Source organism: Rutidosis leptorrhynchoides, chromosome 6, assembly GCF_046630445.1.
Source record: "Rutidosis leptorrhynchoides isolate AG116_Rl617_1_P2 chromosome 6, CSIRO_AGI_Rlap_v1, whole genome shotgun sequence".
Lineage (NCBI taxonomy): Eukaryota > Viridiplantae > Streptophyta > Magnoliopsida > Asterales > Asteraceae > Rutidosis > Rutidosis leptorrhynchoides.
The window spans coordinates 428,268,682-428,340,770 of NC_092338.1; positions in this window are offsets into that span (position 1 = coordinate 428,268,682).

Sequence of the window (72,089 nt, forward strand, 5' to 3'; positions counted from 1 at the left end):
AAAATCATAATTTTTCTACGAATTATATTAATAATAATATTAATGATGATAACAATAATATTAGTACTAATAATACTATAACAAGTTATATGTATATCAATTTCTATATTTATATATTATCTATTGATAATAATAACACATCTAATACTGATGTTAATAATGATAATAAAAAATAGTTTTATTATTAGTGGTACTTATAATAATATTAGTTAACTTTACTGATAATAATATTAATGATACTAATATAATCATTTATGCTTATCTACTTTCCTATATATATATAATAATAGTGATGATACATATATTAATATTAATATTAATATTATCAATAATAATAAAATTAATGATAATGATATTAATATAGCATTTACACTTAAAATTATAATTAAATTTAATATGTTACAAATTCAATTATATCATTTTTACCAATAATATAATATATCGAATCCTTAGTATTTATTTACTATTTATATTTAATATTTCTTATGTATAAAATTTAATTGTATATATATATATATATATATATATATATATATATATATATATATATATATATATATATATATATATATATATATATATAATTCTTTACAACAATTGTTAGTGAATCATCGGGCATAGTCAAAGGGTAATTGATTACATGAATATAGATTTCAAAACTTTCGAGACTTAATATTACAGATTTTGCGTATCGTGTCGGAAACATATAGAGATTAAAGTTTAAATTTGGTCGGAAATTCCCGGGTCATCACAGTACCTACCCGTTAAAGAAAATTTCGTCCCGAAATTTGAGTGAGGTCGTCATGGTTAACAATAAATATGTTTTCCTGACGAATATGAGCTGATAAATAAAGTTTTATCATTATTGAGTAATGTGGATAAAACAATTCAATTAATCGAAGAGTACGAATGAAGCTATCACAAAAGAGTGAAATGAGAAACAAAGATTTGTTTTTAACTTTTGACGTAGACAGGTTTGAATTTAGAAAATAGGGCGCGTCTTAACTTTCGACATTGCCTTGGTTGAATTCCGGAATTCAAGGGATTTAAAGAAAATCTTGAAGATCTATAAGATATGATTCTTCGGGATTTATGGAAATTAAGATCTCTTTAATTAAATACGGTGATCTGCCCCGATTACTACGTCTGATATTTCCTTTATAAATTTACCTTTTCCGTTCCATTTATTTTCACCACTTCTATACTCAATTCCCAAATTCAAAGGATTTATGAAAATGCTTAACCCTGTTCTGATCCTTGTTCTTATTCTAATTATCGCAATGATCGTTCTTCTTTTCCAACTCCCACCTGAAGAATCTGTTTATTTCTATTATGCTCTAGGGATTATTGTATTTATAATCCCCCCGTGTCTTTATATTGCTATAAACATTGATATACACGGTTTGTAATTTATGCGTTGTTATCGGGCTTTATATCTCTCCTTATATTTCAATGTCCCCCTTTCTGTTTCTTATAATCATTGTCATCCACAGTTAATACTCCCTCCTATCTGCTGCAATTTATACTCCAATTTCTATTTCAGAGCTTTGTCCCTTCGTTTCTTCTTCTGGCGATTTGGCATCTCTTGTAATGGTCCAGAATTCACAGATATAAGTTTCAGAATGAACATTATTAATGTTCTAAATAAGAAGGAACGTAATAGCACGATTTGATTTGTAAAATTACCAGATTCACTGAGAATAGAACTATCAAGAATATACTTTCTTGATATGTTCAGAAGTTAAGCAGAATGACAAAGTTATGTAACATGGTTCATGATGACGTTATGATCTGTGAATCATCACGTCCCATTAAAAACTCAGCATGACTTACTATAATATAATCACGTTGATCAAGTGTCATTATATTATTCTTTGAACGATGTTCATGTATTCATTTACCCTTCGACTGTTCCCGACGATTCACGAACGATTAATCGTAAATAGGATATGTGTGTATATATGTAAATAATAATTTGGAATATAACTTGAAGTATTATATGTTGTTGTTATTAAAAATTAATAAAATAAAAATAGGATATTATAAAAATTATTATTTAAAATATACCTTTAAATATAAATAAAGTATATTAAAAATAAATATTAAATGATTGTAATACTCGTTTGATGTTTCGATTGATATTAAGCAAGTTAAATTCAAACTTATGTAATTTTAAAATAAACGGTGATACGAAAATAAGTTCTATAAATTTTAGGCTTATTAAAAATGTATTTAGAAACTATTTGTTAAGTTTTAACACTTTTTATATTTCACCCATAAATGAGAGGGACAGTTGAGGTAATTTTTATTTAATAAATTAATGATCGAATTTTATACCATAATGACTGAAATAAATAAAGAAATTTAATATAAAAATTTAGGATTTTTCCGAATACTTTTATTCGCCACTAAGTAACAACGGAGTACGGTATAATAGTCCATAAAAACTGTCGGTACAAACAACCAAATTAAATGGCTGCTAACTATTCTTAATTGGTACTTTTTCTTATCTCTTCATCCCACTTGCTCAATTATTTTCCTCCGAGAATTGAAATAGAAGTGTGATTACTACTGTGTTTGTTTTCAAGATATTAATATATCTATATAATACTTCCTCATGTATCAAAACCCACAAACCCACATTTTCTTGTGCTGTTAAGCCATAGAACCCTCATTCTCCATTGAGCAACCCATGACCCCCACAACCATGGACCATGTGATCACCATAAAACACCCGCCATCTTTTTCTTCTTCATGAAACCTCCGGCTTAACCATCAACCATCTACTATCACCATCACCAATCGATATATATTTTTTTGTTTCATGAACCATAATCAAACCTCACCATCTTCACCCATTTAAGTTTTGTTTATATTTCCGTCCATCAATTAAATGCCACCATCTACTCACCATTACGATAACCACAAACCACCACCTTCAACCCATCTATATTAACCACCACCACTTCACCATAACCTCTACCTTTGTGATTTTTTTTCTCGACAACAATCAACACCATTGAAGACCGATTCAAACCCACCCATGATCACCTTCGAACCATCATAACAACCATCTCCACGAAACCATGTTCGACCTTCCATTTTTAAAGAGAGCGACATCTATGGACTCGCCCTGAGCTTCTCCACAATTGTAGCAGCCTTGTATAAGCAATATGGGTAAGACCCAACTCATTTTCCTTCTTTGATTTTCTGTTTAGAGCTCATATATGATAAGCATAAAGGTGGTGAAACGGATGAGATAGGTAACGGGGTGAAAAAGGACTCCTATTTTTACATATTGTCCCAAATAGTCTTGGTTAGGCCACATATAAATTAAGGTGGTCAAATGACACCATAAAAATATATATATATATATATATATATATATATATATATATATATATATATATATGTAAACTAACGATATGTGTTTTAGTAGGTAGAAGTTGTGGATTTTCAAGAACTGACCCCATCGGCCCATCCTGACATCCTACTCTAATATTATCTCTTATATGTTAATACTCCGTATATAAATAAATACGATACATTTTTTTTTTCTTTCAATTAGTAATCAGGTTGTAACATCCCAGGTAACACGTTCCCCGTAGCATGATATTGTCCGCTTTGCCCGTAGGCGCACGGATTTTTCTTGGCGACCAAAGATGACGAACACTTTCCCAGGAGGTCACCTATCCTGGTAGTGCTCTCGCCTGAGCATGCTTAACTGCAGAGTTCTCATGGGATCTGCTGCGCCTGTGGTCCCAAAATGCGTCATGCTAGGAAAGGTCTCCACACCCTTATAAGGCATGCTTCGTTCCCCTCTCCAACCGATGTGGGACGGATGTAACACGGATGTTACAATCCTCCCCCCTAATGGGACACAACGTCCTCACTGTGCACGTTTGGCCCGGGGCCTGGCTCTGATACCATCTGTAACATCCCAGGTAACACGTTCCCCGTAGCATGATATTGTCCGCTTTGCCCGTAGGCGCACGGATTTTTCTTGGCGACCAAAGATGACGAACACTTTCCCAGGAGGTCACCCATCCTGGTAGTGCTCTCGCCTGAGCACGCTTAACTGCAGAGTTCTCATGGGATCTGCTGCGCCTGTGGTCCCAAAACGCGTCATGCTAGGAAAGGTCTCCACACCCTTATAAGGCATGCTTCGTTCCCCGGGAATTTCCGACCAAATTTAAACTTGATCTTTATATGATTTCGACACGATAAGCAAAGTCTGTAATATTGAGTCTCAAACATTTTGGAACTACATTCATATATTCATTTGACTTCGACCATTATCGACGATTCACGAACAATTAATTGTAAATAGATATGTGTGTGTATATATATATAGTAATTGGAAGTATAAATTGAAATATTAAAGGTTGTTATTATTAAAAATTAATTATGTAAAATAAATAAAGATATTTAACTTAAAAATATGGGATTTTTATGTGTACTTTTATCCGTCATTAATTAACAACGGAGTACGATATAATACCTCTATAAGATTATAATTATATGGCTGCTATATTTTTAGTATCACGTTTTCTGAATTTTTGATATTTTTAAAGTTATATTATTTTATTATTTTAATTTTTCAACTTGTTTAGTTTAATAAGATATTTGTTATAGATAGATGAAAGTGGATATATTGATTGAATGGATGTATACTGTTTTCGTTTTCTTTCTTATAATTTTAATCGGAGTAGGTAGATGATTGACTAATAGCATATCCCCACATCTCTTTCCCTTACATGTATACCAACAAAATTTCCAAATCACACATATCACCTTTCTGTTTTAAATCACTATCTATATAATCTAATAGTACATATCACTTTTGTAAAGTAAGAATGCATCTCTGGATATTAGTGTGTATGTAAATCATCCCATCCGTCATGAACTAGCAAACCAACCATCTTTATATATATATATATATATATATATATATATATATATATATATATATATATATATATATATATATATATATATATATATTTTTGTTTCTTTCTTTCCTTGCAGACAATTCCAAGCCCATGTGAGATTTGAGAATATCTTTCTGTTTCCTTTCCCTGTCAAACACACAAATCACTTTATTATATTTGCATACACACAAACACTGCATGTGCATCTACACTAATTCAATAATTATGTACCATATTCTAATTATCTTCTTTCTCAATTCAGTGACACAAAAGTCTTAGCAAGACCCACAATATACTCAAACATATATATAATACAAATGGAATATGTAAACAAATGCACACTTGGAATTACATAGTAAATATCTTTCTGTTTTCATTAAACATCACAAAAGCTATAAAAAGCCAACAAACTAGTACTCATACTGAGCAATATTTGTTCAAGATCGCCTTACCACTTGGGCCAATATTTCCCCCCAACCCCACCATGACGTCATCAACAAAATACCATAGCTTGTAACTACTAACTACGGATTACAATTTGGTTTATGATACGGTTCAACCACACCCCACCTTCGAACAGCTCAAATCAACACCACCACTACTACCTGTTACTGTTTTGGTACAGCTGCAAAACCACCTGTCTACATGTTTTGTTTCTCAACTAATATCACCACCTTTCATCACCTTCATCCACAATTGTAACGACCCGACCAAAACCGTTATTGACGGCGTCGTTAACTTAGGCCCCGTTGCGTGGTCGTAGTCCCTATATGAGACTCGTTTGACCAAAATTATGTCGCATTCATTTGAAAGGTACAAGACTTGCAAGTTTAGTTTACAAAACCGTTCGACAACAAGTCTAAGTTTACAAAAGTTATAAAGTATAAATGAAATAACTTGCGACATAATTAGTTTGAAACCACAGTTGCTATAAATAGCGTAAGTATGTAAACAAAAGTTTGAATCCAAAGGTGCTATCACTAGCGTATGTATGTATGTATCTTGACTCCAAGCAAATAATCAGAGTGTATGCATGTATGCTTGACCCCAAGCAAGTATGAGTGTACGCGGAAGCATGTATCAAATAGCCAAGTATGAACCTGAGAAACATATAGAAAACTGTCAACGAAAAACGTTGGTGAAATCATAGATGTATTTGTAAACGTTGTTTTTGAACCACAAGATTTAGTATTCCCATAGTTGATTATCAAAATCGTTTGCATTCCAAAAGTATTGTTCGCGAGCACCCAATTATCAAGACTTAACGTTTCCTTCCATAGAACCCCATCACAATAGTGTTAGAACATACACTGTTTCTCAAAAATATATTTCATCCGCATAACGGTAGCGAACCGTCCGAATGAGGGTTTGTCAAACCCGTATGGCCACACAATATAAGTTCTCGCTTACACCCTGCAAGTGTAACTAATGATAATCGAATTGAGGATTTTTGTTCTAACTCGCTGTGGAATGTTTGTTTTCCTTGTACTTGTGTTCAAAGTATTAAAGCAAGTAGTACAAAATGTAACAAAGTATATGTTTCTCAGCCCACAATTTAAGTATAAAAAGTTGTTGAAAAGGTGGGACTATGATCTCACCTCGAGTGCACGAGTATAAAAGTACTTCACAAAGTAACGTATGCATGAAAGTTGCTTAGCCTTGACCTAAACAAGTAAGTTATATCAATTAACCGGTTACGACACAAGGTCGGGTGAAATGTGTTCAATTAGTCCTATGGCTCGTTACGACTCGATTAAGTATAGCATGTGAATCACGTTGTCAAGTTTCATACAAGAAACAAGTATAAAAGCATGTTAGAACGATTGCATAAAAGTTTGGTTAAGTTTGACTAAAAGTCAAACTTGGTCAAAGTCAACGAAAAAGTCAACATGTTCGGGTCGGGTCCCGAACTATTTTTCTATGCTAGTTATTCATATACAAGTATATTAAAACAAGTTTCATGTGAATCTGAGGTCGGTAGCTAGTCAAACATTTCGCGTGAAATGTGACAAAGTGAGCAGAATCTGGCCAGGCGATTCTGCGCGCCGCGCGGGGATGTGGCGCGCCGCGCCACTACCTGGGCAGAGAATTCTGGTCAGTTTTCAAAGTATGCACGAACCAAACATCAAACATTCACCATTTATGATCCGCAAACAACCAAAACATGTATCTTATATCCTTGGAAAGGTATTTTGACGAGCAATACAACTAACCACATATCATCAAACAAAAACATCATTTACAATAACCGAAAACTCGTCAATTGATCAAGAAAGGTTTATTTTCAAAGTTTCAAGTTCGTAAAACGTATTTTATGATTCGGGAATCCAATTTACACATACGATATGCCGTTTCGAAGGTAATTAAGCACACATTACAACTAATCACTAACAATTAACATTCCATGGCATTCAAGCATCAAAAGTTCATGTCAAGAACTATCAAACCCTAGTCAAACATCACAAAATCATTAATCGGGTTTTTGAAGTTTTCTTAATCAACCTACACATCAAAATGTGGCTAATGATACTAGTAACACAATTAAAACATGCACTTTAACAATCTAACAACATTAACTCATCCAAAATCAAGGATTAAGCAAACCCATTTCAAATGTTCAAACTAGTTACTCAAAACAACAAATCGAGCAAGTAAATCATATATTCATGCTAGACACGAGCCATAGACACTAACTAACACCATTTCAAATCAAAAACACGAATTTAGAGAAATCTAGAGTTTTAGAAATGTTACCCAAACGAGATGAAGTTGGTATCAAATTGTAGAGGATGAAGAGAGGATTCCAAATATGTAATTTGTTTTGAAGTTTGCTTCCAATCCCGAATTTAGATGATGATTCTATGAAGTTGGGATTTGTGTGTGTGTTCTTGCTAGAGAGAAAGAGAGAGAGAGGGAGATGGTTGAATGGTGGTGATTGGGGTGGACTAGTTGACCTAGTCAACTAGTTTGCCCCGTGTCAATTTTAGTCCCTCGAGTTTAGAAGCGGGTGCGGGATTTAACCAAACGAATATTTTAAAAACGCTCGAGTAGACGAGTGATGTTATAATTAAATAACGAGAATATTATAAACGTTAGTCAACGGAAATTGGGAATTTAAATAGCGAAAGATATTATTTTCAAAAAAAATACGGTGTTAAAAATAAATTTAACGGAAAAACGCGGGATGTTACATTATCCACACCTCAAAAGAAATTTCGTCCCGAAATTTAGTTGGAAGTAGTAGTTGTTGAATCTTCCTCGAGATCTTGCGTTGCCAATTCTACGAGTGAGGGAGAAGTACGTCCTAGGGTATTTCAACGAATTTTGACGGTCGGGATCATATGTTGTTTTAAGGTTTGGCTTCACGATTTATGGTTTCAACCGGTCCTCCTAGGAAGTGAGGGTTATCGTCGATAGTGAGTTCATCAAAGGAGATAACAAGTTCTCGTTTCGCAAAACACGTCTTTGAGTTGATACATCGAATGTAGGATAAACGAAGACTCAAAATGAGTCGGAAAAGTCTAAACGGCTAGCGACGGGTCCAAAACACCCCAAGAATTTAAAGGATCAAAATATCGCGGATTTAGCTTCCTACGTTTTCCCGAAACGGATTGCACCTTTCCAAGGTGCGACTCTTAACGTGACGCGGTTTCTCACGTGGAATTTGAAATGTTTACGTCTAACATCGGCGTAGCTCTTGGTGATTACGAGTCGCGTAGGGTTTTACCTGAATATGAATAAATTTTCTCGGTTGCTCATGAATAACCTCGGCCCCGGTGAATTGATCATCGTTTACTAGGTTCGATAAAGGAGAATGACGTTTCCGGTCACATGTGGTTTCAAAAGGAGTGACGTTAAAACTCGAATGAAAATCATTGTAGTACGAGGATTCGGTTAAAGGAAAATACTTTTCTCAAGTAAATTTGAAGTTGGTAATACAAACTTGTATTATGGTTTCCAAGGTTTAAATCGCATGTTTGTTCGGTCCGTCGGGTTGTGGATGGTAAGCGGTACTCATGTCTAAATGCGGTCCCGAGACTTTTGTAAGTTACTCCAAAATCTAGAAGTGAAACGAGTCTCGATCCGAAACGGGGTACATTTCCCTAAGGCATATTGAACAAGTTTGCTAGGAATTGAAAACGTTAGCTAGGACAAGTTCCTCAAGAAAATTCGCGTCGCAGAAGATTTATCGGTTTCCAAAAACGTTCGTCGGGGCAAGTTCTTATCGGGTTTTGAAAACGATTGTTAGGACTATCCACCCTCGCGGCGAATACTTGTATGACGTGAAGAGTCGCTCTCCATTGAGAATTTAGAATAAGGACCTCCTGAACCGGAAGTACGAGGGTGATGCAAGAGAAGTTTCCGCCCCGATGTGAGCATAACGAGTAAATTGTAGTTAGTCAATAAGACTGCGCGAGGACGAGCTAGTATACCCGTGTGACATACGGTTGAAGTCGAATGGAATCGGTAATTCATTCGAAAGCATAAATATAATTTGACAATAATTGAAGGTGTGTCCCCGGTATGGTTGTTATAAATATTCTCGGAGTTTTCGGATGTCCAAACCTGAAAAGATGAAGTCATGTACATGGCACATGGTGGTGTTTAGGTTGATCGAGTCTAACCACCATCACGCGTCACTAGAACTTTGGTATGTCTTACCGTAATATAACCACGTTGATCGAGTGTCGTTATATTATGCTAACTCATACTTCCATTCCCACATCACTCTATAGATTCAAGTTCGTGTAATCGCGAAAATCTAAAATGAACAAAATGTAACGACGTCTCAAACGTGACTCGTATTAAATCGAAAGAATTGGTGCAACTCTGAAGGTGCGTTCCCCGAGGGAAGTGTATAAATTATTGTTCACGTCAATGTGGTTTGAGTCAGACAATAAGGTATTCAGGTATGAAAAGAGTAACGAGTCATGATAACGAGTAGCACGCAACCGTAGTGATAAATGTTGATGACGATACTCACCTAGAGTAGTGATGGTAGTAATCACCAAAAAGTAGATAGTAAGAAACACCAGTGGGAAACCGATAGTAAGTTGAAACGGTGGCAAATAACAATCCGGGAGACAGAGTTCCCGAACAAGTATGAATAATGAAGTCGTCGTCATCCATACGCGTATGAATCATGAATTTACGTGTGTTACCAAAAAGTGGCGGAATACGAGTTCGTATGATGAAGGTTGGGTACCATTAAAAAGTTTGCCTAAGAATGATTCAAGTATAATGCACAAGTAGTCAAGTAAATGCTATCTATAGCAAATGTATGTCAGAATGCAAATGTTAACTATCCGGTTGTAGTCTAGACTCACTAATGCGTCCTAACGACTCTGTTAGACACACTAATGCACGTCCTAGTTCCCTACAACCAACGCTCTGATACCACTTGTAACGACCCGACCAAAACCGTTATTGACGGCGTCGTTAACTTAGGCCCCGTTGCGTGGTCGTAGTCCCTATATGAGACTCGTTTGACCAAAATTATGTCGCATTCATTTGAAAGGTACAAGACTTGCAAGTTTAGTTTACAAAACCGTTCGACAACAAGTCTAAGTTTACAAAAGTTATAAAGTATAAATGAAATAACTTGCGACATAATTAGTTTGAAACCACAGTTGCTATAAATAGCGTAAGTATGTAAACAAAAGTTTGAATCCAAAGGTGCTATCACTAGCGTATGTATGTATGTATCTTGACTCCAAGCAAATAATCAGAGTGTATGCATGTATGCTTGACCCCAAGCAAGTATGAGTGTACGCGGAAGCATGTATCAAATAGCCAAGTATGAACCTGAGAAACATATAGAAAACTGTCAACGAAAAACGTTGGTGAAATCATAGATGTATTTGTAAACGTGGTTTTTGAACCACAAGATTTAGTATTCCCATAGTTGATTATCAAAATCGTTTGCATTCCAAAAGTATTGTTCGCGAGCACCCAATTATCAAGACTTAACGTTTCCTTCCATAGAACCCCATCACAATAGTGTTAGAACATACACTGTTTCTCAAAAATATATTTCATCCGCATAACGGTAGCGAACCGTCCAAATGAGGGTTTGTCAAACCCGTATGGCCACACAATATAAGTTCTCGCTTACACCCTGCAAGTGTAACTAATGATAATCGAATTGAGGATTTTTGTTCTAACTCGCTGTGGAATGTTTGTTTTCCTTGTACTTGTGTTCAAAGTATTAAAGCAAGTAGTACAAAATGTAACAAAGTATATGTTTCTCAGCCCACAATTTAAGTATAAAAAGTTGTTGAAAAGGTGGGACTATGATCTCACCTCGAGTGCACGAGTATAAAAGTACTTCACAAAGTAACGTATGCATGAAAGTTGCTTAGCCTTGACCTAAACAAGTAAGTTATATCAATTAACCGGTTACGACACAAGGTCGGGTGAAATGTGTTCAATTAGTCCTATGGCTCGTTACGACTCGATTAAGTATAGCATGTGAATCACGTTGTCAAGTTTCATACAAGAAACAAGTATAAAAGCATGTTAGAACGATTGCATAAAAGTTTGGTTAAGTTTGACTAAAAGTCAAACTTGGTCAAAGTCAACGAAAAAGTCAACATGTTCGGGTCGGGTCCCGAACTATTTTTCTATGCTAGTTATTCATATACAAGTATATTAAAACAAGTTTCATGTGAATCTGAGGTCGGTAGCTAGTCAAACATTTCGCGTGAAATGTGACAAAGTGAGCAGAATCTGGCCAGGCGATTCTGCGCGCCGCGCGGGGATGTGGCGCGCCGCGCCACTACCTGGGCAGAGAATTCTGGTCAGTTTTCAAAGTATGAACGAACCAAACATCAAACATTCACCATTTATGATCCGCAAACAACCAAAACATGTATCTTATATCCTTGGAAAGGTATTTTGACGAGCAATACAACTAACCACATATCATCAAACAAAAACATCATTTACAATAACCGAAAACTCGTCAATTGATCAAGAAAGGTTTATTTTCAAAGTTTCAAGTTCGTAAAACGTATTTTATGATTCGGGAATCCAATTTACACATACGATATGCCGTTTCGAAGGTAATTAAGCATACATTACAACTAATCACTAACAATTAACATTCCATGGCATTCAAGCATCAAAAGTTCATGTCAAGAACTATCAAACCCTAGTCAAACATCACAAAATCATTAATCGGGTTTTTGAAGTTTTCTTAATCAACCTACACATCAAAATGTGGCTAATGATACTAGTAACACAATTAAAACATGCACTTTAACAATCTAACAACATTAACTCATCCAAAATCAAGGATTAAGCAAACCCATTTCAAATGTTCAAACTAGTTACTCAAAACAACAAATCGAGCAAGTAAATCATATATTCATGCTAGACACGAGCCATAGACACTAACTAACACCATTTCAAATCAAAAACACGAATTTAGAGAAATCTAGAGTTTTAGAAATGTTACCCAAACGAGATGAAGTTGGTATCAAATTGTAGAGGATGAAGAGAGGATTCCAAATATGTAATTTGTTTTGAAGTTTGCTTCCAATCCCGAATTTAGATGATGATTCTATGAAGTTGGGATTTGTGTGTGTGTTCTTGCTAGAGAGAAAGAGAGAGAGAGGGAGATGGTTGAATGGTGGTGATTGGGGTGGACTAGTTGACCTAGTCAACTAGTTTGCCCCGTGTCAATTTTAGTCCCTCGAGTTTAGAAGCGGGTGCGGGATTTAACCAAACGAATATTTTAAAAACGCTCGAGTAGACGAGTGATGTTATAATTAAATAACGAGAATATTATAAACGTTAGTCAACGGAAATTGGGAATTTAAATAGCGAAAGATATTATTTTAAAAAAAAAGACGGTGTTAAAAATAAATTTAACGGAAAAACGCGGGATGTTACAACAATCACCAACACCACATCGACGACTGCCATAACAATTCATCTGTTTCTGTTACAATTGATAAAACACCCACCACCACACTAATTCATCATCATCAAATTAAAAGTGCTATTCTTTATTGTTTACGGTTGGGAGGATTAACTCATCACCCTCAAACTGCCATTCTGTTTAACTACCATTAACCCACTATCACGGCTTCATCTTCGGTTTAAAAACAACATTCATAACCACCTTCCATTTTCGTTAATCAATCATCATCTCAACCCTCAAACTAGAACCTGCTTCGGTCTATCTATTTCTTTGCTCAACAGTCCCAAAACAAACTCTATTTCACCACCACTATGACCACATAAACTGCCACCTTCTCCATTGTTGATACTATCATTTTGTGCACTGTTATTGTACATCCTTTTCTTCTGCTTCTCATCGTGTCACTGCTACAGCACCCACTGTGATTGTTCCTGTTATTGATCGAAGACCAAACAGCCCAACAAACCTGCTGTAATTGTTTATGTTCCTGTTCTTGTTTTGCAACCTAACGAGACTCACTAAACACCATTTTTGTTTGATCATTGGTTACTACTGTTTCAGTTTGTTAATGAGATATTGACCCAATACATCACTAAGTTACCAACATCTCATACCTAATACTCAAAGAAGAACATCATCACAAAAACCGAAACCATTAATAGCTGTTACTATTTGTTTCTAATTTGGAACAAAACCCAGGAAGATGAACACCACTTGTGTTGTTTTCCTATCCGTAAACCACCACTAACCCTCATCAATTTTGTTTTCTTTCAATTACAATCACCAAACCCACCAATAACATCATTAATTACTATTTTTGCTCAACCAAATAAGTATACAGAAAATATATAGAGGGATTTAAAGAAATTAAAGATTATCAAAGAACCGATTACCTACCTGATCAATTGATTACCGATTACTTAATCGATTAATAAGAGAGAACGATTAACGGTGATTGAAAACTGATGAAGACTGTGAACGATGGTGAGGATGAATCGGTGAACTACGAATCATTTATGATTTTTCTTGATCGAATTGTTGATGAATCGAAGAACCGTAAACCACGACAGTTGTCCAGCATCTTGCTTTTGTGAACCTCGATCTGATTTAGGAGCATCGTATGAATTAGGGAAGATCGATCGAGCTGTGAAAATAAATAAAATAATAGATATGGGACTGTAATACAAGGCATGCCACCGAATTTCTGTTTCAGGCTTAAGGCCCAACAACCATTTTATAAATTGGGCTTCGAATTTAATTGTCTCTTGGGCCTACCCTTAATGATGGGTTAAAGAATATTGGGTAACTGTTGGGCCAAAAATTAATACGGGTTATATACAATCGATACGAAATATAAATGAGAAAAGCGGAAATGGTATGATGTTTTAGAAGATGTATTGGGTTAGCGAGAGGTCGCGGGTTCGAGCCCGGTCTCTGGCAATTCTTTTTAAGAAACTTATTCTTTAAGGTAATACTTTTATTTTTATCATTATTACAGTTATTATTATTATTATTATTATTATTATTATTATTTTTATAATAATAATTATTATTATTATATTATAATTATTATTATTATTATTATTATTATTATTATTATTATTATTATTATTATTATTATTATTATTATTATTATTATTATTATTATTAACCTAAGTATCATTATTATTATTATTATTATTATTATTATTTTTATTATTATTATTATTATTATTATTATTATTATTATAATTATTTTATCATCCTTAGTATTATTATTATGTCACTAGTATATATACTAAAATTATTATTTACATGATTAGTCATGAACATAATTATTGGTATATTATTAGGAATATAACCCTAAGTATAACATGATACATGGTAATGATAAGTATGATTAAGTATAATCTTTGTATACATCAAACTAATATTGATAAAGATAAATATATTATTATTATTAACAATAGTATTAGAATTATCATTATTTTTGTCATTATTATTTTATTTTCACTATTATTATTATTTTTAGCATTAATATTATTATTTTTACATTATTATTATTATTATTATTATTATTATTATTATTATTATTATTATTATTATTATTATTATTATTATTATTATTATTATTATTATTATTATTATTATTATATTATCATTTCTATTATTACTAGTATCATTATTATAAGAATCATATTATTATTATTATTATCAATATTACTACTAATATTATTATCATTACTACAATAAAAATTAGTCATATAAGAATATACTTAACTAAACTATATTAACATTTTTATTTATTTAAGGTACATAAAATAAATACATTTAATTAAGTTATTAACGAAACATATAAATTATTAAAATAATAAATATATCACTATAAAATATAAATTTGTTCGATTACGATTATATGTTTTAATAGATATACAAATGATATAGGTTCATGAAACCGAGGCCAACCCTACATTTGTTCAATGTCATCATATGTATCTTTACTACAAAATACAGTATGGTGAGTTTCATTTGCTCCCTTTTACTCTTTATATTTTTGGGACTGAGAATACATGCGCTGTTTTTACAACTGCTTTATTAAATGCTTTTGAAATATATTTTGAACTGCGAATACATGAGATGCTTTTATAAATGTTTGACGAGATAGACACAAGCAAAACATTCCTCGAATGAATTATTATGCAGACAGAAGTTCTGCGGATTATTATTGAATTATGTGGACATGATAATTGCCACCGTTGAATTATGTGGACATGATAATTTCCACCATTGAATTATGTGGACATGATAATTGCCACCAATTGATATGAATGTTATGTATCGAGAGAATGATTTTATACACAGGTTATGTGTATGTTATTTTTGTGCACGAGTTATGTGTACGGTTACTAAGATTTATGAAAGATGATTTCGTACACGAGAAAAGTGTACTGTATTTAAAAGATATCGCATGTACATTACAGGTGGGTATAGGATTCGGACCCATTTGTACCATGCAGGATTTAAATCTTGTGGTCTATCAAAATGATGAATTTTATTATTTTATGCTAAACTTATGAACTCACCAACCTTTTAGTTGACACTTTAAAGCATGTTTATTCTCAGGTATGAAAGAAATCTTCCGCTGTGCATTTGCTCATATTACATGGAGTCGTTCATGGCATATAGAGGTCAGAACCTCGCAATGAGACCAACTGTTAAAGACTTCGTCCAGATGGATTAGGACGGGTCACTACAGGTGGTATCAGAGCGGTGGTCTTAGCGAACCAGGTCTTGCATTAGTGTGTCTAACTGATAGTTGTTTAGATGCATTAGTGAGTCTGGACTTCGACCGTGTCTGCCTGTCAAAAGTTTTGCTTATCATTTCGTGTCGAAAATTATCTGCTTATTATTCTTAGGGAATCATTTGTTTATCATTCTTAGTTTAGACACATCTTACTGCATTGATTGCATGAAAAGTGTATAGACAAAAATTCATATCTTAGGGTATCTGCTAATTCATATCTTAGCGTATCTGTTACTGTAAACTTTGCCTGGCATATTCCGTAAATTCCTCCATAATCTATGAAATCTTTTGTTCTATATATATAGATATTCTATATAATTAGGATACCCCCCGATAGCCAGAAATCATTTCATATCAAAAACCCTTTACTCAATCATACGAAATGGAACTCGCCACTAGTTCAAGTTCTTCGAAATCCGACAGCTATTTCGACATGATTATTCACCTAAGCTCCGAAGCAGTGTCACCGGAATGGATCAACCAATTAGTCATCATCTATTCTAGATAAATGGGGGATGGGTTCGTAATTGACTTAATCAATGAAGAATAGAAGAAGGCGATCCTTTCCACCAACCGAATTCACCTCTTGACGAAGAACCTGAAACACTTACCGGCGAACCAATCTGAAACACCATTTTCATTCTCATTTCCAGAATATCTCGCAATGATTATATATTATCTACAATTCTAAATCTTATTCATCCACTCGTTTCGACCGACAATCATCCCAAAATAATGGAAAAAGTCAACGAGCTTCGCGTTTGAATAATCAAATTGGAGAATATGGTGCAAAACTTACCAGCTTCAGCAACATCAACAGTACAATCACCACCAACAACAACAATATCCGCATCCCATACCTCAACATCACAATCTATACCTCGAACATCAATATCATACGCACCATAGATACCAAGGAGTACCAACAACAATGAACGATGAAGTATTGATCCATAACTTCATTGAAGAAATATTCTGCGAAGAATATGTGGTTCCTAATAGTTTTAGAGATTACTTATTCTAGCTCAAATCAAAAATCGTATGAGTTTAATATCATATTAACTCATTAAATCCATGATTACATCTGAAGAAAATATATATGTATATATGTTTTCATAAAGATTGTAATTAAAAATTCTTTTGTACAAACTAATAATGGTGAAAGTATTTTAACGGGTAGGTAATACCCGAGGAATATTTAGTTTCACATTAATAAGTTACACTGTACATTCTTCGAATCTTATTCAATAGTCATTTACTATCCTACTTACATCCACATATATACGAACCCGTTCACCACAGAATAATAATTTTTATTCAATTTCATACTTGAATTTTGACTTATCAGAATCCAACAAGGGGCATAATGAAGAAAACATTGGACAATTAAAATGAGTTAAAATATTGATTATAACATATGAAACTAAACAATTCTTCAAGTCTGCCACTTGATTTCATCTTAAACCTAATTTGTATCTTGACGATTCCAATCTGCGTTCAAACATTTCATAATTCTTGAAAACACTTCAATCGAGAGGACGAACCAACCGCTCTTCATCTACGGAAGAAAAGATTGATGCATATAGTTATGCACCTGAAAACACTCAGAACCTGAGTAAATGTTTAAAACGTATCTGTGCTAACCCTTTGGGAGTTGTTATTACCAAAAATAACTTTGCAATCCCTTTTCAAATTAGCCAATTTTGTCACAGCTCCAGCAAGTAAACTTCGACTTTTCGTTCGAATCAACCTTATTATAACCTTGATGTCTGTGTTTCCACTTTTATTGTTACCGAGGAACCTTTTATATTCCACCATATTATCATCAGCGTTTAATCATCTAAAAACACAATTCTCTTGAAACTTATTGGTTTGATAACCAATGATCCAGATCCGCTAACTTTGAAAATATTGACGAAGCAGCATGTAGAAAATAGTCTTAATGGCCAAAAGTGATGATAACAGAATGGAGTATTGGGAACACTCAATAGAAAATTTGGTACTAAAAAAAAAACGGATTGAGCTGACCATAAAGGAGACCAATGATAAATACAAGGACCAAACCCTATATTCAAAGAATCCAGATAATTCTGAATCCGATGAAATCTTTAGAGAATATCTTGCTCCGAAGTCATGTTAAAATTTTGCGGAAAATTTTTCTTCATAAACCTTCGAACTTAAAAATTTCAAAATATCATCATAAATATCTTCGATATTTCTGAGGATATTTTCATAAATATTCTTGTTCGAAATTATATACCTCTTCGTATTTTCTGTATTCCATTATATTGGAAACTTCCGTAAAATCTAAGTATAAATTATGAATGAATTGTGGAGAAGTGTTGGGAATTGAAGCATGAGTTAGTATAATATAATGGCGCTTGGCCAACGTGATTATATTACAGTAAGTCATGCTGAGATTTTAATGGGACGCGATAATTCACAGAACATAACGTCATCATGTGCCATGTTACATAACTCTTGCATTCTACTTAACTTCTGAACATATCAAGAAAAATATATTCTTGATAGTTCTATCTTCCGTGATTTTGGTAACTTAAAAATCAAATCATGCTATTACTTTTCCCTTCTGCTTAAAATCTTAGTTATGTTCTTTCGAACTTCATACCTACAAACCGAGACGTCTTGATCGCTTTACTTATGGTCAAGAACCAGAGCTGGATTAAACATTTTCACAATCTTTGAAAGTATGAATTGAGAAAGAAAGTATTGGAGTGGTGAAAATAGTGGAACGGAAGAGATAAATTCATAGCAAAATATCAGACAGAGTAATCGAGGCAGATCATCGCATTTAATTAAGAGATCTTAATTTCTTTATTCACTAAAGAATCAAATTTTATAAATTTTGAAGATTTTCTTTAAATCCCTTGAATTCCGGAATTCAACAGTGACTACGTCAAAAGTTAAATCTCTATCTTTTGTAATAACTTCATTCGTACTTTTCGAATAATCAAACTATTTTTATCCATATTACTCAATGATGATAAAACTCTATTTATCAACTCATATTAGTCATGAAAACATTTTTATTGTTAACCATGCCCACCTCACTCAAATTTCGGGACGAAATTTATTTAACGGGTAGGTACTGTGACAACCCGGGAATTTCCGACCAAATTTAAACTTGATCTTTATATGATTTTGACACGATAAGCAAAGTCTGTAATATTGAGTCTCAAACATTTTGGAACTACATTCATATATTCATTTGACTTCGACCATTATCGACGATTCACGAACAATTAATTGTAAATAGATATGTGTGTGTATATATATATAGTAATTGGAAGTATAAATTGAAATATTAAAGGTTGTTATTATTAAAAATTAATTATGTAAAATAAATAAAGATATTTAACTTAAAAATATGGGATTTTTATGTGTACTTTTATCCGTCATTAATTAACAACGGAGTACGATATAATACCTCTATAAGATTATAATTATATGGCTGCTATATTTTTAGTATCACATTTTCTGAATTTTTGATATTTTTAAAGTTATATTATTTTATTATTTTAATTTTTCAACTTGTTTAGTTTAATAAGATATTTGTTATAGATAGATGAAAGTGGATATATTGATTGAATGGATGTATACTATTTTCGTTTCCTTTCTTATAATTTTAATCGGAGTAGGTAGATGATTGACTAATAGCACATCCCCACATCTCTTTCCCTTACATGTATACCAACAAAATTTCCAAATCACACATATCACCTTTCTGTTTTAAATCACTATCTATATAATCTAATAGTACATATCACTTTTGTAAAGTAAGAATCCATCTCTGGATATTAGTGTGTATGTAAATCATCCCATCCGTCATGAACTAGCAAACCAACCATCTTTATATATATATATATATATATATATATATATATATATATATATATATATATATATATATATATATATATATATTTTTGTTTCTTTCTTTCCTTGCAGACAATTCCAAGCCCATGTGAGATTTGAGAATATCTTTCTGTTTCCTTTCCCTGTCAAACACACAAATCACTTTATTATATTTGCATACGCACAAACACTGCATGTGCATCTACACTAATTCAATAATTATGTACCATATTCTAATTATCTTCTTTCTCAATTCAGTGACACAAAAGTCTTAGCAAGACCCACAATATACTCAAACATATATATAATACAAATAGAATATGTAAACAAATGCACACTTGGAATTACATAGTAAATATCTTTCTGTTTTCATTAAACATCACAAAGGCTATAAAAAGCCAACAAACTAGTACTCATACTGAGCAATATTTGTTCAAGATCGCCTTACCACTTGGGCCAATATTTCCCCCCAACCCCACCATGACGTCATCAACAAAATACCATAGCTTGTAACTACTAACTACGGATTACAATTTGGTTTATGATACGGTTCAACCACACCCCACCTTCGAACAGCTCAAATCACCACCACCACTACTACCTGTTACTGTTTTGGTACAGCTGCAAAACCACCTGTCTACATGTTTTGTTTCTCAACTAATATCACCACCTTTCATCACCTTCATCCACAATCACCAACACCACATCGACGACTGCCATAACAATTCATCTGTTTCTGTTACAATTGATAAAACACCCACCACCACACTAATTCATCATCATCAAATTAAAAGTGCTATTCTTTATTGTTTACGGTTGGGAGGATTAACTCATCACCCTCAAACTGCCATTCTGTTTAACTACCATTAACCCACTATCACGGCTTCATCTTCGGTTTAAAAACAACATTCATAACCACCTTCCATTTTCGTTAATCAATCATCATCTCAACCCTCAAACTAGAACCTGCTTCGGTCTATCTATTTCTTTGCTCAACAGTCCTAAAACAAACTCTATTTCACCACCACTATGACCACATAAACCGCCACCTTCTCCATTGTTGATACTATCATTTTGTGCACTGTTATTGTACATCCTTTTCTTCTGCTTCTCATCGTGTCACTGCTACAGCACCCACTGTGATTGTTCCTGTTATTGATCGAAGACCAAACAGCCCAACAAACCTGCTGTAATTGTTTATGTTCCTGTTCTTGTTTTGCAACCTAACGAGACTCACTAAACACCATTTTTGTTTGATCATTGGTTACTACTGTTTCAGTTTGTTAATGAGATATTGACCCAATACATCACTAAGTTACCAACATCTCATACCTAATACTCAAAGAAGAACATCATCACAAAAATCGAAACCATTAATAGCTGTTACTATTTGTTTCTAATTTGGAACAAAACCCAGGAAGATGAACACCACTTGTGTTGTTTTCTTATCCGTAAACTGTAACACCCCAGCTTAACATGACCACAATATTGTCCGCTTTGCCCGCAGGCGCACGGCTTTTTCTTGGCGACCACACACGAGAAGCACTTTCCCAGGAGGTCACCCATCCTGGTAGTGCTCTCGCCCGAGCACGCTTAACCACAACGTACTCGCACTTCTACTCAGCCTGTGATCCCAAAACGCGTTGTGTCATTTAAGCGTGAGTATTACCTTATAATCCCATGATCACTCATGTTCGTGGGCGATGTGGGATTTGCCTAGGGTGTTACATTCACCCCCCCTCAGGGACTCATCGTCCTCGATGAGGTTTGCCCCACCACCCCCAACGGCACATGAGTGGCTCTGATACCAACTGAAATGACCCGTCCTAATCCATCCGGACGAAGTCCATATCGATTATAAACGATTCAAAACAGTTGATTACATTGCGAGGTACTTGACCTCTATATGATACATTTTACAAACATTGCATTCGTTTTTGAAAAGACAATCTTTCATTATATCGAAGGTTGACGTCATGCATACCATTTTATAATATATCTAACTATAATTAACTTAATAATAATCTTGATAAACTTGACGACTCGAATGCAACGTCTTTTGAATTATGTCATGAATGACTCCAAGTAATATCTTTAAAATGAGCAAATGCACAGCGGAAGATTTCTTTCGTACATGAGAATAAACATGCTTTCAAGTGTCAACCAAAAGGTTGGTGAGTTCATTAGTTTAACATAAATAATCATTTCCATCATTTTAATAGACCACAAGATTTCCATTTCTCATAAATAAGCGTCCCATACATAGAGACAAAATATCATTCATATGGATTGAACACCTGGTAACCGACATTCACAATATGCATATAAGAATATTCCCATCATTCCGGGATCCTCCTTCGGACATGATACAAATTTCGAAGTACTAAAGCATCCGGTACTTTGGATGGGGCTTGTTGGGCCCGATAGATCTATCTTTAGAGTTCGCGTCAATTAGGGTGTCTGTTCCCTAATTCTTAGATTACCAGACTATATAAAAAGGGGCATATTCGATTTCAATAATTCAACCATATAATGTAGTTTCGATTACTTGTGTCTATTTCGTAAAACATTTATAAAAATTTCGCATGTACTCTCAGCCCAAAAATATAAAGGGTAAAAAGGCAAATGAAACTCACCTAATGTATTTTGTAGTAAAAATACATATGACTATATTGAACAATGCAGGGTTGTCCTCGGATTCACGAACCTATATCAATAATATATTTTAAATACTATGACAATCATAAAATAATAAAACAAATTTCTATATATTACCTATATAATATTTTTACTTGTTTATTATAAGTTATTTTTACGTATTAAGAGTTATAACTATTTTTTTTTATTATTTAAAAAAAATCATTTTTATACTAAGTTTCAATTTTAAGTATATACATGCCCGGTTTTAAGGGTGTGCAATCTGTGCAGTAGCACATGGTCTATCTTTTTAAAGGGCCCAAAATAGTCATAGGTCCAATATAGTATAGCCTTTTATTATTTCTCAGTTCAACTAACTTTGGGTTTACATTCCACAAATATTACTAGCATATTATTTACCTGGTCACATTTTGTTTTCTTTAATGGCCCATATCACGTCTTATCTGTTTATGTGCCCCCCCCCCCCCCCCTTTTTTTTTGGCTTACTTATCACCTAAACGTATAAAATGGAGAGTGCAACTTTTTTTTTATTATTATTATATTAAATGGTAGATTAAATATTATTAAGATTAATTACTAGTATAATAATGTATTACAGAGTGTTTTCTTTAATGATAATCATCTGTTAAAATTATTTATAATAATAATTATAGTTTTATAGTTATATTATTATGTATATTAAAATAAAAATCACTAATAAACGTTTAGAAAGTGGTAACTTAATTAGATATATAACATGACATATTTTATTGTAGTTGTATTTATTATTAATAAGTGTAGACGTGTAGTGTCTATCACACTTTGTTTCGAGTAAAAGTTGCTACATACAAAAAAAAATATTTATTATACAAAGACTAAATCATCCTTTTAACTAGGCATATGATCATATGAACGTCCTATATAGTAAGACACTAACATCATGCTGCACAAAAGATATATAAATCTCTACTTTAATAAAAAAAAAAGTAGCATAATGCGATTAACATTAATAAATACAAACTTCTAATAACAATACAAGCATTCAGATACACGTATACACAGTAATTCAAACTTACCTCTTTAAACCTATGGAACAGTATCTCCGCATGCTCATTACCACGACTCAGTAAATAAACAGTTTTATCAAAATAATGCAAGTATCACAAGTGCAGTCCCATGAGCTGCAGCAGCAACTGATCTGACATTTTGATCGACCAAAGTTTGATCGTGTGAGATGATGTGGGTTCAACGGTTTGTGCCCGGGAGAAAAGAAAAAAAATATAAGAACCGGATGTGTTTCCGGTTTCGGGTTTGTAATCAAACTAAAATCCAATGGTTTTGATTGTTGTGATGATGATTGTTTGTTGAGTAGAAAAGAAAAGAGAGAGATGAAAGGTGAAGGAGGTTGCTCACGGTGGTTATGGCTCCGGTGGTGTTTCAACAAAAGTGATGAAGTCATGGTGGTAGCCGGCGGAGGTGGTGGTGAGGATGGTGTAGAGGTGGCGAGGAAAGGTGGGGGTGATGGGAAAAATTAAGATGGAATGATTGGTTTATGATATATGCATATTTATGTATCTATATATGATATGTATATATTATATATAAATATAAATATAAAATATAATTGATGTTGATGATTGAATTCTAAAAGGAATACAGTTATTTAGAATAGTTTTGATGTCGTTTTAAAGAAAAAAATAGAAAACAAGTGGTTGATTACCTGTTTGTATATCTATGCATTTCATATTTTTTATTATAATATAACTTAATGATTAATAATAATAATTATAATATAATTAATTTAATAAAAACGTGCCACTCACTAGCCACCCTTGAATTATTAATTTGGATATCATTTACGGACTGGATTTCGTACTCCGCTGTTAATTAGTGGTGGATAAAAGTGTTTAGAAAAATTCCATATTTTTAAATTAAGTAGATTTATTTATTTTGTTCATTATGGTGTAAAATTCGATCATTAATTTATTAAATAAAAAATTACATCAACTGTCCCTCTCATTTATGGGTAAAATATAAAAAGTGTCAAAACTTAACCAATAGTTCCTAAATACACTTTTAATAAGCCTAAAATTTATAGAACTCATTTTCGAATCACCGTTTATTTTAAAATCACATATATTCATTTTTAACTCGTTTGATATCGATCGAATTACAATTGAGCGTTACTGTCGATTATAAAATAAATTCTAAAATATATATATTCAATATACTTCATTTACATATATAGATACCTTTTAAATAATAGTTATTATATATTATTTTATTTTACATTATTAGTTCTAACAATTACGTCATACGATACTTCAATTTATATTTCAAATTCATATATTTAAATATATATGTATCTATTTATAAATAGTGGTTCGTGAATCGTCGAGAGCAGTCGAGGGTCAATGAATTCATGAAAAATAGTTCAAGCATTTTGAGATTCAATTAAATAGACTTTGCTTAGCATGTCGAAATCATTCAAAGATTAAGTTTAAATTCGGTCGGAAATTTCCGGGTCGTCACAGTACCTACCCGTTAAAGAAATTTCGTCCCGAAATTTGAGTGAAATGGTCATGGATGACAATAAGTATGTTTTCATGACACACACAAGCTGAAATTTAGAGTTTTATCATCATCAAGTAATATAGATAAAGCAATTTGATTTTTGTGAAGAGTACGAGTGAAGCTATCACAAAAGAGTGAAATAAGTAAATGCAGGTTCAACTTAACCAGTGTCGTAGTCACGGTTGATTTCCGAAATTCAAGGGATTTAAAGAAAATCTTCGAAATCTGAGAGATTTGATTCTTCGGCGAATAAGGAGATTAAGATCTCTATAATTAAATACGGTGATCTGCCTCGATTAATCTGTCTGATATTTCCATTATAAATTAAACTCTTCCGTTCCATTATCCTCACTATTCATATACTTTCTTTCTTAGTTCATACATCCAAAAGATTATGAAAATGTTTAATCAAGTTCTAATCCTTGATATTTTCCCAATTATCAATTCTGTCATCCTTCTTTTCAATCTTCCACTAGAAAGATCTGTTTACTTCTACTATTATCTTGGGGTGATACTATTCTTAATTATACCATGTCTTTATATTGCTATTCGTATTATTATCCACGATTTGTAATGCGTTGTTGGGTTTTATATTTTCCCTTATACTTCAAAGTCTCTGCTTCTGTCTTTCCATAATCATTGACATCCATAGTTAATACTCTCTCCAATTTACTGTAATTTATACTCCCATTGATATTTTGAAGCTTCATGCTTTTGTTTTATTTTCCCGACTTTAAATCAAGCGAATAATAGTCCAGCAGAATTCGTAAATATTAATTTCGGAATGATCATAGTTAATGTTCTAAGAAGGAGATTGTAAGGGCACAATCTTGATTTGTCAAATTTCCAGAATATCCTGAAAAAAATAGATTTATCAAGAAGATATGTTCTCGATATGTTTGGAGATTAGATAGAATGTAAGAGTCGTGTAACATGACACATGATGACGTTAGGATCTGTGAATCATCACGTCCCATTTGAAACTCAGCATGACTTACTGTAATATAATCACGTTGATCAAGTGTCATTATATTATACTAACCCATGCATCAGTTCCCAACATTACTTCAATAACATTCATATTTTTAGCTCGAAAGTTTACAGAATATAGAAACTAACAGTTTCTATATGATGTAATATTGATAGCACGAAGAGATTAATGATTTCAGATAAGAATAGTTATAAAAATATCTCCAGAAATATGGAGGATATTTATAATGAAAGATACAATAATATCTCGGAATATCTAAGATCAGCGAATGATAGAAACTATTGTCTGCAAAGGTTTAGAGTAAGGAGCAAGATATTCACTAAAGACTTTAGCAGACATTGAATCATTTGGATTCTTTAAAGTCAAACTTATTCTTTGTGATTTGTCCACAACTTTCTTCATAGTTTCGCATAATCTGCTTTTCGGTACTAAATTTTCTCTTGAATGTTTCCAATATAATGATACACAGGAAGCACGAAGAGGTATATAATTTCGGACGAGAATATTTATGAAAATATCCTCAGAAATATCAAAGATATTGATGATGATATTTTGGAATTTCTAAGTTCGATGGTTGATGTAGAAAGATTTTCCGCAAGATTTTAACATTAGTACGGAGCAAGATATTCGTTGAAGGTTTCATCGGATCCAGAATTACCTAAATTCTTTGAATATAGGGTTTGGTCCTTGTATTTGTCCTTGGTCTCCTTTATAGGTAGCTCAATCTGTTTTTCAATACCCAATTTTCTATCGAGCGTTCCTAACACTCCTTTCTTTATCATCATACTTTTGGTCGTTTAGACCATCTACTATTTTTTCTGTTTCCTCTGCATTTAATACTATGATATCTGAATCATCGGTTATTAATCCAAGATGGTTTCAGGAGAATTGTGTTTTTAGATGATTAAACGCTGATGGTAAAATGGTGGAATATAAAAGAATTCTCCGGTATCAAAAGGGTAATCGTATATATCAGGATTATAGTAAGGCTACTTCGAATGAAAAGTCGAAGTTGACTTGCTGGAGCTGTGACAAAATTGGCTACCTTAAAAAGGGATCGCAAAGTTATTTTTGCTAATAAATGCCAAAGGATCTGACACGGCTACGTGTTAAACTTTTACTTAGTTGTCGAGAGTTTCTCAGATGCAATACTATATACATAAATCTTTCCTTACGTAGATGAAGTGTGGTTGATTCATCCTATCGATTAAGGTGTTTTCAAGAATTATAAAAGGTTTGAATGCAGATTGTAATCGACGAGATACAAATGAGGTTTAAGATGAAATCAAGTGGTAAACTTGAAGAATTATTTAGTTTCATATGTTATAATCAATATTTTAATTCATTTTTAATTGTCCAATCTTATTAATCCACAGTCGATAGTCCACAGTTGACAGTTCAATAATTCATATATAGTTTAATATATCATATTTGAATTAATTAATACGTGTCGTGACCCGTATACGTCTCAGACTCGATCACAACTCAAAGTATATATATTATTATAGAATCAACCTCACCCTGTATAGAGAACTCGATCATTACTGCATATAGAGTGTCTATGGTGATTCCAAATAATATATATAGATGCGTCGATATGATATGTCAAAACCTTGTATACGTGTCCCGATATTTAAAGTGCGTAAAATAAATAAATAACAGAAATTAAATAACGATAAATAAAGTGCGTAAAGTAAATAACAGAAATTAAATGAAGATAAATAAAATTTCGAGAATGTAAATTGCGATAATTAAATTGCGGTAATATAAAATGTAATCAGTTAGCTAGGAAAAATTAGCTAGGAACAGTTAGCGTGGATTCTTAACAAAATTTCAATTAGTTAATTCGTTTGTTTCTAACAAATTTTATTTTGTCCAGTGTTTTCTTCATTATGGCACTTGTTGGATTATGATAAATCAACATCCAAATATGAAATTGGATAAAAATAGTTATTCTGCGGTGAACGGATTGGTATCTCTGTGGATGTAAATAGGATAGTAAATGACTGTTGAATCAGATTCGAAGAATTTATAATGTAACTTATTAATGTGGAATCTTATATATTCCTCGGGTATTACCTACCCGTTAAAATATTTTCACAATTTACACTTTGTACGAAAGAATTTTTTTTAATTACAATCTTTATGACAACATATATACATATATATTTTCTTCAGATGTAATCATGGATTCAATGAGTTAATATGATATTAAACTCATTTGCTTTTCGGTTGGAACTAGAATAAATAATCTCTAAAACTTTAGAGATTACATATTCGTCATATCGAACGAAGATAAATGAGGTAGAACGATACGTAGAACGAAGATCATACTCAAAGTACAGATGATGATATTGAAGCATGGATTGTTGATGGTACTGGTGCTGTTATTGATGGTACAGCTGGTGCCGGTGATGTTGCTGAAGCTGGTACATTTTGCACCATATTCTCCGAATTGATTATTGATAATGCTAAAAACGAACATATATTTCATAGCATTATTCCTCAAGAAAGACAAGCTTTTAGTTGCAATTGTTCTATTTACAAGTGATATTCGTTTAAATAATAAAAGGTGAAGACAGAAGACAGATTCGACGAATTGAAGACGCAAACGACCAAAAAGCTCAAAAGTACAAAAGACAATCGAAAAGGTTCCAATTATTGATAAGAAACGTCTCGAAATCACAAGAGTACAAGATTCAAAACGCAAAGTACAAAATATAAAATTGTACGCAAGGACGTTCGAAAATCCGGAACCGGGACTAGAGTTAACTCTTAACGCTCGACGCAACGGACTAAAAATTACAAGTTAACTATGTATATAAATATAATATAATATATAATTAATTATATTAATTATATATATATTATATTTATATATATAAAACCGTCGGCAGAGAAACTCCAAGGGTGTGAGCTGTAATTTCTATCTCCGCGACTCGCGGAGTTTTAAGGGCGTTTTGCCGCGAGTCGCGGAGCCCCAATTTTCAACTCTGGCTATAAAGCCAACCGAATTCTGATCAAATTTCATCATTTTTTTTCCTTCTTATCATACGAGATATATATATATATAATTTATATTTTAATTTTAATTTTAATTTTAATTCTAATAATAAGGGTATGTTAGCGAATGTTGTAAGGGTGTAAGTCGAAATTCTGTCCGTGTAACGCTACGCTATTTTTAATCATTGTAAGTTATGTTCAACCTTTTTACATTAATGTCTCGTAGCTAAGTTATTATTATGCTTATTTAAAACGAAGTAATCATGATGTTGGGCTAATTACTAAAATTGGGTAATTGGGCTTTGTACCATAATTGGGGTTTGGACAAAAGAACGACACTTGTGGAAATTAGACTATGGGCTATTAATGGGCTTTATATTTGTTTAACTAAATGAAAGTTTGTTAATGTTAATATAAAGATTTACAATTGGGCGTCCCTATAAATTACCATATACACTCGATCGGACACGATGGGCGGGGTATTTATATGTACGAATAATCGTTCATTTAACCGGACACGGGAATGGATTAATAGCCACTAGAATAATTAAAACAGGGGTGAAATTACATTCAAGGGTAATTGGTGTAATTGTTAACAAAGTGGTAAAACCTTGGTTTACACGCAGTCGATAACCTGGTGTATTCATTAAACAAAGTATTAAAACCTTGTTACAATTCGAATCCCCAATTAGTTGGAATATTTAACTTCGGGTATAATAATAATTTGATAAGGACACTTGCAATTTATATTTATGACTGATGGACTGTTATGGACAAAAACCAGACGGACATATTAAATAATCCAGGACAAAGGACAATTAACCCATGGGCATAAAACTAAAATCAACACGTCAAACATCATGATTACGGAAGTTTAAATAAGCATAATTCTTTTATTTCATATTTAATTTCCTTTATTTTATATTTAATTGCACTTCTAATTATCGCACTTTTATTTATTGTTATTTTATCGCACTTTTAATTATCGTACTTTTTAATTATCGCAATTTTATTTTATCGCATTTTTATTATTCGTAATTTCATTATCGTTATTTACTTTACGCTTTAATTTAAGTCTTGTATTTATTTTATATTTTACATTAGGTTTTAACTGCGACTAAAGTCTTAAAATCGACAAACCGGTCATTAAACGGTAAAAACCCCCCTTTATAATAATAATATTACTTATATATATGTTTGTATTTTTATAAAAGTAAACTAATATAGCGTTGAGCTTTGTTTAAAGATTTCCCTGTGGAACGAACCGGACTTACTAAAAACTACACTACTGTACGATTAGGTACACTGCCTATAAGTGTTGTAGCAAGGTTTAAGTATATCCATTCTATAAATAAATAAATATCTTGTGTAAAATTGTATCGTATTTAATAGTTTTTCCTAGTAAAATATAAACTATTTTATATACACCTCGCTTAACATCAAGTATTTTTGGCGCCGCTGCCGGGGAACAACTCTTAAAAGCCGGAAGCGCAACGCTAATAAAAAAAAAAAAAAAAGATTTTTTAGTTTACTTTTATTAAAATTCGCTTTTGTAAAAATACGTTTTAATTATTCAAAAATATAAAAAAAGAAAAAAACAAAAATATATGTATTTTTAAAATTTTGTTAAATATTTAAGTTTTATAAGTTTCTTTATTTCTATTTTAGTTTATAAAAATATAAGTTTTATTTTAAAAGGTTTTATTTATTTAAAAAACAGAAAACATAAAATAAAAAAAAAAAATAAAGAAAACGCGTAAAAATTAAAAGCTGTCAACAGAATTTCTGAACCCCGCGACTCGCGGGGTTTTCTTCTTTAATCACCGCAACTCGCGGAGCTTCTCTGACACGCGCACAGGAAGCCCTAATCGAGCATTAATTACGGATTATTATTAATATTAATTATTAAACCTAATTATTATTATTATTATTATTAGTTTTAGTTTTAGTTTTATTTTTACTTTTTATTTAATTTGTTGTATTTAGTTTTAATTAGTTTTATTAAAATTGTAAAATTAGTAGTTTTATTAAATAATAATATAAAAATAATATTTTTATAAAAATTGTACTTTTTACAACTTTTTGTATATTTTTATATTTTGTACCTTTTTAATCGTTGTAGCGTAATATTTGTATTTTTAGCTCATATTTAATTTTAAACTTAGTTTTTGCTATAGTTATTTTTACTCTTATATTTTTAGGCTTTGCCGTAGAATTCCTTAAGTGCTTTTTCTTTAGACTAAGATTTAGGTGCTTTAGAATTTTGCGACGCCTTTTTAAGTTTTAGTTTCTTTTTAAGTTATTTCCATTTGGGATTTAGTTTTTCCTGTAAGCTTTAATATTTTTAGACCTTTTACTATGTATCAATTATCATTCCAATTAGTAATCTCAATTTGCGATTATAATTTTAAGTTAGTTGTAGTAATAAGGTTAGGTTAGTTAAGTATTTTTAAGTTTTGATAAGTTTCTTTTATTTTTCCGTCACCTTTTATTTTTCAACCATTTTTTCTTTTTCGACCTTTTTCGACGAACTCTTTTTCTTTCTTATTTCTCGCCATTCTAGTTTTTAGGACATAGATTTTTATTCTACTTCTTATCTAAATTTCTTAAAATTACGAAAATTTATTTTAAGTGGTTAAATTAATAGACATCAAAATTTTCTGGTTCGTAGTAATTGTTGGATTTGTACGTGGACCGGGTTATTGGAGCCAAACAGTCCTCAATTATATTGAGACCAAACGAATCCTGCCCCTCTGCTGCATCTTTTGGCTATTCGAAACGTGGGCAAAATCAGAAAAGTCTATTGATTGGATAACTTATTATAATTTTTCTTTCCTTTTAAAAACTAATAGGATATTCAGTGAATGCACCGAGCAAGACGTTCATCACCTTTTGTACGTTCACCACCTGTAACTCGATCAAGACATCGTTTAACAAATATAACCGCCGTTGATTTTTCTTTAGAATCGTCATCCAGTCGACCAAGTACTTCAGTTCAAATTTCCGATAATCCATTTTTTGAACCCAACCTCACAATTGAGAATCCAGAAAATATTCAGGAACGGTTCGTAGATCCTAAACCATTAAACTTTCCTCCGGAACCAACAATCATTCAAACAGAGATTGTTGAGGAACGAACCATTAAATCAGAATCATCTAGTGATACCGATTCAACAAATTCAATTATGGAGAATCTGGAACCTTTAAGTATGGAAGACCGAATGAGAGCTAAACGCACTGGCCAAGGTCACGCAATTACTCATCCAGACATTAATGCGCCAGATTATGAAATCAAAGGACAAATTCTACACATGGTGACTAATCAATGCCAATTTAGTGGTGCACCAAAGGAAGATCCAAATGAACATCTACGTACCTTTAATAGGATCTGCACACTATTTAAAATCCGAGAAGTGGAGGATGAACAGATATATCTCATGTTATTTCCCTGGACTTTAAAGGGAGAAGCCAAAGATTGGTTGGAATCGTTACCTGAAGGGGCGATCGATACATGGGACGTTTTAATTGACAAATTTCTTAAACAATTCTTTCCTGCATCTAAAGCCGTAAGACTTCAAGCAGAAATTGTTACGTTCACACAGAAACCAAATGAAACTCTATATGAGGCGTGGACAAGATATGGAAAGTTGTTAAGAGGATGTCCGCAACATGGTTTAGACACCTGTCAAATAGTACAAATATTCTACCGAGGATGCGACATCACTACAAGAAAAGACATAGATATAGCAGCTGGTGGTTCGATTATGAAGAAAACCGAAACTGATGCTTACAAAATTATTGATAATACTGCTTCCCACTCACATGAGTGGCACCAAGAAAAAGATATCATTAGATCATCTAAAGCAGCTAGAGCCGATTCTAGCCATGACTTAGATTCCATTTCGGCAAAGATAGATGCTTTCGAGAGACGAATGGAAAAGATGACTAAGGATATTCACTCAATACGAATTAGTTGTGAGCAGTGTGGAGGACCACATTTGACAAAAGATTGTCTCAGTATTGAATTAACAATGGAACAAAGAGAGAATATTTCATACATAAACCAAAGGCCTGGAAATAATTATCAGAATAATTATCAACCGCCAAGACCGATTTACAATCAAAACCAGAATTATAACCGAAATATTCCATACAACAACCAACAAGGTCCTAGCAATCAACAAGTATCCAACAATACTTACAATCAGCAAAGACCGAATTTTCAAAACAAACCACCACAACAAACCGATGATAAAAAGCCGAATTTAGAAGATATGATGACGAAGCTAGTTGAAACTCAAACGCAGTTTTTTACATCTCAAAAACAAACCAATGAACAAAATGCTCAAGCATTTAGAAATCAACAAGCTTCTATTCAAAATCTGGAACAAGAAGTGAGCAACCTAGCAAGGTTAATAGGTGAAAGAAAACCGGGAAGTTTACCGAGCGATACAAATGCTAACCCCCGGAATGAAACAGCTAAAGCCATTACCACAAGAAGTGGTACAACACTTAAACCACCGGAAATACCTGTAACTTCTGATGAAACTATTCCTACTCCACAAGAACCACAACCTGATCAAAATAAGGAAAAAGAACCGGTAGTTGAAAAGGTTAATGAAAATAACACAGTTAAGGATAAACCTTATGTTAAACCATACCAACCACCACTTCCTTACCCGAGTAAAATGAAGAAAGAAAAACTTGAAGCCGAGCAATCCAAATTCTTGGATATGTTTAAACAGATAAATGTAAATCTTCCTTTCATTGATGTGATTTCAGGAATGCCAAGATATGCTAAATTCTTGAAAGATCTAATCACGAATAGAAAGAAAATGGAAGAACTCTCGGCTGTTACTATGAATGCTAATTGTTCAGCAGTGCTGTTGAATAAGATACCAGAAAAACTATCTGATCCAGGAAGTTTCACAATTCCATGTTTTCTGGGTAGTCTTAGTTCAATTGAAGCATTGGCAGACTTAGGTGCTAGTATAAATCTAATGCCGTATTCACTATACACTAAACTAGACCTTGGAGAATTGAAACCAACCAGAATAAGCATACAACTAGCCGATAGATCAATAAAATATCCTAGAGGGATAATGGAGAACATGCTAGTTAAAGTTGGTACTTTAGTATTTCCAGTAGATTTTGTTGTTTTGGACATGGAAGAAGATTCTCAAGTTCCTCTCATATTAGGAAGACCATTCTTAAACACGGCTAAAGCAATGATAGACGTGTTCGGTAAGAAACTGACCCTAAGTATAGAGGATGAGAGTGTTACCTTTTCAGTTGATAGAGCAATGCAACAACCACAATCTGCAGATGATACATGTTATTATATTCAAACTATAGATGCACATGCAGAATTATTAGAAGAATTTCCAGAATTACAAGGAACAGGAGAATGTTCTTTAGGAGAAGGTAATGAACCAATTGATGAAGCTGAAATGTTAGCTACACTTATAGCTAATGGATATGAACCAACAACAGAAGAAATTCAAATGCTAAAAGAAGAAGACAGATATCGATATAAATCATCGATAGAAGAACCTCCGAAATTAGAATTAAAGCCACTTCCAAACCATTTGGAATATGCTTATTTACATGGTGAATCTGAATTACCTGTAATAATATCGTCTTCTCTTACTGAAAATGAGAAATCACAACTCATTTCTGTGCTGAAAGCTCATAAACCAGCCATTGCATGGAAGATTCATGATATTAAAGGAATAAGTCCTTCGTATTGCACACATAAAATCCTTATGGAAGAAGGTCATAAAACGTATGTGCAACGCCAACGAAGACTAAATCCTAATATGCAAGATGTAGTTAAAAAAGAGATTATTAAGCTGCTAGATGCAGGTTTGATATATCCAATTTCTGATAGTCCATGGGTAAGCCCAGTTCAATGCGTACCTAAGAAGGGTGGCATGACTGTCATTACAAATGAGAAAAATGAGCTTATTCCTACTAGGACTGTAACAGGATGGCGTGTATGTATTGATTATAGAAAATTAAATGACGCCACCAGAAAAGATCACTTTCCCTTACCTTTCATAGATCAAATGTTGGAAAGATTAGCCGGAAATAGTTACTATTGTTTTCTAGATGGATTTTCCGGATATTTTCAAATTCCAATAGCACCCGAAGATCAAGAGAAAACCACATTCACGTGCCCTTATGGTACTTTTGCTTACAAACGCATGCCATTTGGACTTTGTAACGCCCCTGCAACCTTTCAAAGGTGTATGATGGCGATTTTTCACGACATGATAGAAGAATGCATGGAAGTATTCATGGATGACTTTTCAGTCTTCGGTGATACATTTAAATCATGTCTAGTTAATCTGGAACGAATGCTAATTAGATGCGAAAAATCAAATCTAGTACTTAATTGGGAAAAATGCCATTTCATGGTTAAAGAAGGCATCGTTCTTGGACATAAAATTTCAAAAGAAGGAATTGAAGTGGATAGAGCTAAAGTAGATGTAATTGCTAAACTTCCACATCCCACCAATGTTAGAGGAGTTAGGAGTTTTCTAGGGCATGCCGGTTTTTACCGACGTTTCATAAAAGATTTTTCTAAAATTACCACTCCTATGAATAAACTCCTAGAAAAGGATGCTCCATTCATCTTTTCAGATGAGTGTATCAAATCTTTTAATATTCTTAAAGAAAAACTCACTAATGCACCGATCATGATAACACCAAATTGGAATCTACCATTTAAACTAATGTGCGATGCAAGTGATTTTGCAATGGGAGCCGTTTTAGGACAAAGGATTGAAAAACGATTTCAACCTATATATTATGCTAGTAAGACATTACAAGGAGCACAAACGAACTATACAACTACTGAAAAAGAACTCCTTGCTATTGTCTTTGCTTTTGACAAATTTCGATCATATCTCGTTCTAGCAAAAACGGTGGTCTATACCGACCATTCTGCTCTTAGATACCTATTTTCAAAACAAGATGCTAAACCAAGATTAATCCGTTGGATCTTACTCTTACAAGAGTTTGATATTGAAATCCGAGATAAAAAAGGAGCAGAAAATCTCGCCGCTGATCATCTTTCTCGTCTTGAAAATCCCGAATTAGAAGTTCTGAATGAATCAGCCATACAAGACAACTTTCCTGATGAATATCTATTGAAGATAGATTATAAAGAAATCCCATGGTTTGCAGACTATGCAAACTACTTAGTTTGTGGATTCCTTGAAAAAGGATTATCGTACCAAAGACGAAAGAAATTCTTCAGTGATATAAAACACTATTTCTGGGAAGATCCACATCTGTTTAAAAGTTGTCCCGATGGAATAATACGCCGATGTGTATTTGGAGATGAAGCTAGTAAAATTTTAAACCATTGTCACACAGGACCAACAGGAGGGCATTATGGGCCTCAACTAACAGCAAGAAAAGTTTATGAAGCTGGATTCTATTGGCCTACAATTTACAAAGACACACACCTTCTTTGCAAATCCTGTGATGCATGTCAAAGGGCCGGAAAAATAAGTCAACGTGATGAAATGCCACAAAATGTCATCCAAGTATGTGAAGTATTTGACATTTGGGGTATTGACTTTATGGGTCCATTTCCAAAATCTCATAATAATCTATATATACTCGTAGCCATTGATTATGTATCTAAATGGGCGGAAGCACAAGCTCTCCCAACTAACGATGCACGAGTTGTAGTCAACTTTTTAAAACGTCTTTTTGCAAGGTTTGGAACACCGAAAGCTTTAATAAGTGATCGGGGTACTCATTTCTGTAATAATCAACTTGAGAAAGTTCTTAAAAGATATGGAGTAACTCATAAAATCTCCACCGCATATCATCCACAAACAAGTGGACAAGTTGAAAATACAAACCGAGCTTTAAAACGTATTCTAGAGAAAACCGTAGGATCAAATCCGAAGGAATGGTCCATTAAATTGGAGGATGCACTCTGGGCTTTTAGAACAGCCTGCAAAACTCCAATTGGAACCACACCTTTTAGACTTGTTTATGGAAAAGCATGTCATCTTCCAGTAGAAATTGAACACAAAGCATTTTGGGCTTTGAAGACATGTAATCTTGATTTACATGAAGCCGGACGTCTACGATTAAGTCAACTAAACGAATTAGAAGAATTAAGACATGAAGCATACGAAAATTCGTTAATCTATAAAGAAAGAACGAAGAAATGGCATGATAAAAGAATCAGAAGTTCAAAAGAATTCAAAGAAGGAGACAGAGTTCTTCTTTTCAATTCACGATTCAAGCTATTTCCTGGAAAATTGAAATCAAGATGGTCTGGACCATTCATAGTCAAAATAGTTTTCCCATACGGAACGATAGAATTAATAAATTCAAATGGGATTGAATTTAAAGTTAATGGTCACAGAGTTAAACATTACATACATGGTCCGATGGAAGTCGACAACGAAGTTAATCACAATTTCGACACCACAGCTAACTAAGTGTGGGGAGAATCAAATCTTTAAAGGATAATATGTATTTCTGTTAGAGTTAGATTGTCTGTTTTCGTGTAGTTCTCGAAAATGGAACACGTATGGTCTTTCCCTAGCAGACCCTAAAGAACTAGTCTTCTCCCCCCATTCTGAATTTTTATTTTTTTTAGGTTTTTACAAAATGAAGACTGCCTGTGAATTAAACCATGGTCTAATGCTACACGCTTTGATCACTAAAAGAAATAATGACATACTACCGAGTGAATTAGTATCAGTAATCAGAGAAAGAATGGACGGAGTTAGAAAAGAATCCAGATGCGAAGATAATAAGTTACAATTTGGTAAAGGAAAATCAAAATCCGCAGCGAAAAGAAGAGCACGACACCTAGAACGATGTCACAAATGCGGAAAATGGTCACATGGAGGTAAATGTTCAAATAATCAAACCTATTCAAATACCGAATTTGTTACTTTATGCAGAGACGGACCGTTCATATGTTTAGAAGAAAAGACACTGAATGCTCGAGGTTACGCCTTTGGAGCCATGGAAAACCAATTAAACCGACTATCTTATGAATATAATAGATCATATAACTAAGAAATCTATTTCACAGGTATGTCTGTACAGTTTTTAGTTTTTATTTTTATTTTTAACTTTTTGATAATAAACGCTAATTTGTTCGCTAAAAAGTATTAAATTGGTATTAAATAAAATTAGGTTTGGCGACCGAAATTATTGATATCATTCAAAAATTTATTACATCACTGCGAAATTTAACGTTTATTCTTAAGGTATAAATATCTTTAATCAATCAACCCAAAATATTTCAAAAATTTGTCATGAGTTAAATTAGGTCTTGGAACCGAAATTACTTTACCGAAAAGAGGGGCGCATATTTTTGATAATATTTGATTGATTAAAGTGGGATAAAAAGACAAAAAGATTTTTAATTTTATTTTTACCATGTTTTTAAAATTAATATTTAAATCTTAAATTAATATTGTAAATTTTGTAAAAACAATATATTTAAAATTGTAAATATTTGAAAAAATTAATATAAGTTTGGTATGAATTTATAATATGAATTTTTAAATTAAGTTTGGTGTGAATTTTTAATTTTTAAAATATGAATTTTTAATTTTATGCATTTCAAATTTTAAGTTTGGTGTGATTTTTTTTATTAATTTTGAATTTTATATTTAAGTTGTGTGAATTTAAAAACAAAAATTTACTTTATCTCATTAAGTTAAGAATATGATTTTTAAAAATTCGTCGTAAGTTGAAGACTAGGTCTTTGAACCGAAATTGCTTTACCCGAGGGAGGGACGAGAACTTTTATTATCATTATTTTTAATCTTATTGATCTAAAGTATGCCAAAAACATTGAAAAAACCCAAAAAATCTTAGCTTTTAAAACAATCGTTACAAAAAGACAAATTTTAAAATTTTGTCGAAGGACGGACTAGGACATCGATCCGAAACAACCTCGTCCTAAATAACAAGGGAAACAAAATTTTAAAATTAATTACTAAATTGTTTTAATAAGTTAAAGATTATAATAAAAAAAAAAAAAAAAAAAAAAAAGAGAGCAAACTCCGCGACTCGCGGAGTTTGAAGTGCAAACCTCCGCGACTCGCGGAGGGACCAAAACCCAGAAAAAAAAATAAAAATAGCTGAACGATCAGTTCACTCCCCACACAAAAACAACTCGAAAAATACTGCAAAAACACTGCGAAAAAACCCGAAAAACAACCCCAAAAATCCCTATTTTTAACCGTTAATCACCAAATTTTTTGCTAAAATCATGTTGAGAAGGATGATATCTAAGAACTACTCAAGAAAAACGGTAAATTTCTACACCTAAACACCATTTAATTCGAATTTTAGTGTTCTTGAGCTATTTTTCCCCAATTTGATTTTGATGCTTTTTAGTGTAATTAGACTTAAATTGTTTATGTATTATGCTTGTATAACCTAGATTGATGCTGTTTAACATGATTAGAAGCCTTAAACTTCAAATTTTGAATAATCTAGGGTTTGTGTTCTTGAGCAATTTGGGACTTTTTGATATAAACAGGTTATGGCCGATTTTTGTCATGAATTGTTGCTAAATTGAGTAGTGTAACATGTCTAGGTAGTTAAATGATCCAAACTTTGAGCCTAAACATGATTTTGAGAATTAAAGTGGACTTTTTCAAGTCTAAAATTCATGAACTTGATTTTTGAAAGATAATGCCATTTGAGACTTGTTTATTTGCTAGTAATGATTATTTTGACATGTTATTTGAGTTGAATGCTTATGAACTTGGCGAAAATTTTCGTATATGCTTATTTGAAAAAGTGTAGATTTGATAAAAATGTGAAAATAACCTTAAGTTTGATATAAATTGATAATGTCATTGTAATTATTTTGATTGATGATTTTGCTGACACTAATGCATATTTGGATGCACAAAATTTGTGTTTGATGTGTTTTGCAGAATGAAAGGGGTGAATCTTCATCCCAAGCCCGCCATGCTCCTGCTGAGAACTTGGAACAACAGGAGGTAGATAACTACTACAAGCAGGATGTACCTCATCCAGTCATGACCTTTTCCGATATGCATTTGGAAGAGTTGCACCCGAACCTGAGATTTGACAGACTTTGGATAGATTATCCAAAATATCAACGGGGTTTGCATACTCTTCATTCCAAGGTTGTTGAGGTACCGAGGGTCATAGAATGGGGACCCTTGGAAGCTGTAGAATTGGCCGGGCCAATTAGGGAATTACTGGTACAGAGGTATGGTAATTCTTCTTTTAATGACTGGATATGTTTATTCACCATACGCAGACCTGTATATAAAGTATGGTGTGAAGAGTTGTTATGTAGTATAGAGTTGAATGATCGGGTAGCTAGTTTAACCGATCGTTCTTTTATTAGATTTTTGTTAGGCGGTTCGATGCGCCACATGTCTTTACTGGACATGGCTCAGGCTTTACGTATATATACGCCTGAGGAATTAGCGTCTGCCGATTGTAGAGGATTGATACTAAACGGTAGAAAGATAGATGAGAATTTTGATACACACGGTGTGTGGAGTCAAATGACAAGCCATCACCGTTTCAAAGGGGGAAACTACTCTTATTTGGATATAGATAGAGCCGAATTAAGAGTGATACATAGGTTTTTAGCTAATTCGATTACACAAAGGGGTAAGAACAAAGAAAAAGTAAATGAACAGGATTTGTTTTACCATATGTGTATTCGAGACCCACACAGCGCTGTAAGTATACCATATTGTGTGGGTTATTATTTATCAGCTATGGTTCGGGGGATGCGTCCACATAGCATAATAGGAGGTGGTATTTTTATTACTTTGATTGGTGAATATCTCGGTGTGGATATAAGTCGGGGGGGATTATTAGTAGAAGAGCCGGAACCCCGCGACACTATAGGTTTAAATGTATACCATGGTGCGAAAGTTTTGAAGCGGCGAAATAACGCCGCAGTACAATACCATGGTAGACATCCACAGGTGGAGAGAAACCAGGAATAAGGTAATGTAGGAGGGGGGAATGAGATGCAAGAAATGCATAGGTTTATAGCTTCTCAGGAATACGAAAATGCTAGACAGAGAGCATTTGAAGATTGGCAAGTTCATCAGAACCAGATCATAGCGCATTACCAACATATAGGTAGAAACTATATTCCTACACCGAAACCCGTCTTCCCTCCTTGGTCGATAGAGATGCAGCCACCATATCCTACGTATGACCCTGCCGAAGCATTCTATAGCACTTATGGTTATGCGTGGAACCCCTATTGGTACCAATATCATCCTTAGTTTACTTATTATTTTTTATTATTTTGTAATTTGTAATTATTGATACATTTAATATTTTTGTTAATATTGTAATCATTTTTATAATTATCTAACTTTTATTCTTAGATTTTAATAATTTTTGAATGTGGGGTAATATACCAAACTTCAAAAATATGTATATATGTTTGCAGTTTATCTTATGTACACAACAGGGTAAAACAACGCATTTTCAAAGACTGGCATTAAGTTCAGCAAAAGCAACTAATTTTGACGACAAGATGCAAAATACATGTGAAATAACAACAAGACGGAATGAACAAATGATGTGCACCATTTATCATTCAGCAAACAAACGCCAATATATTTGGAAACTTTGGTAAAAATTTAATCATTTTCACACAAATCACCCTCAATAATTTAAATTGTTACTGATTTCTTGCAAATGAGGGCATTGCAAGATCTTAAGTGTGGGAAGGGATTAAATTCTTTCGGATTTTAAAATTTTTATATTAAACACTTGGTTACCATTAAAAATACTAGTAAAGCAGTAGTTGTATTAGAATCTAGTGCTCTCTGATAATAAAGAACAGCCCTGGTCTTATATACTGACTACCCAATTCTAGTAAAATTTTTCAAAATTTTCAATTAAATGAATTCAAAATCATGTTTATACATATTTATGAACGATAAAACTAGGTTTTAACACCGAAATTATTGTTACCTCGGAAAGGACATAAATTGAGAAACAAACTAAAATGTTAAAATTCATTTAAAATGGAATAGAGGACGATAAAAAGAAAAATAAAAAGCCAAGTGTGGGAAAATTTACCAAGTTATTTTAAACATATGTCACATATATCTGTAACAAATAACTGAAAATACTTTTGCTTTGGACTAAACTAAACTGTTTTACCCGATGAAAGAAAAGAAGAGATGGATCTACACGATGAATCAATTCCATCATTAAAAGGAAGTAAAGTCTTCCGAAAAAGAAACGCGCTTCTTGATTTAGGTCATGAAGTTGTCGTTCAGACCAGCTGTAGGTTGACGAAAAATCTAGAAAAGTCATCACTAAAATCAGCAGGAAATCCACGGACCTCAGCATTAAACAGGGTCGCCAAGTGGTCAGATTTATCCTAACCATGAGAAGGATTTATCTCGTACAATGAGGAGGCACCGTGCAAATTAGCTGGATAAGACTAATGAATCAGATCCCCAGAAAGGATAATCTCCTTAAAGATTAAAAATCAGCTTTTAAGCCTGATATTACTCAATCCTTGAGATTGACCTTAAAGATTGAGAATTCAAACTCATGGAATTCAATGATATCTAAACTCGAGCTTAAACGAGAAAATATTTTGATCAAAATTACAAACCGATTTGTTTTCTGAAAACCCATTTTCAATGCGTTCATTACCATTGAACGTAAAATCCTAGGAATTCACCTGGAATTCATTAGGTCACCTGAACTAAATCGGGTGTCAACCGTAAGAACGGTGGTTGCATAGTGGTCAAAGACAGGACCTTGTGCCAGACCGAAAAATTATAAGGGTGAGCTTTACTATTGCTCCTACCAAGGATAGTAATTGCGTCCGACACGTTATAGACCATAATCAAAAGCATGTCACGGGACATTGCCTTTAACAGTTGCTTGTTCAACGCTTTCCTTTACAACCGGACGGTAGTTTGCCGAAAGGTAATATACGGAACAAGTAAACTGGACGTGTTGCTTTCCAAATACAAGGTTAGCAAGTGGGTGACACAAAACCGCAAGTTTTGAGCTAAAATTTTCAAATCTGAAACCCACCAAACCCACAAAAATATTTTGCAAACACCGGTAAAGGGTTATTCCGGAAAACTAATCTAGGGTAAAAACTAGATTTCAAAAGATCAAATGTTTTCATAAAGATCCAATTTCCTTAATGGATCTAAATTTTTATAGTCATGTGGGACTGTAAACCATATCGTTACTACCATTGTTTATACCGCCATATAGAAATCACTGATGTACAAAGTGTGAAGAATAAAGAAGTGATTCTAGTATTTCAAGACAATATTGCTTGAGGACAAGCAACACTCAAGTGTGGGAATATTTGATAATGCTAAAAACGAACATATATTTCATAGCATTATTCCTCAAGAAAGACAAGCTTTTAGTTGCAATTGTTCTATTTACAAGTGATATTCGTTTAAATAATAAAAGGTGAAGACAGAAGACAGATTCGACGAATTGAAGACGCAAACGACCAAAAAGCTCAAAAGTACAAAAGACAATCGAAAAGGTTCCAATTATTGATAAGAAACGTCTCGAAATCACAAGAGTACAAGATTCAAAACGCAAAGTACAAAATATAAAATTGTACGCAAGGACGTTCGAAAATCCGGAACCGGGACTAGAGTCAACTCTTAACGCTCGACGCAACGGACTAAAAATTACAAGTTAACTATGTATATAAATATAATATAATATATAATTAATTATATTAATTATATATATATTATATTTATATATATAAAACCGTCGGCAGAGAAACTCCAAGGGTGTGAGCTGTAATTTCTATCTCCGCGACTCGCGGAGTTTTAAGGGCATTTTGCCGCGAGTCGCGGAGCCCCAATTTTCAACTCTGGCTATAAAGCCAACCGAATTCTGATCAAATTTCATCATTTTTTTTCCTTCTTATCATACGAGATATATATATATATATATAATTTATATTTTAATTTTAATTTTAATTTTAATTCTAATAATAAAGGTATGTTAGCGAATGTTGTAAGGGTGTAAGTCGAAATTCTGTCCGTGTAACGCTACGCTATTTTTAATCATTGTAAGTTATGTTCAACCTTTTTACATTAATGTCTCGTAGCTAAGTTATTATTATGCTTATTTAAAATGAAGTAATCATGATGTTGGGCTAATTACTAAAATTGGGTAATTGGGCTTTGTACCATAATTGGGGTTTGGACAAAAGAACGACACTTGTGGAAATTAGACTATGGGCTATTAATGGGCTTTATATTTGTTTAACTAAATGAAAGTTTGTTAATGTTAATATAAAGATTTACAATTGGGCGTCCCTATAAATTACCATATACACTCGATCGGACACGATGGGCGGGGTATTTATATGTACGAATAATCGTTCATTTAACCGGACACGGGAATGGATTAATAGCCACTAGAATAATTAAAACAGGGGTGAAATTACATTCAAGGGTAATTGGTGTAATTGTTAACAAAGTGGTAAAACCTTGGTTTACACGCAGTCGATAACCTGGTGTATTCATTAAACAAAGTATTAAAACCTTGTTACAATTCGAATCCCCAATTAGTTGGAATATTTAACTTCGGGTATAATAATAATTTAACAAGGAAACTTGCAATTTATATTTATGACTGATGGACTGTTATGGACAAAAACCAGACGGACATATTAAATAATCCAGGACAAAGGACAATTAACCCATGGGCATAAAACTAAAATCAACACGTCAAACATCATGATTACGGAAGTTTAAATAAGCATAATTCTTTTATTTCATATTTAATTTCCTTTATTTTATATTTAATTGCACTTCTAATTATCGCACTTTTATTTATTGTTATTTTATCGCACTTTTAATTATCGTACTTTTTAATTATCGCAATTTTATTTTATCGCATTTTTATTATTCGTAATTTCATTATCGTTATTTACTTTACGCTTTAATTTAAGTCTTGTATTTATTTTATATTTTACATTAGGTTTTAACTGCGACTAAAGTCTTAAAATCGACAAACCGGTCATTAAACGGTAAAAACCCCCCTTTATAATAATAATATTACTTATATATATGTTTGTATTTTTATAAAAGTAAACTAATATAGCGTTGAGCTTTGTTTAAAGATTTCCCTGTGGAACGAACCGGACTTACTAAAAACTACACTACTGTACGATTAGGTACACTGCCTATAAGTGTTGTAGCAAGGTTTAAGTATATCCATTCTATAAATAAATAAATATCTTGTGTAAAATTGTATCGTATTTAATAGTTTTTCCTAGTAAAATATAAACTATTTTATATACACCTCGCATAACATCAATTATTCGAGCGCGAAGTTCGTTGACTTATTACTCCAAGATGATTGTCGGTCAGAACGAGCGAATGAATAAGGTTCAGAATTGTGGATAGAATATAATCTTGTCGAGTTACCCTGAAAATGAGACTGAAAATGGTGTCTCGAACAGGTTCGCCGGTAAAAGCTTCAGGTTCATTGTCAAGAGGTGAATTCGGTTGGTGGAAGGGATTACCTTCTGCGCGTTTCCATTAATTAAATCGACTACGAACCCATCAGATGAATTGAAAATGGCTGATTGGTTGATTCATGCCGATGACGCTGTTTTCGGAGCTTAGGTGAACATCTATGTCGGAATAGCTGTCGGAATAACTATCGGAATAGCTATCGGAATCTGAGGGACTTGAACTGGTTGCAGGATTCATCTCGTACGATCAGATGAAGGATTTTTGATAAGAAATAGATTATAGGATGTAGATTAGTACCCTGCAATACATAATTTACATATGCATATAATACTAAAATCTCATAAGTTACGGAGGAATCTACGGAAGTTGTCAGGCAAAGTTACAGTAACAGATACGCTAAGATATGAAGTAGCAGATACGCTAAGATATGAATTTTGTCTATACACTAATCATGCAATCAATGCAATAAAATGTGTCTAGACTAAGGATGATAAGCAAGTAATTTCGGACAAAAATGATAAGCAAAACTTTTGACATGCTGACACGGTCGAAGTCCAGACTCACTAATGCATCTTAAATACTTATCAGTTAGACACACTAAGGCAGACCTGGTTCGCTAAGACCACCACTCTGATACCATTCTGTAACACCCCAGCTTAACATGACCACAATATTGTCCGCTTTGCCCGCAGGCGCACTGCTTTTTCTTACCACACACGAGAAGCACTTTCCCAGGAGGTCACCCATCCTGGTAGTGCTCTCGCCCGAGCACGCTTAACCACAACGTACTCGAACTTCTACTCAGCCTGTGATCCCAAAACGCGTTGTGTCATTTAAGCGTGAGTATTACCTTATAATCCCATGATCACTCATGTTCGTAGGCGATGTGGGATTTGCCTAGGGTGTTACATAAACCACCACTAACCCTCATCAATTTTGTTTTATTTCAATTACAATCACCAAACCCACCAATAACATCATTAATTACTATTTTTGCTCAACCAAATAAGTATACAGAAAATATATAGAGGGATTTAAAGAAATTAAAGATTATCAAAGAACCGATTACCTACCTGATCAATTGATTACCGGTTACTTAATCGATTAATAAGAGAGAACGATTAACGGTGATTAAAAACTGATGAAGACTGTGAACGATGGTGAGGATGAATCGGTGAACTACGAATCATTTATGATTTTTCTTGATCAAATTGTTGATGAATCAAAGAACCGTAAACCACGACAGTTGTCCAGCATCTTGCTTTTGTGAACCTCGATCTGATTTAGGAGCATCGTATGAATTGGGGAAGATCGATCGAGCTGTGAAAATAAATAAAATAATAGATATGGGACTGTAATACAAGGCATGCCACCGAATTTCTGTTTCAGGCTTAAGGCCCAACAACCATTTTATAAATTGGGCTTCGAATTTAATTGTCTCTTGGGCCTACCCTTAATGATGGGTTAAAGAATATTGGGTAACTGTTGGGCCAAAAATTAATACGGGTTATATACAATCGATACGAAATATAAATGAGAAAAGCGGAAATGGTATGATGTTTTAGAAGATGTATTGGGTTAGCGAGAGGTCGCGGGTTCGAGCCCGGTCTCTAGCAATTCTTTTTAAGAAACTTATTCTTTAAGGTAATACTTTTATTTGTATCATTATTACAGTTATTATTATTATTATTATTATTTTTATAATAATAATAATTATTATTATATTATAATAATTATTATTATAATTATAATAATAATTATTATTATTATAATAATAATTATTATTATTATTATTATTATTATTATTATTATTATTATTATTATTAACCTAAGTATCATTATTATTATTATTATTATTATTATTATTATTATTATTATTATTATTATAATTATTTTATCATCCTTAGTATTATTATTATGTCACTAGTATATATACTAAAATTATTATTTACATGATTAGTCATGAACATAATTATAGGTATATTATTAGGAATATAACCCTAAGTATAACATGATACATGGTAATGATAAGTATGATTAAGTATAATCTTTGTATACATCAAACTAATATTGATAAAGATAAATATATTATTATTATTAACAATATTATTAGAATTATCATTATTTTTGTCATTATTATTTTATTTTCACTATTATTATTATTTTTAGCATTAATATTATTATTTTTACATTATTATTATTATTATTATTATTATCATTTCTATTATTACTAGTATCATTATTATAAGAATCATATTATTATTATTATCAATATTACTACTAATATTATTATCATTACTACAATAAAAATTAGTCATATAAGAATATACTTAACTAAACTATATTAACATTTTTATTTATTTAAGGTACATAAAATAAATACATTTAATTAAGTTATTAACGAAACATATAAATTATTAAAATAACAAATATATCACTATAAAATATAAATTTGTTCGATTACGATTATATGTTTTAATAGATATACAAATGATATAGGTTCATGAATCCGAGGCCAACCCTACATTTGTTCAATGTCGTCATATGTATCTTTACTACAAAATACAGTATGGTGAGTTTTATTTGCTCCCTTTTACTCTTTATATTTTTGGGACTGAGAATACATGCGCTGTTTTTACAACTGCTTTATTAAATGCTTTTGAAATATATTTTGAACTGCGAATACATGAGATGCTTTTATAAATGTTTGACGAGATAGACACAAGAAAAACATTCCTCGAATGAATTATTATGCAGACAGAAGTTCTGCGGATTATTATTGAATTATGTGGACATGATAATTGCCACCGTTGAATTATGTGGACATGATAATTGCCACCATTGAATTATGTGGACATGATAATTGCCACCAATTGATATGAATGTTATGTATCGAGAGAATGATTTTATACACAGGTTATGTGTATGTTATTTTTGTGCACGAGTTATGTGTACGGTTACTAAGATTTATGAAAGATTTCATATTTCCATTTCTCATAAACATACGTCCCATGCATAGAGACAAAAATATCATTTATATGGATTGAACACCTGGTAACCGACATTAACAATATGCATATAAGAATATCCCCATCATTCCGGGATCCTCCTTCGGACATGATATAAATTTCGAAGTACTAAAGCATCCGGTACTTTGGATGGGGCTTGTTGGGCCCGATAGATCTATCTTTAGAGTTCATGTCAATTAGGGTGTCTGTTCCCTAATTCTTAGATTACCAGACTTAATAAAAAGGGGCATATTCAATTTCGATCATTCAACCATATAATGTAGTTTTGATTACTTGTGTCTATTTCGTAAAACAGTTATAAAAACAGCGCATGTATTCTCAGTCCCAAAAATATATATTGCAAAAGCATTTAAAAAAAGGGATTAATGAAACTCACGCATATAAATATTGTAAAACAGTTAATAAAGCATTTGCATGTATTCTCAGCCCAAAAATGTAAAGAGTAAAAGGGATCAAATGAACTCACCAACCTTTTGGTTGACACTTTAAAGCATGTTTATTCTCAGGTATGAAAGAAATCTTCCGCTGTGCATTTGTTCATCTTAGAGATATTATTTGGAGTCATTCATGACATATTTCAAAAGACGTTGCATTCGAATCGTTGAGTTCATCAAGATTATTATTAAGTCAATTATAGTTAGATATATTATGAAATGGTATGCATGCCATCAACTTTCGATGTATTGAAAGATTGTCTTTTCAAAAACGAATGCACTGTTTGTAAAATGTATCATATAGAGGTCAAGTACCTCGCGATGTAATCAACTGTTGTGAAACGTTTATAATCGATATGGACTTCGTCCGGATGGATTAGGACGGGTCTTCACAGATGGTTTCAGAGCCAGGTCCCGGACCAAACGTGCACAGCGAGGACGCTGTGTCCCATTAGGGGGGAGGATTGTAACACCTGTGTTACATCTGTCCCACATCGGTTGGAGAGGGGAACGAAGCATACCTTATAAGGGTGTGGAGACCTTTCCTAGCATGACGCGTTTTGGGACCATAAGCGCAGCAGATCCCATGAGAACTCTGCAGTTAAGCGTGCTCAGGAGAGAGCACTACTAGGATGGGTGACCTCCTGGGAAAGTGTTTGTCGTATGTGGTCGCCAAGAAAAATCCGTGAGCAACCTAAGGGGGAGACAAGGGTACGTCCCTATCTTTGCAAAGCGGACAATATCATGCTACGGGGAACGTTTACCTGGGGTGTTACACTCAGATAATGCAACAGCGGAAGACTTTTTTAAGGACCTGAGAATAAACATGCTTAAACAGTCAACATAAAGGTTGGTGAGATATATAGGTTTAAAGCTAGCATCGATATAAATATAGACCACAAGATTTCATAGTTAAATATTTCAAATAAGATATTCTATAAGTTGTTGAGCGCTTCGGTAACCATACTTAACCATAAATGTAGCATATTCCCTTTATTATGAGATCTCCTTACACTGTACCAAGTGTAGTAAAAATGATGTACTATGCAACCGTTTACGATACTAGAGCGACTAGCCCGGTTGGGGTTGTCAAACCCGATAGATCTATCAATAGGATTCACGCTTACATGTTCTTACAACATGTAAATATTAGTTACCAAGCTATTAGGGAAGATATGCAAGGTGATACAACTCAACGTAGAATATATTTTAAGTACTTGTGTCCATGGCGTAAAAATAAAATGCATGTATTCTCATCCCAAAATATTTTTAGAGTTTAAAAATGGGACTATATACTCACTTTCACGTATTCTCAATTCGTCGGAAAATAAGACTTGGCCACGGGTCGATTCACGAACCTATAACAAATATATACATATATCAAAGTATGATAGAAATATATTCATACCATATTTTATTACGTTTTAACGATTTAATTTTGTTAAGTTAACAGTCCAACGTTAGTAGTCCACAATTAGTTGTCCACAGTTAGTAGTACAGAAATAAATCGATATATATATTATCTCGAATCAATCCACGACCCAGTGTATACAAGTCTCAGAATCGATCACAACTCAAGGTATATATATTATTTTGGAATCAACCTCAACCCTGTATAGCTAACTCGAGCATTACCGCATATAGAGTGTCTATGGTTATTCCAAATAATATATATAGATGACGTCGATATGATATGTCAAAACGTTGTATACGTGTCTATGGTCTATCAAGGTTACATAATATATGTTAGAATACATGTATAATACAATATAAGTTAGTTAAGTTATGGTCAGTATAGATTTGTTACAAAGTTTCACGTAGCTAAAACAAGCAAAAAATATCCAATTTTTTTTACCCATAATTTCTTCGTTTTAAATCCATTTTGAGTGAATCAAATTGCTACAGTTTTATATCGAACCAAAGATTACTAATATAAACAGAAAAAGTATAGGTTTATAGTCAGAAATATAAGTTACAAGTCATTTTTGAAAGAGATAGTCATTTCCGTCGAAAGAACGACATCTTGATGACCATTTTGAAAAATATACTTCCACTTTGAGGTTAACCATGATTTTTGGATATAGTTTCATGTTCATAAGAACTATTATTTTACCATAATAATAACTTTTAAATCAAAGTTTATCATAGTGTTTAGTTATCCAACCCAAAACAGCCCCCGGTTTTACTACGACGGCGTATGTCCGGTTTTACGGTGTTCTTCGTGTTTTCAGGTTTATAGAACATGTGTTTAGTTGATTTTAAAAGTTAAGTTACAAGGATTCACTTTGTTTGCGAACAAGTTTTGAATTAACTAAACTATGTTATAGTGATTACAAGTTTAAATCTTCGAATAAGATAGTTATATATATATATATATATATATATGAATTGAATGATGTTGTGAACATCATTACTACCTCAAGTATAGTAGGTAAACCTACTGGAAATGATGAGAAAATAACTTGAGCTTCAAAGGATCTTTGATGGCTTGAAAGTTCTTGAAGTAGAATCATGACACGAAAAACAAGTTCAAGTAAGTTTACTACTTGAATTAAGATAGTTATAGTTATAGAAATCGAATCAAAGCTTGAATATGAATATTACCTTGATTTAGGATGATAACCTACTGTAAATAATAAAGATTTAGTGAGGTTGCATGATCACTTGAAATGGATTTTCAAGATTGGAAGTAAGTTAACAAACTTAGAAGTGTTCTTGATTTTATGAAACTAGAACTTATAGAATTTATGAAGAACACTTAGAACTTGAAGACAGAATCTGAGAGAGATCAATTAGATGAAGAAAATTGAAGAATGAAGGTGTTTGTATGTGTTTTGGGTCGTGATATATGGATTAGATATAAAGGATGTGTAAGTTTGTTTTTTGTAAATAATTCATGAATGATTAATAATATTTTTTGTAATCTTGCTAAATAATTCATACTACTTGACAAATAGTTGGTTCTACATGTTCCTTAATCATTTAAGGCTGCTAAGGAGCAGATTTTTATTGGTATATGCCAATAGTAAATACATCTAGAAGCTGGGTATAATATGAGTGCAAATACCGAACGAATACGAGTAGAATTCTTGATGAAAATAAATGGGAATACAATTGTGATTATTTTTGTTAAGTACAAGTATTTTGATATATGTACTTAAGCCTTTCAAAAGTATATTAATACATCTTAATACACTTTATATATATACATTTTAATTAAGTCGTTAATTCATCGTTAGTCGTTATATGTATGAGTTGTTTCGAAGCCTATAAGTTAACGATCTAGTTTAATGTAATTAACCTATTGTTATTATATCTAATGAGATGTTAAATTGTTATATTATCATGATAACATAGTGTATTAACATATCTTAATACAATATATATATATATATATATATATATATATATATATATATATATATATATATATATATATATATATATATATATATAAAGTCGTTAATGCAACGATAATCATTGTTAATATATATATTAACATAGTGTATCATGATAATCATTACGTATATATCGTTTCAAAATTCTTAAGTTAGTAGTCTCATTTTATGTATATAACTTATTGTTAATATACTTAGTGAGATACTTACTTACCATAATCTCATGTTAACTATATATATATATATATATATATATATATATATATATATATATATATATATATATATATATATATATATATATATATATATATATATATATATATATATATATATATCATGTAGTTTTTACAAGTTTTTAACGTTCGTGAATCGCCGGTCAACTTGGGTGGTCAATTGTCTACATGAAACTTATTTCAATTAATCAAGTCTTAACAAGTTTGATTGCTTAACATGTTGGAAACATTTAATCATGTAAAATTAATATCGTTCAATATATAATCATGGAAAAATCCGGGTCATGACAGTACCTACCCGTTAAAGAAATTTCGTCCCGAAATTTGAAGTAGTACCTATTCAATGGGCGGTGTTTGTAAACAGCTGTGGATATTTCTGTTTCATCTAGTCCTCTCTTTCCCAAGTGAACTCAGGACCACTTCGAGCATTCCAACGAACCCTAACTATAGGTATGTTGCTTTGCTTGAGCCGTTTGACTTCACGATCCATGATTTCGACAGGCTCTTCTATAAAATGCAGTTTCTCGTCGATTTGGATTTTTTTCAAGAGGAACAGTGAGGTCTTCTTTTGCAAGGCATTTCCTTAGGTTCGAGACGTGTGAAAGGTATTGTGTACTCCAACAAGTTGTTGTGGTAGCTTAAGTCGATAAGCCACCAGTCCAATACGTTCAATGATCTTGAATGGTCCTACGTATCTTGGGTTCAATTTACCCCTCTTACCAAAGTGTATCAGACCTTTCCATGGTGACACCTTTAACATAACCATGTCATCAACCTGAAATTCTAACGGCTTCCTTCGAACATCAGCATAGCTCTTTTGACGACTTTGGGCGGTCTTCAATCTCTCCTTGATTTGTACAATCTTTTCAGTAGTCTCCAGTATGATCTCGGGACCAGTTAGTTGTCGGTCTCCTACTTCATTCCAACAGATAGGGGATCTACACTTCCTTTCATAAAGTGCTTTAAATGGTGCAGCGTTAATACTCATATGGTAACTATTGTTATACGAGAATTCTGCCAAAGGTAAATATTTATCCCATCCGTTTCCGAAATTTATTACACATGCTCTAAGCATGTCTTCAAGAGTCTGAATGGTCCTTTTACTTTGCCCATCATCTGAGGATGATATGCAGTGCTCATATCCAGACGAGTCCCTAGAGCTTCATGTAGTGATTTCCAAAACCTTGACGTAAACCTACTGTCGCGATCGGATATAATGGAGATAGGTACTCCATGTCTTGAAACAACTTCCTTCATGTATAATCGTACCAATTTCTCCATCTTATCCATTTCCTTCATAGGTAGGAAATGTGCAGATTTGGTGAGACGATCGACAATTACCCAAATGGTGTCATAACCCCATGAAGTCTTTGGTAGCTTCGTGATGAAATCCATAGTAATACATTCCCATTTTCATTCTAGGATTTCTGGTTATTGAAGCAAACCTGATGGTTTCTGATGTTCTGCCTTGACTTTGGAGCAAGTCAAACATTCTCCAATGTACGTTGCAATATCAGCTTTCAAATTTGGCCACCAAAAGTGTGCCTTAAGATCTTGATACATCTTTCCAGCTCCAGGATGTATCGAGTATCTCGTCTTATGTGCCTCATCCAAAACCAATTTTCTTAACCCTTTAAACTTCGGTACCCAAATGCGTCCAGCGAAGTATCGGGTTACGTCTTCCCGTGTAACAAGCTATTTATCTAACCCTTTAAGCATCTCATTTCCAAAGTTTTCTTCAGAAATAGCTCCTTGTTGAGTCTCCTTAATTTGGGTAGTGAGTTTCGTACGAATCTTCATATTCATTGCTCGTACTCGAATCGGCTCTCTTTCCTTCCTGCTTAAAGCATCTGCTACTACATTTGCTTTCCCGGGATGATAGCGAATTTCACAATCATAGTCGTTTATCAGCTCGACCCACCTACGTTGCCTCATGTTTAGTTATTTTTGGTTGAAGATATGTTGAAGGCTTTTATGATCGGTATACACAGTACATTTAACCCCGTGCAAGTAGTGTCTCCAAATCTTTAATGCAAACACCACTGCTCCCAATTCTAGATCATGAGTCGTATAATTTTATTCATGAATCTTCAGTTGTCGGGATGCATATGCAATAACCTTCTTTCATATGCAATAAATTACAAAATCATCGGTTCCTTCAGGTAATGATAGAATAGGCGATGTAGTCAACTTCTTCTTCAATAACTGAAATGCGGCTTCTTACTCCGAAGTCCATTCGTACTTCTTTCCTTTATGTGTTAATGCTATCAATGGTTTGGCTATTCGTGAAAAATCTTCAATAAACCTTCTGTAATAGCCAGCAAGACCCAAAAATTGGCGTATTTGCATTGGAGTCTTTGGGGTCTCCCATTTTTCAATGGCTTCGACCTTCGCAGGATCGACCTGAATTCCTTGAATGCTAACGATGTGACCAAGGAATTGTACTTCTTTTAACCAAAATGCGCACTTAGAAAACTTAGCGTATAATTGTTCTTTCTTCAAAAGTTCCAGCACCAACCTTAAATGTTGCTCATGTTCTTGTTCATTTTTGGAATAAATAAGAATATCATCAATAAAGTCGATAACAAACTTATCCAAATACGGACTGCATACCCGATTCATGAGGTCCATGAATATAGCTTGTGCATTTGTCAACCCGAACGGCATGACAAAAAATTCATAATGACCGTAGCGTGTCCGAAATGCGGTTTTCGGAATATCTTCATCTTTGACTCGCAACTGATGATAACCCGATCTTAGATTGATCTTGGAGTAAACACATGATCCTTGCAGCTGATCAAACAAGTCATGAATTCTCGGTAATGGGTACCGATTCTTGATAGTTAACTTGTTTAATTCGTGGTAATCTATACACATTCGAAAGGATCCATCTTTCTTCTTGACGAATAAAATCGGAGCTCCCCACGGTGAAGTGCTCGGTCGAATGAATCCACGGTCCAGTAATTCTTGTAACTGGCTTTGTAACTCTTTCATCTCAGACGGTGCAAGTCTGTATGGAGCACGAGCCACTGGTGCAACTCCTGATACTAGATCTATTTGAAATTCTACAGATCTAAATGGAGGTAATCCCGACAACTCTTCCAGAAAGACTTCAGGAAATCCTCTTGCCACAGGCACGTCGTTGATGCTCTTCTCTTTCTCATTTGTTTCGACTTTATTAACATGTGCTAAGATAGCATAGCATCCTTTCTTCAAGTACTTTTGGGTTTTTAAGCAGCTAATGAGTTTTAGCTTTGAGTTACCCTTCTCTCCGTAAATCATTACTGACGTTTTATCCTTACAAGGAATCCGAATTGCCTTCTTGGCACACACAACTTCAGCTCCTATTTTGGACATCCAGTCCATGCCGACTATTACATCAAAACTTTCTAATTCTACGGGTATCAAATCAATTTTAAACGTCTCTCCGGCTAAATTTATTTTACAATCACGGCAAATTTATCGGCTTTAATTAGTTTACCATTAGCTAACTCAATCATGTACTTAGCATCTAGAGGTAATGATGAACAATTCAATTTAGCGTTAAAGTCTCTACACATGTAACTTCTATCGGCACTAGTATCAAATATAATAGATGCTAATAAGTCATTAATGGTAAACGTACCCGTAGCAAGCTCCGGGTCTTCACACACCTCTCTAGCATTAATAACAAATGCTCTTTCCCGTGCAGGTCCGTTATTTTTCTTTGGATTAGGGCACTGGCTCTTAATATGACCCTGTTTCCCACACCCGTAACAAGTAACAGTGGCCAGGGCAGTTCTATTTGCATTGGTGGCAGGAGTCTTTGTAGGGACCCGTCCTAATCCATTCGGATGAAGTCCGTATTGATTATAAATGATTCACAATAGTTGATTACATCGCGAGGTACTTGACCTCTATATGGTACATTTTATAAACATTGCATTCGTTTTTGAAAAGACAATATTTCATTACATCAAAAATTGATGGCATGCATACCATTTCATAATATATCTAACTATAATTGACTTAATATTAATCTTGATAAACTCGACGACTCGAATGCAACGTCTTTTGAAATATGTCAAGAATGACTCCAAGTAATATCTCTAATATGAGCAAATGCATAGCGGAAGATTTCTTTCATACCTGAGAATAAACATGCTTTAAAGTGTCAACCAAAAGGTTGGTGAGTTCATTAGTTTAACATAAATAATCATTTCCATCATTTTAATAGACCACAAGATTTTCATTTCTCATAAATATACGTCCCATACATAGAGACAAAAATAATCATTCATATGGATTGAACACCTGGTAACCGACATTCACAATATGCATATAAGAATATCCCCATCATTACGGGATCCTCCTTCGGACATGATATAAATTTCGAAGTACTAAAGCATCCGGTACTTTGGATGGGGCTTGTTGGGCCCGATAGATCTATCTTTAGGATTCGCGTCAATTAGGGTGTCTGTTCCCTAATTCTTAGATTACCAGACTAAAAAGGGGCATATTCGGTTTAATAATCCAGCCATAGAATGTAGTTTTAAGTACTTGTGTGTATTTCGTCAAGCATTTATAAAAGCAGCGCATGTATTCTCAGTCTCAAAAATATATATTGCAAAAGCATTTAAAAAGGGAGTAATGAAACTCACCATAATGTATTTTGTAGTAAAAATACATATGACGACATTGAACAAGTATAGGGTTGACCTCGAATTCACGAACCTATATCATATATATATATATTAACACATATATTGGTAATCGAACAAATATATATATTATTAGTGATATACTTGTTATTTTAATAAATTATGTGTTTCATTAATAACTTAATTAAATGTATTTATTTTATATACTTTAAATAAATAAAAATGTTACTATAGTTTAGTTAAATATATTCCTATATGACTAATTTTTATTGTAGTAATGATAATAATATTAGTAGTAATATTGATAATAATAATAATATGGTTTTTATAAAATAATAATGATACTAATAATATTAAAAATGATAATAATAATATTAATGTTAAAAATAATAATAATAGGAATAATAAAATAATAATGATAAAAATAATGACAATTCTAATAATAATAGTAATAATGATAATGCTACTAATAATCATATTTCTAATATTAGTGATAATAATGATTAACTTAATAACAACAACAATAATAATAATAATAATAATGATAATAATAATTAATAATAACAATAATAATAGAAATAAAAATTAAAAGAGTATACCCTTAAAAGCTTCCCCAAAAAAAAATTCGCCCAAGACGGGTCTCGAACCCCCGACCTCTCGATAACCCGACACTTCCTTTTACCATTCGTCTGTGCTTACATATCTGTTTTAGATCGACACCCATTTATATTTAAACTCGTTTATTCTGTTTCCCTTTTCTACTTCTTCTTTAACAATAATCCAATCAACCCAGAAACGAATCTAATCAATCATCTAAATGATTTTAAGACTTGTAAACAAACATAGAACTAGAAGGTATGTTTATGATTATCAACGAAAACGAAAAAAAATAAAAAATAAAAAAAAACAGCTTCTTGCTGTTCGTAAATTTAAAAAAAAATTATATGGCTTTTTAATTTTGAGAACGTTATAGCCTTCGATTCCTTCATGAAATATATTCCAAATCACTCCTATAAACTATTGGAAGTGTCAATTTAACTTGAAATATAAACACGAACTCGAATTTAATCCTTGTTCATACGTTTGACTTTTTCCAAACTAACCTTTGACTCAAAAATTCGAAATGATAAAGAGGAATTGGAGGATGATATTTTACAGATAGTTTAACCAAAAGATTCCTAACCTTTCTGCAATTTTAGATTTTTAAAAACGAATCGAACTCGAGGTTTTGCAAAAATGAATACACGTACAGAGTAGTTACCTATTTTTTTTTTATTTTTTTTTTCTATTTTTTATTTTTGCAGATCTTATGTGTAGTACTTATAATGGAGTAAGATTGTTGTGCATTGATTTGGAGTCGACAAGCAAATTCGAAACAAACACAAGAAAACAAGAACAGATAACGATGGTTAACCGATTACTTTTCTGTGTTTATTTATCTATTTATTATTATTATTATTATTATTTATAATTAATATACTAATAATTAATAAATATAAATATATTAATAAATATTGTAATTAATATTATTAACAATAAAGATAATGACAAAATTAATATTAATAAAAAAATTGATAATAATAATATCATTACTAATAATACTAATAGATTTGTATTTATTTTTATGATAATAATAATGATAACTATGGTAATAGTAATAAATATAATAATCATAATAATAACTAAATCAAAATTTTACTACTAAATATAATAATAAGGTTATTAGTAATGATAACAATAAGTTTAATAATAATACTTAATATAATAATAATCTAATAAAATTAATAATAATGATTTTACTAATACTAACAAAAATGATAATAATATTAATTGTATAATAATAATAGTAATTACCTTAATCAATAATAACAATAATTAATAATAATAATAATTACTAGTAATATTAACAAAATGATAATAATTATTGTTAGTAAAAATATTAGAAATGATATTATTAATAATAATAATGATTTGTACTATTTTATCATATTAAAATGTTCATAGCTAAAATAATGATTTTTAATAATAATATCTAATAATAATACTAGTAATGATAAGTTATATGTTTCTATTTCTATATCTATATATTATATATCATATTAATATTAATAATACAGATATTGATAAAAGTAATAATAATAATATAACAATTATATTTTAATTTGTAATAAGGTGTAATATATTAACCTTTTATTTCATTAATTATGTATTACTTATTTTATATGATAACCTATTTGAATGTTTATATATTTTGTATATATATACAATATATATAATATTAATTATTTATAGAAGTCGTATATATATAGATTCATTTGAATAACAACTTAATTACCTTGTATATTACTTTATATTTCTAATTCAAATTATTATTTTGTATGTTATTAATACAAATTTATATATACACTAATATATATATTTTTAAATACATACAATTCTATTTACGGATTAACGTTCGCGAATCCTCGGGAATGGTCAAAGGTATAAATGAATTTACGTAAACAGTTCAAAATTTTTGAGACTTAACATTACAGACTCTGCTTATCGTATCGGAAACATATAAAGATTAAGTTTAAATTTGGTCGAGAAATTTTCGGGTCATCACAGTACCTACCCGTTAAAGAAATTTCGTCTCGAAATTTGAGTGAGGTGGTCATGGCTAACAATAAAAATATTTTCATGACGAATATGAGTTGATAAATTGAGTTTTATCATCATTGAGTAATATGGATAAAAATAATTCGATTATTCGAAGAGTACGAATGAAGCTATCACCAAAGAGTGAAATAAGAAGTAAAGATTCATCTTAACTTTTGACAGAGTTAGGGTTGAATTCCGGAATTCAAGGGATTTAAAGAAAATCTTCAAAATCTAAAAGATTTGATTCTTCTATATATATATATATATATATATATATATATATATATATATATATATATATATATATATATATATATATATATATATATATATATATATATATATATATATATATATATATATATATATATATATATATATATATATATATATTCTATAATTAAATACGATGATCTTCCTCGATTACTCTGTCTGATATTTCCATTATAAATTAAACTCTTCCGTTCCATTATTCTTACCATTCCTATATTTTCTTTCTTAATTCGTACATCCAAAAGATTGTGAAAATGCTTAATCCTGTTCTAATCCTTGATACTTTTCTAATTATCACTTCTGTCATCCTTCCTTTCAATCTTCCACCAAAAAAATATGTTTACTTCTACTATTACCTTGGGGTCATACTATTCTTAATTATACCGTGCCTTTATATTTCTATTCGTATTAATATCCACGGTTTGTAACCTCCGTGTTGTTATTGGGCTTTATATTTTATCTTATATTTCGAAGTCCCTGCCTCCATCTTCTATAATTATTGTCATTCACAGTTAATGCTCTCTCTTATTGGCTGCGATTTATACCCCCTTTCTATTTCGGAGCTTCGTGCTTTTATTTTCTTTTCGCAAGTAATGGTCCAAAATTCGTAGGTATGGTGTTTCGAATGAACTTAATGTTCTAAACGAGAAAGAACATAATAGTACGATTTGATTTGTCAAATTACCAGTATCACTGAGAATAGAACTATCAAAAATATATTTTCTTGATATGTTCAGAAGTTAATCAGAATGAAAGAGTTATGTAACATGACACATGATGACGTTATAATCTGCGAATCATCATGCTCCATTTAGAAACTCAGCATGACTTACTATAATATAATCACGTTGATCAAGTGTCATTATATTATACTGACTCATGCTTCAGTTCCCAACACTACTTCAAAATCATTCATATTTTAAACTCGAAGGTTTTAGAATTTAGAAACTAAAATAGTTTCTTTTATGATGTAACACAGATAGCACGAAGAGATAACTAATTTCGGATAAGAAGAGTTATGAAAGTATCCTCAGAAATATCGAAGATATTTATGATGATATTTTCAGAATTTCTAAGATCGAAGGTTGATGAAGAAAGATTTTCCACAAGATTTAATATGAGTATAGAGCAAGGTTTTCTCTAAAGATTTCATTGGATACAGAATTATCTGGATTCTTTGAATATAGAGTTTGGTCCTTGTATTTGTCCTTGGCCTCCTTCGTGGTTAGCTCAATCCGTTTTTCAGTTTCAACTTTTCTGAACTTTTTCAACATACTATTCTTTATTATCAAACTTTTGACCATTGAGGTCGTTTATAGTTTTTGTTGCTTCATTCAACCTTTCAAAATTCATAGCATTAATTTGCAGACTGGGTGCTTTTCAGAATTTCAGAATGAAAGACCATAGTTCTAAGAGATAAATGTTATATGGATACATATAACTGTTGATATGGAAATGTTGCGAGACTTACAATACAGATTTGCTGATTCCCGGTAATTGGTATGGCAATTCTTATTACAAGATGCGGATGAGTACATGATGAGGCTTCAATAGATAAATATAGTGATTTGTCGGAGAGATTTAAGCCAAGGAGCAACGAGGTTGCTGGTACCTCTGTTGGTAATATGGTGGAATTTAAAAGGTTCCCCGGTAACAATAAAAGAGCACGCATATATATCAAGGTTATAACAAGGTTGTTTAGAACGAAAAGTCGAAGTTGACTTGTTGAAGCTGTGACAAAATTGGCTACTTTGAAAAGAATTGAAATGTTATTTTTGATAATAATAACGCCAAAGGAGCTAGCACTGATATGTGTTAAACGTTTACTCAGTTTTCGAGAGTTTTTCAGGTGCATAACTATATGCATCAATCTTTTCTTTCGTAGATGAAGTACGGTTGGTTCATCCTCTCGATTAAGGTGTTTTCAAGAATTATGAAAGGTGTGAACGCAGATTGTAATCGTCAAGATACAAATGAGGTTTAAGTTGAGATCAAGTGGCAAACTTGAAGAATTGTTTAGTTTCATATGTTATAATCAATATTTTAATTCATTTTAATTGTCTAATATTTTTAGTCCACATTCGATAGTCCTCAGTTGGCAGTCCAATAATTCATATATAGTTTAATGTATAATATTTGAATTAATTAATACGTATCGTGACCCGTATTCGTCTCAGACTCGATCACAACTCAAACTATATATATTATTGTAGAATTAACCTCAACCCTGTATAGCTAACTCCGGCATTACTGCATATAGAGTGTCTATGGTTATTCCAAATAATATATATAGATGTGTCGATATGATATGTCAAAACCTTGTATATGTGTCCAGATATTTAAAGTGCGTAAAATAAATGATGATAAATAAAATTGCGAGAATTAAATTGCGATAAAATAAATTGCGATAAAATAAAATGTAATATGGAATTAACAGTTAGCTAGGAACAGTTAGCTAGGATTTTGTTTGCGTGAATTCTTAACAAAATTCCTCATAGTTAAATTGTATGTTTCTAACAAATTTTATTTTGTCCAATGTTTTCTTCATTATGCCACTTGTTGGATTCTGATAGATCAAAATCCAAGTATGAAATTGAAAGGAAATGGTTATACTGCGGTGAACGGATACGTATATCTATGGATGTAAGTAGGATAGTAAATGACCGTTGAATTAGATTCGAAGAGTGCACAGTGTAACATATTAATGTGAAATCTTAAATATTCTTCGGGTATTACCAACCCGTTAAAATATTTTCATCATTAATAGTTTGTACAAAAGAATTTTTAATTACAATCTTTATGAAAACATATATACATATATATTTTCTTCATATGTAATCATGGATTTAATGAGTCAATATGATATTCAACTCATTTGATTTATCGTTAGAACAAGAATATATAATCTCTAAAACATTAGAGATTACATAATCATCATGAAGAACGAAGATAATTGATATAGAACGATACGTATAGCGATGATTATACTCGAGGTACAGAATGAGATGTTGAGGCATGGTTTGTTGATGGTACTGGTGCTGTCGATACCGTTGTTGGTGGTACTATTGATGCTGTTGATGTTGCTGAAGCTGGTACGTTTTGCACCATATTTTCCAAGGCTACAACTCGGGCGCGAAACTCGTTGACTTTTATTATTCCGGGATGATTGTCGGTAGGAATGAACGAATGAATAAGGTTTAGAATTGTGGATAGAATATAATCGTGACGAGCTACCCTGGAAATGAGGCTGAAAATGCAGTTTCAGATAGGTTAGCCGGTAAGTGCTTCAGGTTCTTCGCCCATCGGTGAATTCGGTTGGTGAAAGGGATCGCCTTCTGCGCGTCTCCATTGATTAAATCGAATACGAACCCATTAGATGAATTGGGGATGGATGATTGGTTGATTCATTCTGGTTATACTGCTTTCGGAGTTCGAGTGGAAATCCTTATCGGAATAGCTGTCGGAATAACTATCGGAATAGTTATCGGAATCTGAGGGACTCGAACTGGTTGAGGGATTCATCTCGTACGATCAGATGAAGGATTTGAAAAAAATAGATTATAGAATGTAGATTAGTACCCTGTAATACATAATTTACATATGCATATATAATACTAAAATCCCATAAGTTACGGAGGAATATCCGGAAGTTGTCAGGCAAAGTCTACAGTAACAGATATGCTAAGATATGAATTAGTAGATACGCTAAGATACAAATTTGTCTATACACTATTCATGCAATCAAAGCAGTTTAATGTGTCTAGACTAAGAATGATAAGCAAGTGATTTCCTGAGGATGATAATCAGATGATTTTCGACTAGAAATGATAAGCAAAACTTTTGACATGCAGACTTTTCCACTTGTTCGTAAATTTAAAAAAAAAAATTATATGGCCTTTTAATTTTGAGAACGTTATGGCCTTCGATTCCTTCATGAAATATATTCCAAATCACTCATAGAAACTATTGGAAGTGTCAATTTAACTTGAAATATAAACACGAACTCGAATTTAATCCTTGTTCATACGTTTGACTTTTTCCAAACTAACCTTTGACTCAAAAATTCGAAATGATAAAGAGGAATTGGAGGCTGATATTTTACAGATAGTTTAACCAAAAGATTCCTAACCTTTTTGCAATTTTAGATTTTTAAAAACGAATCGAACTTGAGGTTTTGCAAAAATGAATACACGTACAGAGTAGTTACCTGTTTTTTTATTATTTTTTTATTATTTTTTATTTTTGCAGATCATAATTGTAGTACTTATAATGGAGCAAGATTGTTGTACATTGATTTGGAGTTAACAAGCAAATTCGAAACAAGCACAAGAAAACAAGAACAGACAACGATGGTTAACCGATTACTTTTCTATGTTTATTTATCTATTTATTATTATTATTATTATTATTATTATTATTTTTTATAATTAATATACTAATAATTAATAAATATAAATATATTAATAAATATTGTAATTAATATTATTAACAATAAAGATAATGATAAAAGTAATATTAATAAAAAAATTGATAATAATAATATCATTACTAATAATACTAATAGATTTGTATTTATTTTTATGATAATAATAATGATAACTATGGTAATAGTAATAAATATAATAATCATAATAATAACTAAATCAAAATTTTACTACTAAATATAATAATAAGGTTATTAGTAATGATAACAATAAGTTTAATAATAATACTTAATATAATAATAATTTAATAAAATTAATAATAATGATTTTACTAATACTAACAAAAATGATAATAATATTAATTGTATAATAATAATAGTAATTACCTTAATCAATAATAACAATAATTAATAATAATAATAACAATTACTAGTAATATTAACAAAATGATAATAATTATTGTTAGTAAAAATATTAGAAATGATATTATTAATAATAATAATGATTTGTACTATTTTATCATATTAAAATGTTCATAGCTAAAATAATGATTTTTAATAATAATATCTAATAATAATACTAGTAATGACAAGTTATATGTTTCTATTTCTATATCTATATATTATATATCATATTAATATTAATAATACAGATATTGATAAAAGTAATAATAATAATATAACAATTATATTTTAATTTGTAATAAGGTGTAATATATTAACCTTTTATTTCATTAATTATGTATTACTTATTTTATATGATAACCTATTTGAATGTTTATATATTTTGTATATATATACAATATATATAATATTAATTATTTATAGAAGTCGTATATATATAGATTCATTTGAATAACAACTTAATTACCTTGTATATCACTTTATATTTTCAATTCAAATTATTATTTTGTATGTTATTAATACAAATTTATATATACACTAATATATATATTTTTAAATACATACAATTCTATTTACGGATTAACGTTCGTGAATCCTCTGGAATGGTCAAAGGTATAAATGAATTTACGTAAACAGTTGAAAATTTTTGAGACTTAACATTACAGACTCTGCTTATCGTGTCGGAAACATATAAAGATTAAGTTTAAATTTGGTCGGAAATTTCCGGGTCATCACAGTCTTGGTGCCATTTGTATTTGTAACAGGAACCCAACAATCTTCAGCAAGATGACCCCTTCGATTACATTTGTTGCACACCACATTGCAAAAACCAGTGTGATGTTTGTGGCATCTGTTACATAAGGGATTATGCCCTTTGTAACCCGAGCTTGAACCACTACCCGTACCTTGCGTGATTTCCTGTTTCTTGAGAGATTGTTGCTGGTGACCTCGATCACGGTTTCCATCCCACTTTCTTTTGTTATTCGATACCTTGGCATCGGTATTTGATGCATTCTTATCCAGGATGATCTGATCCATTAGCTCGTTTGCCATAGTGATAGCTTCATGAATTGTCTTGGATTTGGATGCTGTAACATTGGCCTTGATGTTCTTTGGCAGACCATCTTTGTACAATTCAATCTTTCGCTCCTCAGTTGGTACCAATTCGGGACATAACAAGGCTAATTCCATGAATCGCCTGTTATAGTTGGTAAGTTTCGTTCCGACAACTTTCAGAATTCGTAACTCGGCTTCCATTTTTCTAACCTCGTACCTTGGGCAGTATTCATTGATTAGCATATTTTTCAACTCTTCCCAAGGAGTATCATATGCTTCATTGCCCCCTACAGCTTTTACATAGTTTTTCCACCATGTAAGTGCACCATCCTGTAATGTGCATGAAGCATACTTCGTCCTATCTGTGACGACCCGAAAATTTCCGACCAAATTTAAACTTAATCTTTATATGATTTTGATACGATCAGCAAAGTATGTAATGTTGAGTTTAGAAAATTTTGGAAACAATGTTCATATATTCAGTTGACCTTCGACTGCTCTCGACGATTCACGAACAATTAATTGTAAATAGAAATGTGTGTATGTATATATAAATAATAAGTCAAAATATAATTTGAAGTATTATATGTTGTTGTAATTAAAAATTAATAAAATAAAAATAGGATATTAATAATTATTATTTAAAATATATCTTTATAAAGTATATTCAAAATAAATATTAAATGATTGTAATAGTCGTTTAATGTTTCGATTAATATTAATCAAGTTAAAAACGAGCTTATATAATTTTAAAATAAAAGGTGATCCGAAAATGAGTTATATAAGTTATAGGCTTATTAAAAGTATATTTAGGATCTAATTAGTTAATTTTAACACTTTTTATATTATACCCATAAATGAGAGGGGCAATTGATGTAATATTATTTAATAAATTAATAATCGAATTTTATACCATAATGACCAAAATAAATAACTATAGTTAATTTTAAAATATGGGATTTTTCTGAACACTTTTATCCGCCACTGAGTTAACAACGGAGTACGATTTAATAGTACATGGAAATAGTGTCAGCAGATGAGTGCCAAAAATTATGGCTGCTTCCTGTTACCTTTTCCAATTCATTCACATGCAATTTAATTTCATTAGTTTATTATAATTATTATTAATTATTATTATTATTATATTTATAATAATTATTATAACTATATATATATATATATATATATATATATATATATATATATATATATATATATATATATATATATATAAGAAAAAATGAGAATCAACACTCTCTCTTGAGTATTAATCGGCCACCATTCGACCACCGTTGAACCCTACAACCACCACCATCGCCCACCCTTCACCACCACCATCTCTCTCGCTCTCTCATTTTCATTTTCTATTCGTGAACATCGCCATCACCTTCAAACCTGCAAACCACCAACTCTAATCACATCTTTCTATTTCTATTTTGTCCAAACACCACCGCCCAACCACCGAGAACCACGTTGCAACCATTCAACAACTACCTTCATATCATCAACACAAACCCATGTAAACCGCCACCATGATTGGTCACCTGCAACCTGCTACTACGTGTTTTCTGCTTACTGTTATGGTTTGTTTCACCATCAATGAAGACCAACTTAAACCACCACAACTGTCACCTCTATTTACATATTTCTCGTTTTTTTGATTTAACTAGATCACCTCTCCATCAAAACTCACTGCTACTATTCTAAACTTATTCGATTAATTGCTTCTGTTTGAGCACCACCACACAAACCGAAATATTCGACACCACTGTTGCATCAGTAACGAGGATGATGACACAGTAGGATAACGATGATCATGATTATGTGATCATGATTATAATTCTGTAATGTAAGGTGAACGTACGATGATGTTGTGATGATGATGTGATGATGATGGTTACAGACGATTGATGATGATGTTAACGGTAATGATGATGATATGCTATGATGACGATGGAGGAGATGATGAATAGTAGATGTAATGATGATGTTATGAAGATGTCATGATGATCAAGATGGAGAGGATGAGCGGAATAGATGATGATTATGATTTCACAACGATGAAGATGAATACGGTTGCTGCTATCCGTGTGTTGAACGAGACCAGGAAACGGAAGTATTTAATTACGATTGTTGGACTACAATTTAGGTTTACCACAAATCACCAATTGGGCTGTAGTGTAAGTCATTAAAACTAGATAGATTAGGCTTCAAATGAGCCATTTATAATCTTGGGCTTATATTTTAAAATGATCGGTGATGATGTGTTGTGAAAAAAGAAATAGAAGCAGAAATAAAAATGGGATTAATATATTTGGATATCATATAATTCAGAAAAAAAATAGAAATGGCTGGATGGTTTAAGGGTGTTTGTGGTTAAGCGAGAGGTCGCGGGTTCGAGCCCGAGCAACGACATTTTTTTATGGAAGCTTGTTCTTAAGGTAGTATTATTATCATTATTATTATTACTATTACTATTATTATTATTATTATTATTATTATTATTATTATTATTATTATTATTATCATTATTAATGTTAATATTATTTTATAAAAGTTATTATTATTATTACTAATATTATTATTTTTAAAATAATTATTACAATTGTAGTTATTATTATCATTATAAAGATATTACGACTTTTTACTTATTATTATTATTACAACTATATTATTATTATGGTTATCATTTTTTTTACTACTAGTATCATTATTATTATGATTACAATAAAAGTTAATCATAAAAAATTTTACTTAATAAAACTAGATGGATATTTTTATAAAATATTTAAAGTATATAACATGAATATTTAATTAAACTACTAATAAAACACATAAAATATAAAATAACATTTATACCTCTATTTATATACAAAATTGTTTGATTACAAATACATATATTAATGTATATATATAAATGATATAGGTTCTTGAATCCGAGGTCAACCCGGCACTTGTTCAGTGCCGTCATTTACTTAATCGCTACAAAATACAATATAGTGAGTTTCATTTGCTCCCTTTTTAATTGCTTTTGCAATATATATTTTTGGGCTGAGAATACATGCGCTACTTTTATAACTGTTTGACGAAATAGACATAAGTGCTTAAAATATATTCTAAGTTGAGTTATACCACCTTGCATATCTTCCCTAATAGCTTGGTAACTAATATTTACATGTTGGAAGAACATGTAAGCGCGAATCCTATTGATAGATCAATCGGGTTTGACCACCCCAACCGGGCAAGTCGCTCTAGTATCGTAAACGGTTGCATAGTACTTCGTTTTTACTACACTTGCGAGTGTAGGGAGATTTCATAATAAAGGGAATATGCCACAATAATTGTTAAGTATGGTTACCGAAGCGTTCAACAACTTATAGAATACTATTATACACTTGCGAGTGTACATATATTTATAAACGGAAATCTTGTGGTCTATTAATATATTGAAATGATTGTTATGATAAACCTATGAACTCACCAACCTTTTGGTTGACACTTTTAAGCATGTTTATTCTCATGTACGAATTAAGTCTTCCGCTGTGCATTTGCTCAATTGAAAGTTATTACTTGGAGTCATTAATGGCATATTTAGGTCAGTACCTCGCAATGGGATCAAATGTTGAAGACTTCGTCCAGGTGGATTAGGACGGGTCATCACAGTTGGTATCAGAGCGGTTGTCGTAGCGAACCAGGTCTTGCATTAGTGTGTCTAATAGGTAGTTGTTAGGATGCATTAGTGAGTCTGGACTTCTACCTAGTAGTTGTTAGGTTATATTAATAAGTCTGGACTTGAACCTGATCTGCATGTCAAAAGTTTTTGCTTACCACCATTTGTCGAAAAATATCTACTTATCATTTTCAGTTTCGACACGTCTTATTGCAATTACTGCATCGATAGTGTATAGACAAATTCATATCTTTACATATATGCTAATCCATATCTTAGCGTATATGTTATTTTAGACTTTATCTGACACATTTCCTTAATTCCCTCCGTAATCTACGGGATCTTCTGTACTATATTTAGGTATTCTATGCAATTAGAATATCATACGATATCTAAAAATCATTTCATATCGAAAATCCTTTATCTAACTGTACAAGACGGAACTCGCAACTAGTTCAAATTCCTTAGATTCTGAAAACTATTCCGATATAGATTTCGACTCAAGTTCCGAAAATAGTGTGACCGGAATGGATCAACCAATCAGTCATCACCAGTTCTGGATGAATTGGGGATGAGTTTGTAGCCTACTTAGTCATTGGAGGCAAGAAGAGGGTGATCCCTTCCACCAACCGAATTCACCTCTGGGTGAAGAACCTGAAGCACTTACCGGCGAACCTGTCTGAAACACCATTTTCTCTCTTATTTCCAGAATATCTCATCACGATCATATACTATACCAAATTCTAGATCTTATTTATCCGCTCGTCCGAACCGAAAATCACCCCGGTGTAATAGAAGAAGTTAACGAGCTTCGCGCTCGGGTAGTGGCCTTGGAGAATATGGTGCAAAGGTTACAAATACCAGCAGCAGCACCGGCAGCATAACCGGTACCACCATCCACAACAACCACATCCGCACCGCAAACCTAAATTTCACAATCTGTCCCACGAACATCAACATCATACGCACCATAGATACCAAGGAGTACCAACAACAATGAACGATGAAGTATTGATCTATAACTTCATTAATATTTTGCGAAGAATATGTGATTCCTAATAATTAACGATGAAGTATTGATCCATAACTTCATTAATATTCTGCGAAGAATATGTGGCTCCTAATAGTTTTAGAGATTACTTATTCTAGCTCAAACCGAAAAGCAAATGAGATTAATATCATATTAACTCATTAGATACATGATTACATCTGAAGAAAATATATATGTATATATGTTTTCATAAAAATTGTAATTAAAAATTCTTTCGTACAAACTGTTAATGGTGAAAATATTTTAACGGTTAGGTAATACCCGAGGAATATTTAGTTTTCGCATTAGTAAATTACATTGTACATTCTCCGAATCTGATTCAACAGTCATTTACTATCCTACATACATTCACCGATATATGAATCTGATCACCACAAAATAACCATTTCATTCAATTTCATATTTGGATTTTGACTTCTCAGAATCCAACAAGTGGCATAATGAAGAAAACATTGGACAAAATAAAATTTGTTAGAAACAAACGAATTAACTAATTGAAATTTTGTTAAGAATCCACGCTAACTGTTCCTAGCTAACTGTTCCTAGCTAACTGATTACATTTTATTTATCGCAATTTATATTCTCGCAAATTAATTTATCGTCATTTAATTTTTGTTATTTATTTTATGCACTTTAAATGTCGGGACACGTATTCAAGGTTTTGACATATCATATCGATGCATATATATATATTATTTGGAATAACCATAGACACTCTATATGCTATAATGTTCGAGTTCGCTATACAGGGTTGAGGTTGATTCTATAATAATATATATACTTTGAGTTGTGATCGAGTCTGAGACATGTACACGGGTCACGATACGTATTAATTAATTCGAATATTATATATCTAACTATATATAAATTATTGAATTACTAACTGTGGACTATCAACATTGGACAATTAAAAGGAATTAAAATATTGATTATAACATATGAAACTAAACGATTCTTCAAGTTTGCCACTTGATCTCATCTTAAACCTCATTTGTATCTTGACGATTTCAATCTGCGTTCAAACCTTTCATGATTCTTGAAAACATCTCAATCGAGAGGATGAACCAACCGCACTTCATCTACGGAAGAAAATATTGATGC